General features: G+C 37.1%; 1 pseudogene; it reads right to left on the bottom strand.

The window, feature by feature from the left end:
- Positions 1-6,297: 6,297 nt before the first annotated feature.
- On the bottom strand, positions 6,298-38,727 carry LOC116582271 (annotated as a pseudogene).
- Positions 38,728-60,948: the final 22,221 nt, after the last annotated feature.

The following is a 60,948-nucleotide window of genomic DNA, read 5'->3' as shown; positions in this document are numbered from 1 at the left end:
AGCATTGGAAGGTTTCATGAGCAAGGGTGTGTAAGCTAACATTATGACATTGGAAAATGGTCAAATTCACCCATAAAGAGATGGGAACAAGTAGGGGTTGTGGGAAGAGCAGGTGAAGCATCAGCAAAGGCAAAGGCTTCAAGAAAGCACAGACTGTGTGTGTGTGTGTGTGTGTGTGAGAGAGAGAGAGAGAGAGAGAGATAAAGAGAGAGAAAGAGAGAGAGAGCATTTCAGATTGAATAAAGTACAAACTACAGGGTCAAACCTGCTCAAAGTTTCAAAGCAAATACATCAGAGATTCTGCAAGTGCCCAGTTTTTTCTGTCTTGCTGTCTGGATCTCTTCCTCTAGGGAAAACATAAAGCAATAGTAATTTTTTATCATCCCATAATTCCTATTGTCATCATCAGGCTTTTCCCTTGTCTGTTCTACTCAAGTCTGGCAGATGTATCTGCCTGGGAACCACCTGTTTCTGGCTACTACATCCACAAGGAGACACAAAGCCAGGTTGGGTAGTAAGATCTCTAGTTTCTTAACATCAAGTGAAAAATGGACATTCAATTGTGAACATGATGAGTCCCAGAGAAGCACTGGTTTCTTCTCATCATACTTGAACCCAAGCATCACCTTTTGTCATTCTCTGCAGATGTTATCACTGTGCAGTTAGTCCCAACTCTGCCTCTAATTTATCCTGATGGATGGTCAGTATACTTTGATTTTCTTGGTCTTTGTTTCTCATCTGGAAAACAATCCTATTACAAAAGTAAAGGAATGGTTAAGAAGGAATTCCATTGACCTCTCAATGCAAAGAATCTGTCAGAATATAAGAATGTAGGGGCACCTGGGTGGCTCAGTCTTTAAGCCTCTGTCTTCAGCTCAGGTCATGATCTCAGGGTCCTGGGATTGAGCCCTGCATCAGGCTGCCAGCTCAATGGGTGGCTTATTTCTCCCACTCCCACTCTCCCTACTTGTGTTCCTTCTCGCGCTGTGTCTCTGTCTGTCAAATAAATAAATAAAATCTTTTTAAAAAAGAAAGTAATACAAAACAGAGTTGAGGCAACAGCAGTATAACATGGAGTTCAGTTCAATCTGTTACAGCTGGCTCTTGGGCAAGTCCCTTCCCTACTCTGAGCTTCATTATCCCTTTTGTAACATTGGAGTAGGGAGTGAGGGGTTGTTGAACTAGAAAATCTCTATGTACCTCTAAACATTTACATCCTGTATATTTGTGCACTAATCTTAAAAGAAGGAAGCAGATCATAAAATTCATGTACATGAATAATTCTGTAAAGGTGTATGTGTGGGCACTGCCTAGAATCAGAGGAAAACACAGACTGATTTAAATAACTGTGTTAAAAGTACTTGAGATCTTTTTCCTTAAGTGTACAATAAAATTCAATATCTATCAACAGATTTCTAATGGTTTGTCCAGTATATATATCTTTATATCTATATCTTTATCTATATCTATCTATCTATCTATCTATCTATCTATCTATCTATCTATATCTTTGTAAGTTTTAAATACTTTTTCTAGCTTGAATCCCTTTTACTGTTATGTTTATAATAAAACTTTCAGTGAAGTAGTCAAGGGATTGGCAAACTCTTTCTGTAAAGGGCTCAATAACAAATATTTTAGGTTTTGTGGGATACTTGGTCTCTGTTTCAACTACTCAATTCTGCCAATGTAATGCAAAAACAACCGGAGACAATATGTAAAGAAATGGGTGTGGCTGTGTTCCAATGAAACTTTATGTATGAAAACAGGCCATGACTCAAGGTTTCTAATCCCTGAAATAGTCAATAATAAAATCCAAAATATGGAATAGTGAGGAAAATAGATAATATTTATAAATAACATTTATGTCTTTGAGTTTTAAACATTTCAAACAGAAAATATCCTAATGTATATTTTATAGACAATTCCACATTTTTTAAAGATTTTATTTATTTGACAGAGAGATCACAAGTAGACAGAGAGGCATGCAGAGAGAGAGGGGGAAGCAGGCTCCCTGCTGAACAGAGAGCCCAATGAGGGGCTCAATCCCAGGACCCTGGGATCATGAATTGAGCTGAAGACAGAGGCTTAACCCACTGAGCCAACCAGGTGCCCCTTAGACAATTCCACATTGTAATAAAGTTCTCTTCTGACAAAATTTCCCAGTAGCTACAGGACGTAATTTATGGTAAACTTTGCCCACCTGTACCTGATCTTGCCTGGTGTGTCATGATCCTTCAGCTATTGCAGGCTCTGGCATATGTGAGTTACATAGAATGCCAAATGGAAGTAGAAGGAAACAAATCATTTTTTAGAAGACCTTTGCATTTCCTGGTGTCCGTTTAGGCAAAATAGTAGTACCACACTTTATGTTTCCTAAGGAAGTATTCAGTGGGTGGACCCCAGAAGTAACTTGTGAACTTATCCCCAAAATAGTTACAACAGGACTATTTGAACATATATGGGTCACCAAAGTTCTGTGCTCTTTGGATTGGGAAAAAGAGTTGATATGTAATTTGGGAGCTACAGTTTAGATGATAAAATATTTGAATTTCTGGCATATTTAAAGAGTCTATAGAGACATTAGGACAGACTATTTGTAATCAGGATTAACTTGATTTCTAACACCCTAGTAACACTGTGCCTTTATATTATTTTATATGTGTTAGTCTTTTCTCCTCTAGTAGGCTGTAGGATCTTTGAAGGCAAAGATGGTGTCTAATGTTTCTTTTCTTTTAATTTAAATTCAATTAGCCACCATATAGTACATCATTAGGTTTTGAAGTAGTGTTCAATGATTCATTAGTTGTGTATAACACCCAGTGGTCATCAGATCACATGCCCTCCTTAATGCCCATCACCCAGTTATCCCATCCTCCCACTCCCCTCCCTTCCACAACCCTGAACTTGTTTCCTGGAGTCAGGAGTCTTTCGTGGTTTGTCTCCCTCTCTGATTTCTTCCTATTTGGTTTCCCCTCCCTTCCCTTGTGATCCTCTATGTTGTTTCTTATATTCCTCATATAAGTGAAACCATATGATAATTGTCTTTTTCTGCTTGACTTATTTCACTTAGCATAATCTCCTCCAGTTCCACCCATGTTGGTACAAATGGTGGGTATTCATCCTTTCTGATGACTAAGTAATATTCCATTGTATATATGAACTGCATCTTCTTTATCCATCTATCTGTTGAAGGACATCTCAGCTCCTTCCACAGTTTGGCTATTGTGGACATTGCTGCTATGAACATTGGGGTGCATGTGTCTCTTCTTTTCACTACATCTGCATCTTTGTGGTAAACACCCACTAGTGCAATTGCTGAGTTGTGGGGTAGCTCTTTTATTCTTAATGTAGTGATTAGCACTGTTTGGAGTACATAGTGGATGCTCAATATTCACTTCAGAAATTATTAAATGGTCAAACTATTTCAGTGACTGACACATAGTGGGGGAAGTTTATAGAGACAGTGGTTAGACAAGAGTACAGTCACTAAAGCCAGAGAGGCAGTGTTTTCATCCTAACACTATCAGTTCTTAGCTGTGTGACCTTATATAAGTTATATAATCAATCTAGTGCCTAAGTTTTCTTACCTTTAAAAGAAGGATAACAATAGGAGCGCTTGGGTGTCTCAGTTGGTTAAGTTTTTGACTCTTGATTTTAGCTTAGGTCTTGTCATGAGTTCAAGCCCTGCATTGGACTCTATCCTGTCGCTCTCGCCAGCAAGAACGACTCGGAGACTCACGTAGCAACGAACCTTTTTTTATTAATCGCTTTTTTCTTCCTCCTCCTCTAACCCCGGGTGCATGGGTTTTTATGCAGGCAGTGTTAACCAATCAGAGCATGATCACCAAACATAACCATACATGGCCATGCTGTGTTCATGCAGTGCTCATGCACCTCCCGCGTGAGTGGACCTAAATGAACAGCCAATCATATTCAGTCCCTTACAGCTCTTATAGTAGGCCTCCTGTACTGGCTCCCGACATCTCCCCCTTTTTTATTTATTATACATGATGGCTGAGATGGTGCCTGTCTTAGGTTGCCAATCCTCGACACACATGCTTACCCGTCATCGGGTACTCCCCCCTGGTCGAGGAGCCCCTGTCTTAGGTTGCTAAGGTGCGGGATCAGTCTTACCCATCTTTGACTACCGATCTAGCATGCTTAGCCATATTTGGGGGGAGGTACCAGCCTCGAGGGCCATCATGGCTTGCGCCATGAGCTGCTGTTGTCGCCGTTGGCAGCGGCCGAGGCTACATATCCAGCGTACCATAAGCACATTAGCCAGCACCAGAAGGATGGCCAAAGAGCCGAGGCCAGCCCACTGTTTGAGGAAGGAGACTGTTGTACCATTTTTAGCCATTCACTAACCGATGCTATAGGCACTTTTGTGGCATTAATAGATATGATTTGTGCTCGTAATTGTCTGGTCAGGTTTTGGAACTGACGGGTCCAGGTGCCATTAAGCATATTTCCTAACTGTCTAGAGAGGTTAGCTGCTAAGGATAAGTTGTTATGAGCTATAGGGGTGATACAAAGTCTGGTCATATTATGTATGCATCCTATCGACACAATTGACTCTAGGATATCAAGTTGTTCCTGTACAAGATCAACCCTTTGGTTTACAATCAAGATTCCCGCATGTAGATGTCCATTGATTTGTTCTTGCGTGGCCAAAGCCTCAGCCACCATTCCTGTGACCTTATTGAGTGTGGCGGCTGTCTGTACCGAGGTTGTCAATGCTACCGCGGCAGCAGTAGCAGCGGCGGCGGATGCTGCGATAGCTGCAATAATGGCTGCTGTTATTCCAAAGTCTCGTTTATGTTGAAGCAGCACCGGCAGGTTGTCGCGGTTCACCTGTACTGGCATCAGGATATACGTCGGGATCTTGGTGATGATTGCAGAATCTCCAACTGTGGTGTTCCAGCATTCAGAAAGTAGACATTTCTGTGACTCACAAGAAAGACTAAAAGCATAGTTAGTGGCGGAGGCATTGAATACTATAAAGAAAAAAGGGGGCTTGAGGCAGACAGGTGTGGGCAGATAGGATATTGTTTTGGCTGTGGTGCAGTTGCAGGTAACGTTCGTCTCAAATGTAGCGCTAGGGTGTGCCTTGTATGTACAGTTGTGCCATATAGACCCATTAAGGAAGTGCAGGCTTTCCAGACCGGTACATGCTTGTGCAGTGTTACAGAGTAGCCACTTATCTAAGAGGTGGGCAGAAGCTCCTTGGGCAGGGTTTTGGTATGTATAATTTAAACTGGGAAATGTAGAATTAGAAAAGGTTGCAAGTTTTGGACTAAATGAAAATCTTTTTTTTTTTCTTCTTTAATTTTGTGCGGTACATGTCGCACAATAACAGGTTTTTGAGCAGCATGACTTATAAGGAGGAGGCCCTTCATAAGGTGGCGCAGTTGGCGCCGGGCGCGTATTCCCCATGGCTACTTCCGCATTTAATTTCAAGTGCGCCATAGCTTCTTCTTCCGCTTTTGATTTTAACTGCGCCATAACTTCCTCATTCACTTTTAGCTGCGCCATGGCCTTTTTTAGTTCCTCCTCCTTTTTTGCAAGCTCTCTTTTCATTTCTTCCACTCTCTGATCATCGGAGGGACCCCCTCCCGTCACTTTTCTCTTATCACCCGGACGGGCGTTTTCCTCGTCCGAGCTTTCTTCTAAGCTTTCACTTTCAGAACTGGAATCTCTCGCGGATCCTTTGCAAGACTCCTCTTTTACCTGTTCTAAGATCTCTCCTCCCTGTAGAACCGCCTTGCGTATGGGTTCGCGGGACGATTGTAAGCAGACCTTCACTAAGGACCAAACAGCGAGAGTTCCCGGTGTAGCGCGCGGGTCTCGCCTGAGGTCCTCCCCTAGATATTCCCATTGGGGAATATTAAGCAATCCCTCCTCTAAGAACCACGGAGTGGTTTGACCCACTTCTTTTAGAAATAAGCGAGCCTTCTTATTTTTCAAAGGGGTCCCGTTTGCTTTAAGAATGTCAGTTAGCGGCCCCAACATTTTATATGCAGCCATCTCGTTTCCCATCCCGGAAAGCTTTACTCTCGTCCTTATCCTAGGAACTTTCCCTGTCGCTCACTAGACAGAAATAGGTGCACTCCTTACCTGATCATTGCCTAACTCCGTGTGCCTCTTCTGCACGAGTTCCCGGGTTTCAGCACCACTTGTCGCTCTCGCCAGCAAGAACGACTCGGAGACTCACGTAGCAACGAACCTTTTTTTACTAATCGCTTTTTTCTTCCTCCTCCTCTAACCCCGGGTGCATGGGTTTTTATGCAGGCAGTGTTAACCAATCAGAGCATGATCACCAAACATAACCATACATGGCCATGCTGTGTTCATGCAGTGCTCCTGCACCTCCCGCGTGAGTGGACCTAAATGAACAGCCAATCACATTCAGTCCCTTACAGCTCTTATAGTAGGCCTCCTGTACTGGCTCCCGACACTATCCTGGGTGTGAGTCTACATTAAAGAAAAGGCTTATAAGAAGGATAACAATAGTACTTGCCTCATAAGGTTGTTGTAAGAAATAAATTTAATATAATGATAATTTTAAAAATAAAAATATACCAACAACAAATTAATTAATTAACCAATTAATTAATTTTAAAAAGAGTCAATATGTGTGAAGTCAACAGAATGGTGCCTGGAACATAGTAGGTAGTATATGTATTAGATATCATCTTTATTATTTGTTGAATAACTAGAAGAATAGATAAATGAAGTCTTGAGTACTTATGGACTTAACATCAAACCTACAGAAATTCAGTATGTGTTAGAAGTCCAATGTGTTAAAGAGTGTGAACTAGCAACAATTTGATAAACATCTAAATTCATCAATGGGAAAGACCCTTTTGCCCAAGAATTCCTTAAGACTGACTACATTTCCAAAACCTGAGGTATAGCCTGTTTAGAAAGAGCAGGTCAACTGAGAGGAAAATGAAAAGGCGTGTGTGTGTGTGTGTGTGTGTGTGTGTGTGTGTGTGTGTGTGTGTGTCTGAGAGAGAAAGAGAGATTCTTGGAGCAAAGACCTAGAGCAGTCCAACTGTTGAAAGGTACTTTGTGACTAACTGTGGCTGGAGACCAAAAAAACAGTCTTCCCATATGTTCAGAAGACAAGAGATTTCCTAGTTGCTCAAAAGACATTTTCACTCATGAAAAGCAGTGATTCTTGATAGTGCTGTAAATTTATTTGAAGGATGAAGGATGGGTGCATGTGTTCTTTCTCCCCCTCTTCCTAAGAATTTCTAAATGACTACTTTTATATCTTCAGGGGACAGGATACTTTGGTGGAAAGGCCTGGGACTTTGGAACTGGCTTCAAATCCCAGAGCCATCACTTTTATCAGAAAGTCCGTAAGTTTTTTCATTTGTAAAATGACAGTAATACAATGCATTTAACAGATGTGCTATGAGAATTGAATGGGGTGTGATAATTGAATACTATGATTTGTCTGTATTACACAGAATAGTGGTTAATAATTGTAGAGTTAAACTGTCAGGCACTGGGAAATGTGCTTTATAATTATTATCTCCTTTAATCATCATAACAACTTTATGAAGGTGTGTTATTATTATTGCTATTGTATAGAAAAAAAAAGATATGGAAACCTTAACTTGTAAAACTAACAAATTAGGGAGTGATAATTTGCTTTCCAAAAATAAGTTTATCTTTATGAAGAACAGTCACCTACTAATCATGCAATTTTCTTCTTAGAGGGTAGGACCCAGAACCAAGCATGTAATGCTGGTATGGGTAGATTAGAACAGAAGATTTAGCTGTCAGCCCCCACTTTATGGATGCTCAGTTTCTGTTGAAACGTCCTAATGTCACATTATGTTTGCTGGCAACAGCACATTGTTGATAAACAAGGAGTTTACCAACACTGACTAAAACCACTAAGTCTTTTAATACGTATTGCTATAAAGCAGCATCTCTTAGCCATCTCATGCAGCTAGTAATTTGGAGTCTTTGACAGGACCATACAGTTATTCTTATTTAATTTCATCTTATTAGATTTAAATTTGTGTTTGGATTTTCATTTGGTGATAGAATATTTGTCTATTATCTACTTACCTGTCACCTATCATTTACTCAGTTGCTTATATTCTTTTCTTCTTTCTATTCATTAACATTAATCAAGCAACTACTATAGGTTAGTCATTCTTCATGTGAATCTTAAAGATCCAAGAATGAATTAAAATATGTTCTGTTCTCAGAGACCCCCCATGTTCCCAGGCAAAACTCATTACATAATAAATTTGGGAGCACAGAGGTAATGACGACTAGATCTTTCAAAGATTGGGTGTGAAATCAGAGATAATTTCACAAAACGGATGATGTCTGAGGCAGAATTTGAGAATGCTCGTAATTGGTACTATATATTCTTTTAATATTCATCAATAAATATTGGCTTATTTGTCTAATCAATTAATGAAATTAACTATGATTCTGGTACATCCTGGACATTGGGAGACACAGAAATAAATCACACAGAACTGGATCTTATATTCTTGTGTAATTACATAATTATAAGCTATTTATAAATTTATTAAAAGTCAGGGGCAACATAGTATATTGCTTTAAAAACATGGGTTCTGGGGCCAGACTGCCTGAGTTCAAATCTCCAGCTCTACATGTATAATGAGCACTGAGTGTTACATGCAACTGATAAATCATTGAACTCTACCTCTGAAACTAATAATACACTATATGTTAATTAATTGCATTTAAATTTTAAAAATGAAAAAATAAGTGTATAACCTTGTGTTAATAATTTAACTTTCCTGTGCTCCAGTTCCTCATGTGAAAAATGGAAATAAAAATGGCACCTACTTCATAAGGTTGTTATAAAAATTACAATGAACAGCAATTTAATGTGCTTAGAACCATTCTTGGCACATAGAGGAGGAGAGACAACTTGTTTGGAGATTCAAGAAAGCCTTCTGGGGAATTTGAAAATTAGGTTAAGACCTGGATCAGGGAAAGCATTTCAAAAGAAGGGACATCAAAATTGACACATCTAAAAAAAATTAGGAATTTGCAACGCCAGGTCCTTGAAAGATGGCTCAAATGGCTAAAAGACACATGAAAAAATGTTCAACATCATTAGTCATCAGGGAAATACAAATCAAAACCACAATAAGATATCACATTATACCCAATAGAAAGGCTAAAATTATTAAGACAGGAAAAATCAAGTGTTGTGAGGATGTGGAGAAAGGGGAACCCTCTTACACTGTTGGGAATGAAAGCTGGTACAGCCACTCTGGAAAACAGTACAGAAGTTCCTCAAAAAGTTAAAAATAGAGCTACCCTATGACTAAGCAATTGCACTACCAGGTATTTATCCCAAAAATGCAGATGTAGTGAAAAGAAGGGGCACATGCACCCCAATGTACACAGCAGCAGTGTCCACGGTAGCCAAACTGTGGAAGGAGCATAGATGTCCTTCAACAGAGGAATGGATAAAGAAGATTTGGTCCATAAATACAATGGAATATTACTCAGCCATCAGAAAAGATGAATACATACCATTTGCATTAACATGGATGGGACTGGAGGGGATTATGGTAAGTGAAATAAGTCAAGCAGAGGAAGACAATTATCATATGGTTTCACTCATATGTGAAACATAAAGAATATCATGGAAGACAATAAGGGAAGGGAGGGAAAACAAGGGGAAGAAATCAGAGAGGGAGACAAACCATGAGAGACTCTTGACTCCTGGGAATAAACTGAAGGTTGCGGAAGGGAGGGGGTTGGGGGATGGGGTAGCCAGGTGATGAGTAATAAGGAGGGCACATGTTGTGATGAGACTTGGGTGTTATACATATCTAATGAATCATTGAACATTACATCAAAAATTAATGATGTACTATATGTTGGCTAACTGAACATAATTTTAAAAAACTAAAAAAAAAATAAAAAGGACGCATCTTTGTCATAAGGAAGATGGTAAGCCATCAATATGTTTTAAACAAATGAAATGACAAGCTTTGGGTATTGGAAAATTACTTTTGCTGTAGAAAATAAAAATAGCTTAGGAGAAAACTACAAATGGCAATACCAGTTTGGAGGCAGTGGCAAGATCCAGGTGAAAGATGCTGATGCCTGAGTCCAAGGTCTTATCAATGGGAATAAAGAGGTGTGGGTAGATCTGAAAGATATTCAGGAGGTAGAAATTGCAGAAAGAACTTAAGAACTAAGTAATTGTGTGTGTGTGTGTGTGTGTGTGTGTGTGTGTTTTTATCAGTAGTAGAGAGAGTAATGATAGAGAGAAAGAAATTGAAGATGATATTCAAGTTTTTTTGTTTTGCATAACTGGGTGAATGATAAGATCATTCATTGAGGAATGAGAACTAGGATGGAGAAGCAAATTCATAAGTAAAAGAGATGAAGAATTGTTTCTTTCTTGAGTTCTTAATGTGTGCTAGAAATCATGTTTTACACTTCATATGCATTCTCTTACTCAATATTCAGTAGCCCTGTGAGATGAGTATTATCATTTTACATTGCCATTTTTTCAGATGAAGAAGTTGAGGCTTAGAAAGGTTAATATAAATTGTCCAAGATCACACAATTTAAAAAAAATGGCAGAATCGGGATGTGAATCAGGATCTGTCTGACCCCTAAAGCTCATTCTGTCCACACATCCCTATAGTCTCAGGGAATGACATATCAGCTTATTCTGCTCCAAACAGCACCAAACACCTAACTTTTCTTTGCCTTATTTCTCAATATCTGCCTCAGTAACTAAAATAAAGTCCTTACATATAAGTGAACTATCCAAGATTATTGTCAGCTCTGATTTTACAACCTAGAAAGTGTTGGTAACTTGAGAAACAAAAGTAGTGACTTCTCTAAGCAGAGCACTCAAATAGCTTTCCCTCCACTCAACACTGCCCCATCACTGCTAGTAGAGTCAGTTTTCTTGAAGGCCCTTCTGCTCCTGTTTTTTTTTTCCTTCCATACAGCTGCTGACACAATCACGTTTCTTATGAATGATGATATTTTCCTAATCCTGAACTGGCATGCACAGTCTTTCAAAGAGATTTTGCGCATTCTGGCAAAGAGATTTCATGTTGTGTTCAGTTGTAAAAGGAAGTCTGGTAGATGTACTTTGGATGCCAACATTTTGTAATTTGGGGGACATTTTGACCATTTTGATGGTGTCTGGAGACACTGGAACAAAATACCTGAAATCAGGACTGCTCTAAAAAAAGTCCAGTTCATTTGCTTGTCCTCTGCATATCCATAACGTCAAATTAGAATAGTATATCTTCTTAATTTTCATCCAGATCTTTGATAAATCAGTGAAAGGGATAAGGTCAGGGCTTTTTAGCCAGATTCATGTCAGCATGTTATTTAATTACTCATCACCTTTCAGGGTTGGCCCTCAGTCAGTAGTGAATCCTAACAGTGTTTCCTTGTAGCCTCTATCTAAAAATATTAGCATGAGAAAGCTTGCCAAATACCTTACTGAAGTCCTACACTGTTCTCCTGTGTGGGTACCTTTATTGAAAACCCAAATAAAAACACATGAGGTTGGTTTGTCATCACTTGTCCTAAGTGTATGCATGTTGGCTTCAAGTATACATTTTTCTTCTTTTCTTCCTTTGAATTTCACCTAAGATCAAGAAGTTCATTTGTGATTTACCAAAAACACCCTCTTCCCCTTTCTAATAAATCTTATTCTGTGGAATTATCTTCAGATTTCAAACTTCTCTGCCATCCTCCAGAGATGCTTAATACCTACTGGTTTGACCTTTACTCACAACTTCTTGGTATATAACTTTTTGTTTGTTTGTTTGTGTTTTGAGACAATTTTTTAAATTTCTTTTCAGTGTTCCAGAATTCATTGTGTATGGTATATGACTTTTCTGATTTAGGAGTCTTGTATTCATTTAAAGCAATTGCATCTTGTTTTACAGTCTCTTCATGTCATTTGTATTTGGAATACTTCTAACCAATGCTCATTTCACTGCGTTTAGGCCCGAGATCCATTCTCCTTGTCACTTTTTAACACTTGGTAGTAGAAATTAATTTATCAGTTTAGCTAGCTGTCTTCCAGAAGAAAGCAACGTCCTGAGAGGGAGATAATGTAACAAATCTGTAAAAACTCTGAGAATAGCCTATAACTGTCCATTAGCAGGGCAGGGGCTAGTTCATGCAGCAACTTTGTGTGAATTAGCAAGTCACTCTTACACTCTTCCCCATCTCTTAAACCCGAAACAGTCCCAGCTCTTCATGCGAATGGTTTAGTGAGTAGACTACACCTTTCTGCGAATGAATAAGAGATACCCTTCTTTTGCAGAGGTGCAGTTTGAAACCAGGGCAAATAGGACAAGTGGAATGGGGCTGAATTTCAACCCTTATGCTCTCCACTGGACCCTCTTATGCAGTGGATAACCGGCAACACTGCACATGACGGGTTCTGTCTGTGAAGGTAGAAAGGAACACCAATGGATAGAATAAAGCCACTGTCAAATTCCCCTACATCAATACTGCTAATGTTGGGTTGGGGCACAAAATTTAGTTCTCATATTAATTTGTTGAAATTACATCTATGCTTCCAGAGAAGTTTCTCTATGAAGGATTTATCTTAAGGAAATTTATAGAGACATTAATTTTGTGTAAAATGGATGAACTGATTTTGAGTTCAAAACAACTATCCAGAAAAAAACCTTCAAGACATTAAAAGAAAAAAAAAGGAGAAGAGGAAAGAAGTTAATTTAATAGAATGAGACTGTTCTGTCTGAGCAAGATACCTCTTATAATTTATATGGCAAATGACTGGAATAGAAGAGATGGTCCCTTTTAGTGGACTCAGTGGTTCAAACCATGGGCTCTTGAGTCAAACTACCTGTATTCCTAACTGGTCTGTACCACTTCGTAAGTATGTATAGTTGAGGAAGTCATTTGATCTCTATTTCTCAACTCCTCATGAGTCAAATGAGCATCATAATAATACCTATGTTATATTTTTGTTGTGATAATGAGATGAAATAATACATGTAAACTGTTGAGTACACTGTCTGGCATATGGTGATCATGTAATAACTGTTAGTTATTAATATTAAGCAGCAGTTTTTATAGAAGTACAGATTGTATGACTTGGAATAGGACTCAGAGAAATTTAGTCTACTCCCTTATATGTAGATTGAATGGAATTACAGGTAATCTGAATGTCTGAACCAGAAAAACTCCAACTATATAGGAAATTATGAAAAGGGATTTACCCTAAGTCACTCAGGAGAACTAAACTTTCCTGCCTAGAATCCAACCAAATGTGTCTGCCACTATGTAGTTCTGAACTGGAATTGCAGATTTGTAGGGCATATGAAAATGTTTCCTTAAAATCTATAAGCCAATGGGTCTATTCTTCTTTCCCTCTAACTCCTTACATGGAACTCCCTTCATTCTCTGAAGGAAGCCACAACCAATAATGACTTAGTGATTTCACTAACCCAGAGGTGAATAGCAAAGAAAAAATGTGGTTTGAGATCTAGAGTCTTGAATTCTAGTCCTGATTTTCTTAATTAACCTACTGTGTGAGATTGGGATAAGTCACTTGCCCACTTAGAGTTTCAGTTTCCTCTTACAAAAAATGTGGATAAAAATAGCTATCTTGTTTTCTTGACAGAATTCTTGGAAAACTGAATGAAATAATCTATGTGCAAGACAAATGTTATCCAAATGTTGATTGATATTTTTATTGATTGTATCATGTTAAATCTGGTTGTTTATGACATTTCTCAAAATGTATTATTTAAAGTGCCTTCATAGGGAGAAAGGAGGAGGTGGTTGATTTGGTTTTGCAATTATATAAACCCCTTAATTTGGGGGAACTATGTTTGATTTTCTCACTGGCTGTATCAGTCACTGGAGATGTATGTTTCCAGTGTTTATGGGAGATCACTGAAGTATAGTCTCTCTGTATGGTCTTCATAAAAATTTTGGATTCTGAAGCCCAGGGATATAAATATTTTGTTGCAAATATGTGTAAAAATATTTCTTACATATAATCATGGTTAACATTTTGGAATATATGCTTCACATGTGTTTTATTCCTAATTTATATGTCTATATATTTGCCCAGATATTATTTCATTTTACAAGAGATGGATTATCATTTTTATGATTTAATGATATCATTTTATGATATGATATTATCATATTTTGTCATTTCCTTTGCTCATTGAATGGATTTGAATACATTTTCATTTGAGTACAAAGGATTGGCTTTTAACAATGGCATAGTATTCCATTTCAGTGACATAGAATTCCATAGTATTCCATAGTTCCTTGTTGATTTATATTTAGGTTGTTTCCAAGTTTTCATGATGTCAAACAATTCTGCAACTGGAGATTACTTTGTGTTATTCCTTCCTGTGTGCACGTGTGTGTGTGTGTGTGTGTGTGTGTGTGTGTGTGTTTCTACAATTATCCTAGTATCTATAGGATAAATCCCTATACAATTTTTGGTCAAAAGGTGTGGACATTTCAAATTCTGATAGAGACTTGCATATTAGCTGTAGTCCAATTTTCAGTCAGCGAGAGAACTTGATTCCACACACATTATTCAATCTATGCATCTAATAAGTAAAAATATCATTGTTGTTTTAATTTGAAATTAAATAGATGAGATAGGAATCTCTTCCTATATTTAATTGCTATTTATACTTCTTCTGTCAAGTTTCTGTTTCTGTCCTTTGTCCATTTATCTTTAAAAGTATTAGCCTTGGGGCTACTGGGTGGCTTAGTGGGTTAAAGCCTCTGCCTTCAGCTCAGGTCATGATCTCAGGGTCCTGGGATCTAGCCCTGCATGGGGCTCTCTGCTCAGTGGGGGCCTGCTTCCTTCTCACTCTCTGCCTACTTGTGATCTCTGTCTGTCAAATAAATAAGTAAACCTCTTTAAAAAATACATTAAAAGTATTAATCTTATTTGTTATATAAATTGCAAACATGCTAAAACCAAAAAAAGGGCCTGTCCATGTGAGAGAAGAGTGACCCAGACCCAAAGTGACCCAAAATAAAGAGAAATGGGTTGTAAGCTCCATTTAGACACTAAATTGCTGTGCAATCTTGGACAAATCAATTAACTTTTCTATGCTTCATTTTCCTCAACTCCAAAATGGAGTAATAATGACCATTATATTCTCTATAGCTTATAACGTTTCTGTAAAGTTCAAAAGAAATCTTTTACAAATACTTTGTAAACAGAGGAGCCCTATGAATGTATAAAGTAATATTGAAAAATAAGGTAGACAGCCTGAAAACTAACAGAATAAACAGAAAAATACAATTAAGCCTTTAAAAACAAAATATTTTTAAAATATTACTAGGGGAACCTGAGTGTCACAGTTGGTTAAGTGACCAACTCTGGGTTTCAGCTCAGGTCATGATCTCAATGTCATGAAATCAAGTCTTATGTTGGACTCTGTGCCCGGCAGGGATTTTGTTTGTGATTTTATCTTTCCCTCTCCTTCTACCCCTCCCCACTGCATGTTCTCTCTCTCTCAAATAAATAAATATTTTTTAAAAATTACTTTAAAAAATCTGTAAGTTAAAGGCAATTTATAGAAACATTTGCACAAGTTCAAAAGCATACATATGTATGCATGCATATAATAAAGATGTTTAATGTAACATTCATTATATTTGTGAAAAATTTGAATTCTCATATTTATCAATTTCAAGTTGATTGAATATATATCCACACAATGAAATACTCTGTAGTCAACAAAGTGGAATAAGATCAATCTATATCTGTTGACAAGAAAAGATTTCAGGATGTATTACTAAGTGCAAAAAGTAAGTTGTAAAACATTGAGTATGCACGATCATACACATACAAAATAATAATATGTGAATAGGCATATATAGCTTATGTAAAATATATAAGAATTATGTAATAAAATATTATATAATTGAATATATATTATTTGTCTATATTACTATATAATATATTGTATGTATTATATTTTGCATTTAATCTAGATCAGGGCTCATCAAGTGACAGCCCATGGGCCAAATTTAGGGCCACCTCCTGTTTCTGTAAATAAAATTTTAATGGAACATAGCCATGACCATTTATTTATAAATTATCTCCAACAGTTTTCATGCTATGACCCACAAAACCTAAAATATTCACTACTTGACTTTTTACAGAAAATGTTTCCTGATGTCTGTTCTAGGGAAATGTGTGCTGTGGCAATAGCAGTTTTTACCTCAGGGTGATGAAACAATGAGAAATATTCACTTTCTGAGGCATGTTTATTTAAGGGAAGACTGTACCCTTCATCAGATTTCCTCAAATGGTTACATCATACATAATTAGAGTATTGTTATCAACCCAAGAATTTTATATCAGGAAAATGTATTATATAGGTCTGTGTCATTTTATTTCATGTATAGATTTGTGTAACCATCATGCAATCAAGACACAGAACTTTCCATTACTAAAAAGATTTCCTTTGTATTGCTCTTTTATAGTTATGTCCAGCCCTCCTCTCACCCTCTTAACTCCTGGAAACAACTAATCTCGTCCTCATCTCTATAATTTTGTTATCTCAGTATGTAGCCATTTGAAACTGTCTATTTTCAGTATAATGCCTTTGAGACTCATCTAAGTTGCTTCTGTATTAACAGCTCATTATTTTGATTGCTGAGTGATATTCCATTGTATGGATGTACTATAGTTGTTGACACATGGAAGGACAATAGATAAGCTTAACTATTGTAGTTTATTCAGAATTATTATTTTACCACTTTGAGTGTAATGTAGAAAACTTACTATCATATAGGTCCCTTTACCCTTCCATTTTGTGTTTTAATTATCATAGATGTAATATCTATGATATTACTATATAATATTACTATATTATAGTATATATAATATACTATATATAGTATAATATACTATATTTTGTTATCTCAGTATGTAGCCATTTGAAACTGTCTTTTTTCAGCATAATGCCTTTGAGACTCATCTAAGTTGCTTCCGTATTAACAGCTCATTATTTTGATTGCTGAGTGATATTCCATTGTATGGATGTACTATAGTTGTTGACACATGGAAGGAAGTATAATATACTATGTATAGTATATTATATATACTATAATATTACTATATAATACATAGATATTACTATGATATCATAGATGTATATCTATGATAACACTAGATAGTGTTATCATTTTTGCCTTCAACCATCATGCCTATTTTAAAGAACTTAAAAAGAGAAAAATGGTCTATTATATTGACACATTTATCTTTTTGTTGCTTTTTCTTCATTCCTTATGTTTACTCCCTGAAATAATTTTCTTTCCATCTAAAGAGCTCTCTTTATCATTTCTGTTACAACAGGTCTGCTGGTGATGAATTCTTTTATGTTTCATTCATCTGAAAATGTTTGTATTTCAAATTAATTTCTAAAAATTATTTTTACTATATATAGAATTCAGGTTGACAGCTGTCTCAGGACTTTAAAGATGTCTTCTTGTCCCCATGGTTTCTGATGAGACATTTGCAGTCATTTGACTGTATTTCTCCATATGAATTGCATTGGTTTTCTCTAACTGATATCAAGATTTTTGTTGCTATTGTTGTTGTTACTTTTGTTTTTTAGCAGTTTGATTATGACATTTCTAGACGTAGATTTATTTGGCTATAGGTTTGAAATTTGGCTGAGTTTTTTTTAATGTGTAAGTTTATGTCTTTCACCAATGTGGGAATTTTCAACCATTATTACTTCACCCAATTTTTTCCCATAACATTCTTTTTCTTCTGGGATGCAGATAACATGACAGTTATACTTTTTGATATTATTCCACAAAAATGTCCCACTCATTTTAGTTTTCTTTTCTTCAGAGTGGACAATTTATATTGCCCTGTTTTCAAATTTACTAACTCCTTCCTATTATCTCCAATCTGATATTGAATGCTTTCTGTGAATGTTTTATATCAGTTATTCTATTTTTCAGCTCTAAAATTTTTATTTCATTTTTTGGTAGCTTCTAGTACTCTGGTAAGACTTTCTATCTTTCCATTAATTTTCAAGGTGGTTTTGTTTGTTGTTTGTTTGTTTGTTTTTTACTTCTTGGTTATAATAGTGACTTTAGAGTGTTTTTTTTTTCCTGATAATTGTAACATCCAGGTTATCTCAGGATTGGCATATTTTGATTGATATTTTCTCTTGAGAGTTTCTGAGATTTCCCTAGTTCTTTATATGTTGAGTGATTTTTATTGTAGACTGGACATATTAAATACTGTATATGAGACTCCAAGTCTTGTTCTAATTCTATTGAGAATGTTACTAATTTTTGTTTGTTTTGGCAAGTTTTTGTTCTCAAGTTCTAATCCACCTTCTGTAGATTGTGGTTTGAATATCAGTTCAATTTTCAAAGCCTTCAAGATGTTATTCAGATTTGTCCCATGTGTCTACTACCTAGTCCATGGATGCACTGCCTCAGAGGCTTGTCTGGGACCCAGGTAGTAGATTCCATAGTTAACTCTATAGTTAAACTCTGCATGCCTCTCATGTACTTTTTACGGTCAAATCTTCACATATACAGCTTGAGAGTAAGCCCATGAATTCATAAACATCTCTATGTATTCTATTTCATAATTTTTCTCTTATTTCTGATCAACCTTACACTCTCTGGGTAACAGAGACCCCTTCTTGGTCCTTTGGTTAGAAAGTCAGGGCTTTTTAGTGTCTTCACTAGGCCACATTCTTCCTGTGACTGGATCATTTTCCAAGCTAAGCAGTGGGAGAAAAGGTAGTAGAATTTTCTCCCCCATTTTTTTTGACTATAATTATTTTGCTCAAAGAAGATGAGTCCTCTTCTTAAGAATTTTAGTTTCCCACCTATCATTGCTGTTACCCCCACCATGAACTTGGAAGTTGAATATTGCCTGAAAGCTGGAGATAGAAAGAAAAATAAAAACAACAAGGGATTTCTTCCAATTTATCTTCATAGGTGTTAATCATTTCTGGTCCTTTGATTTAAAAAAAATGAGAGCTTTTCTTGGAGTTCTTTTTGTCTATACTTCTGCAGTTTTGGACTTCATGATGACTTTGATTCCCGAATAGGGAATATATAAGGAAAAAAAAAAACAGGAAATTCATTGATGTATTACTTGTACTTTAATTTTTGTTTTCCTTTTACAATTCACCTGTTACCATTTATTCTTCAGAGTTCTTGTATAGTTCTTCTATGCCTTTTGTACAAAAATTTTAGTTACATTGAGTGGGAAAGACAGATTAGAGTGTGTTTCTCCATCTTAATCAGAAAAAGAATGTCTTGAAGCAAGATGGTGGAGGAGTAGGAGACTGAGATAGCATTAGGTCCCAGGAGTTCAGCTAGTTAGTTATCACACCATTCTGAACACCTATAAACTCAACAGGAGATAGAAGAACAGTAATTCTAGGAACAGAAAATCCACCACTTTCAGGAAGGTAGGATGTATAAAGAAGTGAATCTGAAGTGATGGGAAGATAAACCATGGGAGGAGGGGTCAGCTTCTGGCAAACAGTGGAGTAGTGGAGCACAAAAACAGAACTTTTAGAATTCTTCTCCACAGAGGAATATTGCTGCAGAGGCTAGGTGGGTGTGGAGCCTTTGTGAGGACAGTGTGGTCTCAGGACCTGTGGTGTCACAGAAAGACCAGGGGTATCTGAGTGTGGCAGAGCTCCCAGGTCTTGGAGTGGAGAAGCTGGCTACAGAGATGGAGCCAAGTTGGAGCTCTCAGAACAGGGTTACCTTAAACCATGATCCAAGACACAGTAGGGCCATGCTCTTTGAGCAAGAACCCCAAAAGTGGCAGATCTGAAAAGACCCCATCCTTCCTCCTCCGGGAGGAGCAGAGCAGAAGCACATGGAAGGAACTGTGGGTTTGGAGACTCCAAAAAGGGCTGTGTGCCAGAGAAAGAAAGTCTTGGTCACAGGTCAGTTGAGCACAGAATGTGACTGGAGACCAGGGAGACGGGAGTGATTGACTGATTTACTCTAAGGGCACACTGAGGAGTGGGGCCCAAGTTCTTGGCTCCTTCAGGCTGGAGATTGGGAAGTCACCACTTCCATTCCCATTCTCCAAAGATCTACAGAAAGCATTTAGGAAACTAAAGCTCCTGAGAATGAAACCAAGCAGATTATTTAGCCTGGCCTCTGGCAAGGGTGGTGCAATTCTGTCGCAGGCAAAGACATTTGTCAATCACCACAACAGGCCCCTCTCCAGAAGACCAGCAAGAAAATCCAGCAAAGACCAAGTTCACATGTCAACAAGAACTGTGGAACTTCAGAGCTAGGGGAAAGCAAGACATGGTATTTTTCCCATGATCCTTTAGTCTTGCAAAGTTAAATTTTTTTTATTTTATTTTTTTCTTATTCTATTTTTCAACTTTTCCCCTTTTCACTTTTAACATTTTTAACCACTTTATCTTATTAATACTTAAAAAAATCTTTTAAAATTTTCATTGTTATAGTCATATTTTATCCCTTCATTGTATTTAACCTTTTTTTTTTGTATACATGTAGGGTTTTTTTTTCTTTAAAATTTTGAGATAAAATTTCTGCTAATACATCAAAATATATCCTAAATTTAGCTGCTGCGTGATCACATTATCACTTATTTTTTCTTCTTTTTCCAACCAACTTAATTATCAATTCCTGCTTAAGAATCTTTTTAAATTTTCATCTCTACAATCATAGTCTATCCCTCCATCATGTTTACCTTTATTTGTGTGTGTGCTATTCACCAAACATATATTATATATATGCATATATATACATATAAATAAATATATATATATATTTATCCCCCCCCCAATTTTTCTCCCCCACAGTTTCAGGTCTTTTTTGATTTGGTTCGCATATTTTTTGGGGGAGTCTTTGCCACCCTTTTAGTATTTTACTCTCTCATTCATATATTCTTATCTGCATAAAATGACAAGACAGAAAACCTCACCACACAAAAAAAAAAAGAACAAAAGACAGTACTGATGGCTAGGGACCTAATCATTGCAGACATTGGTAATATGTCAGAACTAGAGTTAAGAATGACAATTATCAAGGTGCTATCTGGGCTCAGAAAAGGCATGGGAGATATTAGAGAAATCCTTTATGGAAAAATAGAATCCCTATCTGGACAAAAAAAAAGAACTAAAATGCAAAGAAGTTGAAATAAGAAAAAATAATGAGATGCAATAAAAAATGGAGGCTCCTACTGACAGGATAAATGAGGCAGAAGAGAGAATTAGTAATATAGAAGACCAAATGATGGAGAATAAAGAAGCTGAGCAAAAGAGAGGCAAACAACTACTGGACCATGAGGGGAGAATTCAAGAGATAAGTGATACCATAAGATGAAATGATATTAGAATAACTGGGATTCCAGAAGAAAAAAGAGAGAGAGGGGAAGAAGGTATATTTGGGAAAATTATAATAGAGAATTTCCCTAATATGGCAAGAAGAACAAGAATCAAAATATTAGAGATACAAAGAACCCCCGTCAAAATCAATAAAAATAGGTCCACACCCAGTCATCAAATAGGAAAACTTACAACTCTTAGTGGAAAAGAGAAAATCCTGAAAGCAGCTTGGGAAAAGAGGTCTGTAACATACAATGGTAGAAATACTACATCGACCCATCCAAAGAGACCTGGCAGGTCAGAAAAAAATGGGATGTTATATTCAGAACACTAAATAAGAAAATTATGCAGCCAAGAATAATACAACCAGTACGGCTTTCATTGAAAATAGAAAGAGAGATAAAGAGCCTCCAGGACAAACAAAAATGAAAAGAATTTGCAAGAACCAAACCACCCCTACAGCAAATATTGAAAGGGTTCCTCTAAGCAAAGCGAGATCCTAAAAGTAGTAGACTAGAAAAGAACAGAGAGAGTATACAGTAAAAGTCACCATACAGGCAATACAATGGCACTAAATTCATATCTTTCCATAGTTCTCTGAATGTAAATGGGCTAAATGCCCCAATCAAAATACACAGGGTATTAGAATGGATAAAAAGCCCAAACCCATCAATATGCTCTCTACAAGAAACTCATATTAGACCGAAATACACCTCCAGATTAAAAGTCAGGGGATGGAAAATTAATTACCATGATTATGGACATCAAAAGAAAGCTGGGGTGCCAATCCTTACATCAGATAAATTAGATTTTAAGCCAAAGACTATAATAACAGATGAGGAAGGACTCTATATCATATTTAAAAGGTCTTTCCAGCAAGAAAATAAAAAAAATTTAAATATCTATGCCCCAACATGGGAGCACCAAGTATATAAACAAATTAATAACAAAATCAAAGAAACACATCAACAATAATACAATAATAGTAGGGGATTTTAACATGCCCCTCACTGAAATGGATGCTAAATGCTCCAATCAAAATACATCCAAACAAAAGATCAACAAGGAAATAAAGGCCTGAAATGACACACTGGACCACATGGACATCACAGATGTATTCAGAACATTCCATCCCAAAGCAACAGAATACACATTGTTCTCTAGTGCACATGGAACATTCTCCAGAACGGATCACATCCTGGGTCACAAATCAGGTCTCAACTGGTACCAAAAGACTGGGATCATTCGCTGCATATTTTCAGACCGCAACACTCTGAGGCTAGAAACCAATCACAAGAGGCAAGTTGGAAAGAACTCAGATACGTGGCGGCTAAAGAGCATCCTACTAAAGAATGAATGGGTCAACCAGGAAATTATGGAAGAATTGGGAAAAAAAACCATGGAAACAAATGAAAACAAAACCACAACTGTTTGAAATCCTTGGGACACAGCAAAGGCAGTCCTGAGAAGAAAGTATATAGTGATACAAGCCTTTCTCAAGAAACAAGAAAGGTCTCAAGTACACAACCCATCTCTACATCTAAAGCAGCTGGACAAAGAACAGAAAAGAAAGCGTAAACCCAGCAGGAGAAGAGAAACAATAAAGATCGGAGCAGAAAACAATGAAACAGAAACCAAAAGGACAGTAGAACAAATCAATGAAACTAGGAGCTGGTTCTCTGAAAGAATTAATAAGATTGATAAAATCCTGGCCAGACTTATCAAAAAGAAAAGAGAAGGGACCCAAATAAATAAAATCATGAATGAAAGAGGAGAGATCACAACCAACACCAACGAAATACAAACAATTATAAGAACGTATTATGAGCAACAATATGCCACCAAATTTGACAATCTGGAAGAAATGGATGCATTCCTAGAGACTTATAAACTACCAAAACTGAACCAGGAAAAATCAGAAAACCGATCAGACCCAAAATCAGTAAGGAGATTGAAGCAGTCATTAAAAATCTTCCAAGAAACAAGAACCCAGGGCCAGACAGCTTCCCAGGGGAATTCTACCAAACATTTACAGAAGAATGAATACCTGTTCTCTTAAAAGTGTTCCAAAAAAATAGAAATGGAAAGAAAACTTCCAGAATCATTTTATGAGACCAGCATTACCTTGATCCCCAAACCAGATAGAGACCCCCCATCTAAAGGAGAATTACAGACCAATACAGTTGAGGAACATGATGCAAAAATTCTCACCAAAATACTAGCCAATAGGATCCAACAGTACATTTAAAAGATTATTCACCGCGACCAAGTGGGATTTATTCCTGGGCTGCAAGGATGGTTCAACATCCACAAATCAATCAATGTGATACAATAAATTAATAAAAGAAAGAACAAGAACCATATTATTCTCTCAATTGATGCTGAAAAAGTATTTGACACAGTCCAGCATCCTTTCTTGATAGAAGGACATACCTCAATATCATCAAAGCCATCTATGAAAAACCCAAGGCAAATATCATTCTCAATGAAGAAAAAAAAAAAAGAGAGAGAGAGAAAGAGGCTTTTCCCCTAAGGTCAGGAACAGAGCAGGGACATCCACTATCACCACTGCTATTCCACATAGTACTAGACTGCTAGAACTCATACAGGAGTTCAGTAAAGTGTCAGGATATAAAATCAATGCTCAGGAGTCAGCTGCATTTCTATACACCAACAGCAAGGAAAAAGAAGGAGAAATTAAGGAGTCAATTCCATTTACAATTGCACCTAAAACCATAAGATACCTAGGAATAAACCTAACCAAAGAGGCAAAGAATCTGTACTCAGAGAGCTATAAAGTATTCATGAAAGAAACTGTGGAAGACACAAAGAAATGGAACAAGGTTCCATGTTCCCGGATTGGAAGACCAAATATGTGAAAATTTCCATGCCACCTAAAGCAATCTACACATTTAAAGCAATGCATATCAAAATACCATCAACGTTTTACAAAGAAATGGGATAAATAACCCTAAAACGTGTATGGAACCAGAAGAATAGCAAGAGGAATGTTGAAAAAGAAAGCCAAAGTTGGTGGCATCACAATTCCGGACTTCAAGCTCTATTACAAAGCTGTCATCATCAAGACAGTATGGTACTGGCATGAAAACAGACACATAGATCAATGGAACAGAATAGAGAGCCCAGAAATAGACCCTCAACGCTATGGTCAACTAATCTTCGACAAAGCAGGAATGAATGTCCTATGGAAGGAAGACAGTCTCTTCAACAAATGGTGTTGGGAAAATTGGTGAGCCACATGCAGAAGAATGAAACTAGACCATTTCCTTACACCACAACACAAAACAGACTGAAAATGGAAGAAAGACCTCAATGTGTGACAGGTATCCATCAAAATCCTTGAGGAGAACTCAGGCAGCAACCTCTTTGACCTCGGCCACAACAACTTCTTCTTAGGAACATCGCCAAAGGAAAGGGATGCAAAGGCAAAGATGAACTATTGGGACTTCATCAAGATCAAAAGCTTTTGCACAGCAAAGGAAACAGTCAACAAAACCAAAACACAGCTGACAGAATGGGAGAAGATATTCACAAATGGCATATCAGATAAAGGGCTAGTATCCAAAATCTATAAAGAATGTATCAGACTCAACACCCAAAGAATGAATAATCCAATCAAGAAATGGGCAGAAGACATGAACAGGCATTTCTGCATAGAAGACATCCAAATGGCCAACAGACACATGAAAAAGTGTTCCATATCACTCAGCATCAGGGAAATACAAATCAAAACCACAATGAGATACCACCTCACACCAGTCAGCATGACTAAAATTAACAAGTCAGGAAATGACAGATGCTGGCAAGGATGGGGAGAAAGGGAAACCCTCCTACACTGTGTGGGAATGCAAGCTGGTGCAGCCACTCTGGAAAACAGCATGGAGGTTCCTCAAAAAGTTGAAAATAGAGCTACCCTATGACTCAGCAATCACACTACTGGGTATTTACCCTAAAGATACAACTGTATGGACCCGAAGGGGCACGTGCACCTGAATGGTTATAGCAGCAATGTCCACAATAGGTAAACTATGGAAAGAACCTAGATGTCCATCAACAGATGAATGGATAAAGAAAATGTGGTGTATATATATACAAAGGTTGGAAGAAATATACAAAGGTTGGAATAAATTCAAACACTTCAAAGATAAAGGCCATCCTGCTCAAGAATGTTTGGGTCAATCAGGAAATCAAAGAAGAACTTAATCAATTCATGGAAAACAAGAAGAATGAAGACACATGATCCAAAACCTACAGGATACAGCAATGGAGGTCCTAAGGGGGAAATACATAGCCGTCCAAGCCTCAATCAATAAAATAGAAAAGTTCCAAATACACAAACTGTCTTTACACCTAAACGATCTGGGGAATAAACAACAAATTAAACCTAACCCAGACACAAGAAGGGAAATAATTAAGTTTAGAGCGCAGATCAATGAATTAGAAATCAAAACACAGTAGAACACATTAATGAAACTAGAAGCTGATTCTTTGAAGGAATTAATAAGATCGACAAACCACTCGCCAGATGAATCCAAAAGAAAAGAGAAAGGTCCCCAATTAATAAAATTATGAATGAAAGGGAAGAGATCATGACTAATACCAAGGACATAGAAACAATCATCAGAAGTTATTATCAAAGCTATATGCCAATAAGTTAAGCAACTTAGAAGAAATGGATGTATTCCTGGAAACCTATAAACTTCTGAGACTGAAACTGCAAGAAATTGACAACCTGAATAGACCAATAGCTGGCAATGAGATTGAAGCAGTGATCAAAAAACAAGAGTCCAGAGCACGATGGATTGATTCCCTGGGTAATTCTACCAAACATTCAAAGAAAAATTAATACCTATTCTCCTGAAAATGTTTCAAAAAATAGAAACAGAAGGAAAACTTCCAGACTCTTTCTGTAAGGCCAGCATTACCTTGATCCCAAAACCAGGAAAAGACCCTATGAAAAAGGAGAACTTCAAACCAATATACTTGATGAATACAGATGCCAAAATTCTCAGCAAGACCCTAGCTAATAGGAACCAACAGTACACTAAGAGGATTATCCATCACAGCCAGGTGGGATTTATCCCTGGGATGCAAGGTGGATCAATATTCACAAATCAATCAATGTGATATAACACAAAAATAAGAGAAAAGAACCATGTGGTCCTCTTAATTGATGCAGAAAAAGTATTTGACAAAATACAGCATCCATTCCTGATTAAAACTCTTCAGAGTATAGGAATAGAGGGAACATTCCTCAACTATGTAGCCATCAAAATAAGTGAAATCTTGCATTTGAATGACATGGATGATACTACAGGTCATTGTGCTGAACAAAATAAGTCAATCAGAGAAAGGCAATTGTCAAATGATCTCTCTGATATGAGAAATTTGAGAGACAGGGTGGGGGTTGTGGGGGACAAGGAAGGAAAAAATGAAACAAGATGGGATCAGTAGGGAGGCAAAGCATAAGAGACTCAATCTCAAAAAACAAACTGAGGGTTGTGAGGAGTGGGGTATAGGGATAGTAGGGTGGTTGGGTTATGGACATAGAGAAGGGTACATGAAATGATAAGTGCTGTTAAATGTGTAAGCCTGATGATTCACAGACCTGTACCCCTGGGGGCAATAATACATCCTATGTTAATAAAAATAATTTTAAAAAAAGAAAAAGAATTTCATCATTCTTTGGTTACTTATTAACTTCTACTTATAGAAAAATCAGAAATAACCTAAATATCCAACATAAATACCATTTGACATACCAACTCGAAGGAATAATATACAATTGTTACTATTTCAATTAGGAAAACTGCAACACTATGGTCAAATGTTTCCAATATGGTATTAGTTTTTTTTTTAAGTGAAACAATTTTGCATATACACTAATATTACAACTCTATAAAATAGCTGTAGACACAAAACATAAAAATTTCTTGGGAGGATTCATAGAATTACAGTTTTATGTTTATGTTTTCCTTTTTAAAAAATGATTGATTTGAGACAGAGATAGAGAAAGAGAACACAAGCAGGGGGAATGGCAAGCAGAGGGATAAGTAGGCATCCTGTTGAGCAAGGAGCCCGATGAGGGGCTCTATCCCAGAATTCCAGGATCATGACTTGAGCTGAAGGCAGACACTTAACTGACTGAGCCTCCCAGGTGCCCCTATGTTTTCCTTTTGAAAATACCCTTTTTTGTTGTTGTTAGAATGATTAAGATTAACATTGCTATGTCATAAACTATTTCCTAATGTATCATGCATTGCATTTATTTTAAGGGTTCTCTAGATGGGGTGTCTGGGTGGCTCAGTTTGTTAAGTGTCTGACTTTTGATTTTGGCTTGGGTCATGATCTCAGGATTGTGAAACTGAGCCCCGAATTAGGCTATGTGTTGAGCGTGGAGTTCTGTGCAGGTCATGGAGCCTGCTTAAGATTCTCTCTCCCTCTGCCACCCCCTCACTCTGAAGTAAATAAATAAATAATTAAAGTTCTTTAGATCTTTTATTTTCATGTTCAGTTAGCCACCATATAGTACATTATTAGTTTTTGATGTAGTGTTCAGTGATTCATTACTTGTGTATAACACCTAGAAAAGTTCTTTAGATCTTTAGGAGAATGCCATGTATTCAGTTGTTAGCCCCATATGAAATTTAAAATAATTATATTTATTTATTTTTAAATCTTAAATTTGTTTTTGTTTTGCTTTAATGAATCATTGAACACTGCATCAAAAACTAATGATGCACTATATGTTGGCTAATTGAATTTAAATTAAAAAATTAAAGAGGAAAAAGAGAAAAATAAAATAGTCTGTTTTCTGTATATAACCTTGATATAAATGATAACATCCAGTCTGTAAATTATGAAGGAAACTATGTATCATTTTCATAACGTACCTGTCTCTTCATTTCCTTGTCAGTCCGAATGAGGGGCTTTGTGAATTTGACCAAAGTCTGTATAGGGTGAATCTTGGCATGCTGGAGGACTTCTCTTACCCAGTTGTTACTGTTTACTGTGTGTCAGGAAGGCAACTGAGTCTGCTAAATTGAACAGAGAACCAGAACCCAGGGTGCCCATCTCCTCTCATCAGCTGCTTCTCCATCTTGACACTTGGCTTACACAAGACCATGCTGTCTCAGGGTCACTTCTGAAAACCTTGGCAATTGACTCTGTACATATTCGGATGACTTGGTAAACCTTAAGTTGTGGGTGTCAATTGTTATTTACCACTTTAACTGTATTTTTTCTTCCCTTCCATCAAAAATATCCCATTTAGAGTAAATATCCCATTTACTTTGGATGTATCCTGGAGAAGCTTAGTAAGACTGTGGAGTAGGAGAACACTAATCTCACCTCCTCACATGTTAACAACTAGGTATCACTCACATCTGAGTAAATAAACGAGAAAGCAATCTGAAGACTGATAGAACAAACTCTGCAACTAAATGTAGAGAAGAAGCCACATTGGACAGGTTAGGAAGAACAGAAATGGTGGTCAGGAGCTGCCTTCTGGAGGAAGGGAGATGCAGTCATGAAGAAGGGAAAGCAACAGGGAGCCTGCATGGGAGAATAAATCCCCATAATGTCTGGCCTTGATAACTAGAAGGGTTGGAACTAGTGGAACTTGGAGCCTAGAGTTTTAAAAGTCCACTGACTCAGCACTGGCTGAGCCATGAAGATGAAGGGAGAACAGAGTCTCCTCCCCTAAAGAGACAAGAGCCCAAGGAGAGGCAACATAGAAGTGACAGCTTGAACAATGGAAGGGAGATCTGTTTGTACTGATTTTAGAACACGTTGGGGGACTTTTCTGGGATCAAAGGAACTGGCAGGTGCCATTTTCCTCTCCCACCCCCTAGCACAAACACAGAGCCATCTGCAGGAGGCACGTCTGTGCAGACACTTGCTATATAACCTGTTAACAGGGTGCCCCACCCAAGAGTTCTGAGGACTCACCCACTCCAAGCCTGCTGGACTTGGCCCTAGGCTCAGTGCAAATTTTGCTAATGTCATGCCTACACCCTGCCCAGCAACTGCCTTCTTAAATGCTGAATGATCCTGGTCACCACAACTGCTGCTGTGTACCTTACCCCCAGGGGCCACTGGGCTGTTGGAGAACCAGCCTGGGATAGAGGCTCAGAACAAATTTTACTAACACCACCATCCTACCCTGAGCCTTTCTGCTGTCATGTCCACTCAGAGCCAGCCTGCCAGGGTCTCACTAATATTAGAGAGAATAAGCACAGCCCACAATAGGCAAATAGTTAGTGTAGACTTTAGGACCAAAAGGAAAAGTAACTCAGACACAATAGCAAGGCACAAGCACACACACACAGTGTCAGATTCTGGTGAGCATATGCTTACTATAGAATTTAATGAAATGATCATAAACATAGTGACCTTCAGAAAAGGGTGGAAGACATCAGTGAAACTTTGACAAGGAGATAAAAAATAGTATATCAGACATGAAGAACTCAATAAATAAAACTAAAAATATAATATATGGAATAAATAGTAAGCTACAAGAAGCATAGGAATGTTATCAGTGACCTAGAGGATAGAGTAGTGAAAAGCAACAAAGCTAATCAAGTGAGAGACAAATACTGCATGATGAGAGTAGACTTAGAAAAATCTGTGACTCCATCAAGTGTAATAATATTCTCATTATAGGGATCCAAGAATATAAGAAAGAGAAATGGGGAGAGAAAATGTATTTGAAGGTAGAATAGCTGGAAACTTTCCAAATCTGGGGAGAGAAACAGACATCCAGATCCAGGAAGCAGTGAGATCCCCAAACAAAATCAAGACACATGGTAATTAAAATGGCAAAAAAAATAGTGATAAAGAAATAACTTTACACATTGCAAGAGAAAAGTAGATAATTATATACAAAAGAAAGTCCTTCAGGCTATGAGCTTATTTTTCAGCAGAAACTTTGCAGGCCAGAAGAGAGTGCCATGATGTATTCAAAGTGCTGAAAGGGACAAATCTCCACCCAGGAATAGTTTATCCAATAAGACTATAATTCAAGATAGAAGGAGAGATAGTTTCCCAGACAAACAAAAGTTGACCATTACACCAGCCCTACAAGAAATATTAAGGGGGACTCTGTGAGTTGAAAACAAAAGCCATAACTGAGAGCAAGAAAAATAGGAAGTGTAAAAGCAAAAAACAATTAAGTGTATCTGTAAAAATCAAGAGAAGCACAGAATTAAAAGATATGAAAGATGATACCACATATCTGCAATGTGGAGAAGAGAGGAATAAAGAATGAGTTCAAAATTAAGCAACCATCAGTTTAACAGACACTGCTACATGGAGAAGATGTTATTTATAAACCTAATGGGAACCACAAATCAAGAAACAGTAAGGGACATGCAAACAAAGTAAGAAACACAAGTATATCACTAAAGAAAACCAGCAAACCATGAAAGAGAGAGAGAAAAGTATAAGAAAAAAGCTATTAAAATTTAGTCTATTAAAAAATCAAGTTAACCTAAATCCGCAAATGAGCTTTCTCCATGTGAACGTACATGATGTGCCCAGGTTGTTATAGGGGAGTAAGTTACAGTACTGATACTAAAGGAGCTTATACTAAAATGGAATAGGAACATGATGCACATATTATAAGGTAGATTATGAAAAATTTGAGGTGTCCCCATATTTGAGAGATAATACAAGGGCAGTGTAAGATACACAGAATTTGAAAATATCTATACCTCTAGGAAACAGAATGAGGCTAGGATCTTGGACAAGGGGAAGATAAAACTGATTAACTGATGCCTGCCAAAACAAAATATGGTAAAGAAAATAAAGCTAACAAAAATATGTCTTTGGAAGGGCAAAAACTGAGTTGTAAACAATTTTTTGTGAAAAGATTATAATATATCTCTAGAAAGGCTATTGGTGTCTTTTGTTTTAGTCATCTTAATTGTCAAAGTTATACTCATTATTTTAAAAATAATTTTATTATATTTTCTTTTTATTACACTATAGTTAACATAGAATGTTATATTATTTTCAGGTGTATGATATAGTGATTCAACAATTTCATACCTCACCAGGTGCTCTTCAGGACAAGTGCACTCCTTAATTCCTTAATCTCCATTGCCTGTTTCAACCTGGTAACTATCAGTTTGTTCTCTGCAGTCCAGTATCTGTTTTTTGATTTTTCTCTCTTTCATTTTTCTTTGCTTATTTGTTTTGACTCTTAAATTCCACATATGAGTGAATCATATAGTATTTGTCTGTCTGACTGACTTACTTGGCTTAGCATTGTACCCCCTAGCTGCACCCATGCCATTGCAAATGACAACATTTCATTCTTTCAATTTTTTAAAGATTTTATTTATTTATTTGACAGAGAGAGAGAGAGAGCACAAATAGGCAGAGAGGCAGGCAGAGAGAGAGGAAGAAGCAGGCTCCCTGCTGAACAGAGGTCCTGATGTGGGGTTCAATCCCAGGACCCTGAGATCATGACGTGAGCCAAAGACAGAGGCTTAACCCACAGAGCCACCCAGGTGCCCAACATTTCATTCTTCTTTATGGCTGAGTAAAATTTCATTATATTTATGAAATATATATACATACATATATATACACACATATATATAATATATACATATATATATAACTTTTTAATTTAAATTTTACTTAGTTAACATACAGTGCAATATTTGTTTCTGAAGTAGAATTCAGTGATTCATCACTTACATACAATGCCCAGTGCTCATCACAAAAGTGTCCAATACCCTTCACCCATCTAGATGTCAAACACACACACACACACACACACACACACACACACACACACACACAGGGGAATACTACTCAGCCATAAAAAAGAATGAAATCTTGCTATTTGCAATGATGTAGATGGAGCTAGAGTGTAGGATGCTAAGTGAAATAAGTTTGAAAAAGATAAATATTATATAATATCAGTCATGTAGAATTTAAGGAAGAATATAAATATATGGGAAGGCAGGAAAGGGAGAGAGGAAAATAAAACTACATAGCACTTCTTTATTCATTGATTAATGGGAATGGGCTGCTTACACAATATGGCTACAGTAAATAATGCTGTAATAAACATAGGGGTGCATATATCCCATCAACTTCATGTTTTTGTATTCTTTGGGTAATACCTATAGGGTAGTATTATTTTTAACTTTTTGAGGAAACTCCATACTGTTTTTCAGAGTGGATGCACCAGTTTGCATCCCCACCAACAGTATAAGAGTGTTCCCCTTTCTCTACATCCTCACCAATATCTGCTGTTTCTAGTGTTGTTGATTTTAGCCATTCTGACAGATGTGAGGTGTAAGGTGATATCTCATTTAAAGTTTTGATTTGTATTTCCCTGATGATGAGTGGTGTTGGACATTATTTCATGTGTCTGTTAGCAATCTGTATGTATTCTTTGGAAAAATGTCTATTCATGTCTTCTGGCCATTTTAAAATTGGATTATTTGGGGGTTTTTTTGGAATTTAGTTTTATAAGTTCTTTGTATATTTTGGACACTAATACTTTGTCAGATGTCATTTCAAATATCTTCTCCTATTCCATAAGTTGCCTTTTAGTTTTGTTGATTCCTTCCTTCCCTGTGCAAAAGCTTTTTATTTTGATGAAGTCCCAATAGTTTATTTTTGTTTTTGTTTCCCTTGCCTCAGGAGACATCTAGAAAGAAGTTGCTACAGCTGATATCGAAGGGCTTACTTCCTGAGTTCTGCTCTAGGTCTGTTATGGTTTCAGGTCTCAGATTTATGTCTTGAATTTATCTTTTTGTGTATGGTACAAGAAAGTGTTCCAGTTTAATTCTTTTGAATGTAGATTACTGGTTTTCCCAACACTATTTGATGAAGATACTTTTTCCCATTGAATGTTCTGTCCTATTTTGTTGAAAATTAATTGACCATACAATTGTGGGATTATTTCTGAGTTTTATACTACATTCCATTGATCTATGTGTGTATTTTAGTGTCAGTACCATACCATTTTTATTATTACAGCTTTGTGATTTAACTTAAGGTCCAGAATTGTGGTTCCATAAAAATGTTAGGAATACCTATTGGTATTTTGATAGGAATTGCATTAAATCTGTGGATTGATTTGTGTAGTATAGATATTTTAACAATATTTGTTCTTCCAATCCATGAGCTTGGAAAGTATTTTATTTCTTTGTGTCATCTTCAATTTCTTTCATCGATATTTTATAGTTTTCAGACTACAGGTCTTTTACATCTTTAGTTAGCTTTATTTCCAGGTATCTTATTATTTTGGGTGTAATATGAGCTTATTCTCTTAATTTCTCATTCTGCTGTATCATTATTAATGTATAGATATGCAACATACTTCTGCACATTGAATTTCTTTTGACCTTACTGACTTCCTTTACTAGTTCTAGCAGTCTTTGGGTGGAGCCTTTCATATTTTCTGTACATAGTATCCTGTCATCCACAAATAGTGGGTGTTTTACTTCTTCCTTACTGATTTGGATGCCTTTTACTTCTTTTTGTTTTCCAATTGCAGTGGGCTAAGACTTTCAGTATTATGTTGAATACAAGTGATGAGATTGGACATCCTTGTCTTGCTCCTGACCCTAGGGAGGCAGCTTTCAGTTTTTCCACTTTGAGTATGATGTTCACTGTAGGTTTTTCAGATAATGGCCTTTCATTAGGTTGAGCTATTCTGCCTCTAAACCTACTTTGTTGAGGGCTTTTATCATGAATGGATGTTGTACTTTGTCAAATGATTTTTCTGCATCTGATGAAAGGACTGTGTGGTTTTTATCCTTTTTTTTAAGATTTTATTTATTTATTTGACAGAGAGAGATCACAAGTAGGCAGAAAGGCAGGCAGAGAGAGGAGGAAGCAGGCTCCCTGCTGAGCAGAGAGCCCGATGCGGGGCTCGATCCCAGGACCCTGAGATCATGACCTGAGCCGAAGGCAGCGGCTTAAACCACTGAGCCACCCAGGTGCCCCCGTTTTTATCCTTTTTTTATTGCTGTGATGTATCACATTGATTGATTTTCAAATATTGACCCACCCTTACTACCTGGAAATAAATCTCCCTTGATTGTTGTGAATTATTTTTATAATGTATTTTTGATGTAGTTTGATAGTAAGGGTTGTTGCATCTAAGCTAATCATAAATATTGGCTGTAGTTCTCTTTTTTTACTGGTGTACTATCCAGCTTTGATATCAGGATAAAGATCATGTGATAGAATGGATTTGGAAGTTTTCCTTCCTTTTCTATTTTTTGGAATAGTTTGCAAAAAATAGGTATTAACTCTTTTTCAAATGTTTGTTAGAATTTTCCTGTGAAGCCATCCATTTCTGGGCATGTTTGTTGGGAATTTTTTTGATTACTGATTCAATTTCTTTGCTGGTTATCAGTTTGTTAAAATTTTCTATTTATTCCAGTTTCAGTTTTGGTAGTTTATATGTTTCTAGGAATTGATCCATTTCTTCTAGGTTGTCCAATTTGTTAGCATATAGGCTTTCATAAAATTCTCTTACAATTGTTTGTATTTCTGTATTGTTAGTTGTTTTTTCTCCTCTTTTTTTGGTGATTTTGTTTGAGTCATTTTGTTGTTTTTCTTATGTGTCTGGCTAGAGGTTTATCAATTTTGTTGATTTTTCAAAGAACCAACCTCTGGTTTCATTGATACATTGTTTTTTTAAAAGTTTTTATTAATTTATTTCTACTCTAATGTTCATTATTTCTTTCTGTCTTCTAGTTTTAGGTTTTGTTTGTTGTTCTTTTTCTAGCTCCTTTAGGTGTAAGGACAGGTTGTTTATTTGAGATTTTACTTCCTTCCCATGGTAAGCCTGTATTGTTATAAACTTCCCTCCTAGAACCACTTTTTCTGCATCCCACAGCTTTTGGACCATTGTGCTTTCATTTCCATTTGTTTCCATGCAATTTTAAATTTATTGTTTTATTTTCTGTTTGACCCATTCAACATTTAGTAGCGTGTTCTTTAACCTCCATGTATTTGTGGTCTTTCCAGATTTCTTTTTTTGTGGTTGACTTCTAGTTTCATACCATTGTGGGCAGAAAAGATGCATGGTATGACTTCAGTCCTCTGGAATTAATTGAGACATGTTTTATTAGCTAATATGTGATCTATTCTGTGGAATGTTCCATGTGCACTTGAAAAGAATGTGTATTTTGCTCTTTTAGGATGGAATGTTAATATAGCTGTTAAATCCATCAGTTCCTTGTGTCATTCAAGACCATTGCTTCCTTATTTTTTTTCTGTTTTATGACCTGCCTATCAGTGTAAGTGAAATATTAACATTCCTTAGTATTATTGTATTAATATCAATGAGTTCCTTTATGTTTGCTATTAGCTATTTTATGTATTTGGGTTCTCTTATGGTGAGTGCAAAAATATTTATAATCCTTATATTTCTTGTTGGATTGTCCTCTTTATAACTATATAGTATTTTTCTATGTCTTCCATTACAGCCTTTGTTTTAAATTCTGTTTTTTCTGATACAACTATTGCTACTTGGTTTTCTTTTGACATCTATTTTCTCTATTTCTCTAGGTAGGTATTTCTCTATCCCCTCACTTTCAATTTGCAGATGTCTTTAGGTCTAAAATAAATCTCTTATAGGTACCATAGAGATGCATCTTTTTTTTTTACACATTCTATCACCATATGTCTTTTGATTGGAACTTTTAGTTCATTTGCATTTAAAATAATTATTGGTAGATGTGTATTTATTGTCACTTTATATTAGTTTTGTGGTTTCCTTCTTGTCTTGTCTGATCCCCTCTTGTCTTTATTTACTGATTTCTTTTTTAGTGATATATTTGGATTTCTTTTTCTTTAATTTTTCATACTTACTGTGGTTTTGATTTCTGGGTACCATTAGATTTATATATAAAATTTTCTGCACAAAGCAGTCTACATTAAGCTCATGGTTGTTAAAGTTTGAACATATTCTATACTCCTCCCCATGTTTTCAGTATATGGTGTCATATTTTTTTATGAACATTTGGAATTTTAAGCAAAAAAGTCACAGCCACTAACACTGTTACAGTTTGAGGCCATCTTCATTCTCCACAATGATACCAGCATGCTCACAAGGGGTTCCCATTATTTAGTCTTAGTTAAACTACCATGTTTAAAAGAATGATAAAGACTTGGCACACTATCACTTAACTTTTAATGTTTCATCACAGATGATGAAAGATACTGAAGTACAGAAATTGTAATGTTGTGGTCAAAATTATAAATTATAAATTATTTAGTCTTAGTTAAACTACCATGTTTAAAAGAATGATAAAGACTTGGCACACTATCACTTAACTTTTAATGTTTCATCACAGATGATGAAAGATACTGAAGTACAGAAATTGTAATGTTGTGGTCAAAATTATAAATATGGAATTATAAATCTAAAACATTTTCTGTTTAAAATATATATCTAATAGTCGGTGCAGTTCTGCAGGATCTCTGCATCTAGTAGAGCATTGCTTGCCTTTATTCATTTTTCCAGGTCCTCCATGCCTGTCTCTTCTTCCTCCCATCTGTTCAAAGGTCCAAAGACATCTTGTATTCCTCCTCCAAAGCGATCTCAGTCCATGCCTTTGCTACTACAGAAGCCACCTCTGTCTCCACTTCTGAACTTTCCATGGAGACCACCATGGTCCATGAAGCCAACTCTTCTTACCATCCTGCCACCAGGACTGCCTCTGCCATGGTCACCACACAGGTTGTGGAGAGGGTGATGAAGGAAAGCTTTCAGGTTTGGGGGACTTATACTTGTTTTATCCTGTTCTCCAGGTGAAGTTCTGGTTTCCACACCGTGGTTTGGGACACTGCCAGTCCCAGCTCTGTTGTATATTTCCTCCCCCAGATGGGTTCCCTTGGGAACCATGGGGCCCTCTTAGGGACAAACCATCTATGGCTCCTCTACAGCCTCCCATGTCACCCATGGGCCCCCCTGGACCTTCAGAATATGGCAGCAGCATCCTTTTGCTCTCAGAGGAAGCATACAAAACTGCATGCTGTTCATTGGAAGTTTCCTGTGAGCAAGAGAAACCTTAAGTTAACTCCCTTGAAAATATTTCCTATCAAGCTATTCCATAACAGCCTTGGAAGTTGGTGGGTCTTCATAAGGCACTGTAGCATTGTGTTTGGGATTTCTTGTTTCCTTGTCCAAGTATATGTGAATTATGGGTTGTCTGGCTCCCTTGAAGAAGTATGCCAGATCATCTAGAGTCACAGTGTCATTTAAGCCTTGCACATAAATTGCACTGTTGTGAGTCTTCATCTGGATCTATAGGTGGGCTTATAGATCAAGATCTGGTCCTTCCTCCATAGTTTCACTAGGCTTATTGAAATCACCTAGCTTTCCAGAGCTGCTCATTCCACCATGTCCTCCTACCTTCCCACCTCTGCTCAGGTCCCATAATCAAATCTTCCTCTCTTCCTGCCCTGGTTATCAGGACCACTCATGCTCTAGTTCTCTCTTTGTCTGAAAAATCCTCCAGACTCCTGTCCATAAACACCCATGCTATTGGGGTGGTCTTGTTGTAATAAACTCTGCTGGTGTTCTGTTGGCTATATTGATTTGGAAGCTGGTTGTATGATCCAGTTTGTCAGAATTTTAACTAGTGTGCGACTACTGCCCATAGCTGCCTTGTTGACCATAGCTACTCTGCTGTCTGGAGCTGTCTGGTTGCCCAAAGGTGTTCTGCTGAGAGTAACTGCTCTGATAATAACTAGTCTACAGTCTGGAGGAATAAATGGTAGGAGGATAAGGTGGTGGTGCTGTTACTGGTTGCATGGGGTAGGTCCTAAGCACCTGGGGATAACTGTAGTTACTCTGTCCATATCCCAGGCTGGGCTGGTTATAATTCCTTGTGCTAGATTAAGGTTCACTAGTTTCATCTTATGGTCTTGCAGATGTGGAAGTTGCTGGCTGCTTCCCATATACTTGGTAAGCAGGCTGAGAGCCATATACAGACTGAGAAGCATAGGAGGCCTGGGTGGTAGTAACATTAGTGTGGTGGTATCATAAGCACCAGTGCCATACCCCTAGATAGGCTGACCATATACCTCGGGAGCAGCTGGACAAGTATAACCAGGGGGATCCTGTCCATAAGAAGTTGTGTAGGCAGTCTGGCAGAGGCTGTATACTTGGATGTAGCAGACATCAGTGGACTGTCCACAGGTGCCATAAACTTTGCTGCCCATATGTGAGAGTGGTCTGTGCAAATCCTTGAGGGGACCGGGCAGTGTAATCACTATATCCCTGCTGGGCTGAAGCTCTGCTGTAGGTACTGTAGTCCATGAATGACATTTTCTCTCCTTCTTTCTTGTTCTCTTGATGTCCTTCTCCCTCTTGCTTTTCCTATGGTGTCATATTTTATGTCTCTTTTTTGGCCTTATTTTTTATTATGTTCAATTGGTCAACATGTAGTATATCATTAGTTTTTGAGGTAGTGTTCAACGATTCATTAGTTGTGTATAATACCCAGGGCTCATCACAACACATGTCCTCCTTAATACCCATCACCCAGTTACACCCTTCTCTCAAGCCCTCCCTTCTGTAACCCTCAGATTGGTTCCTGGAGTCCAGAGTCTCTCATGGTTGGTCTGCCTCTCTGATTTCTTCTCCTTCAATCTCCCCTGCCTTCTCCTGTGGTCTTCCATGCTATTCCGTATGTTCTACATATGAGTGAAGCCATATGATAATTGTCTTTCTCTGCTTGACTTATTTCACTTAGCATAATCCCCTCCAGTTATGTCTTTGTAGATGCAAATGATAGGTATTCATCTTTTCCAGTGACTGAGTAATATTCCATTGTATATATGAACCACATCTTCTTTATCCATTCATCTGTTGAAGGACATCTCAGCTCCTTCCACAGTTTGGCTATTGTGGATATTGCTGCTATGAACATCAGGGTGCATGTGCCCCTTCTTTTCACTACATCCGTATCTTTGAGGTAAATACCCAGTAGTGCCATTGTTGGGTCAAAGTATAGCTCTATTGTTACTTTCTTGAGAAACCTCCATGCTGTTTTCTAGAGTGACTATACCAGCTTGCATTCCCACCAACAGTGTAAGAGGATTCCCCTTTCTCCGCATCTTCACCAACACTTGCTGTTTCTTGTCTTGTTAATTTCTGCCATTCTAACTGGTGTAAGGTGGTATCTCATTGTGGTTTTGATTTGTGTTTCCTTGATGACAAGTGATGTTGAGCATTTTTTTCATGTGTCTGTTGGCCATTTGTATGGCCTTCATCTTTGGAGAAATGTCTGTTCATGTCTCTGCCCATTTATTGACAGGGTTATTTGTTTTTTGGATGTTGATTTTCATAAGTTCATTACATATCTTGGATACTAGCCCTTTATCTGATATGTCATTTGCAAATATCCTCCAAATCCATAGGTTGCCTTTTAGTTCTGTTGACTGTTTCCTTTGCTGTGCAGAAGCTTTTTATCTTAATGAAGTCCCAATAATTTATTTTTGCAATTGTTTTCCTTACTTTTAGAGACATGTCTAGCACAAAGTTACTGTGGCCAACATGGAAGAGATTTCTGCCTGTGTTCTCTTCTAGGATTTGGATGTATTCCTGTCTCACATTGAGGTCTTTCATCCATTTTGAATTTATCTTTGTGTATGCTGTAAGGGAATGATCCAGTTTAATTCTCCTGCATGTGGCTGTCCAATTTTCCCAGCATCATTTATTGAAGAGACTGTCTTTTTTCCATTGGATATTTTCTTCCTGATTTGTCAAAGATTAGTTGACCATAGAGTTGAGAATTCACTTCTAGAGTCTCTGTTCTGTTCCATTGATCTGTCTGTTTTTGTGCCAATACCATGCTGTCTTGATATCGCATGCCATTCATTGGAGGTTTCCTGTGGGCAAGAGAAGAGATCACAGATTTGTAATATAGCTTGAAGTCAGGCATTGTGATGCTCCCAAGCTTGATTTTCTTTTTCAACAGCTGCCTGGTGACTCAGGGTCTATTCTGGTTCTATATAAATTTTAGGATTGTTTGTCCCAGCACTTTGAAAAATGTCGATGGTATTTTTATAGGGATTGCATTGAAACTGTAGATTGTTCTGGGCAGCATATGCATTTTCACAATATTTATTCTTCCAGTCCATAAGCATGTAATGTTTTTCCATTTCTTTGTGTTTGCCTCAATTGCTTTCATAAGTGTTTTGTAGTTTCTAGAATATAGATCCTTTACCTCTTTGGTTAGGTTTCTTCCTAGGTATCTTATGGCTTTGGTGCTCTTATGAGTGGAATTGATTCTTTAATTTCCATTTCTTCAGTTACCTTGTTAGTTATAGAAATGCAACTGATTTCTGTGCATTGATTTTTGTATCTTGCTATGTTGCTGAATTGCCATATGAGTTCTAGTAATTTGTGGGTGGAATCTTTGGGGTTTTCCATGCAAAATATCATGTCATCTATGAAGAGAAAGGGTTTGACTTCTTCTTCACCAATTCGAATGCCTTTTATTTCTTTCTGTTGTCTGATTGCTGAGTCTAAGATTCCAGTACTATGTTAAACAACAGAGGTAAGAGTGGACATCCCTGTCATCTTCCTGACCTTAAGGGAAAAGCTCTCAGTTTTTCTCCATTAAGAATGATATTCGCTGTGGGCTTATCATATTGATATTGATATTTTTATGATATTGAGGTACGTTCCCTTTATCCCTATATTTTGAAGAGTTTTGATCAGGAAAGGATGCTGTATTTTGTCAAATGCTTTTTCTGCATCAATTGAGAGGGTCATATTGTTTTTGTCACTTCTTTTGTTAATGTGATCTATCACGTTGATTGATTTGCAAATGTTGAACCACCCTCACATCCCAGGGATAAATCTCACCTGGTCATGGTGGATAATCCTTTTAATGTACTTTTTGATCCTATGGGCTAGGATCTTGTTGAGAATTTTGGCACCCATGTTCATACAGATATTGGTCTGTAATTCTCTTTTTTGATGGGGTCTTTCCCTGGTTTGGGGGTAAAGGTTGACCTCATAGGATCATGCTGGCCTCATAGAATGAGTTTGGAAGTTTCCCTTCCACTTCTATTTTTTGAAATAGCTTCAGTAGAATAGGTATTATTTCTTCTTTAAATGTGTGGTAGAATTCCCCTAAGAAGCCATCTGGCCTTGGACTCTTGTTTTTTGGGAGGTTTTTGATTACTGTTTCAATTTCCTTGCTGGTTATTGGTCTGTTCAAATTGTCTATTTCTTTCTGTTTCAGTTTTGGGAGTTTATAAATTTCCAGGAATGCATCCAGATTGCCTATTACTTCCAGATTGCCTCTTTTGTTGCCATATAGCTGCTGGTAGTCAGTTCTAAGAATTGTCTCTGTTTTCTTGGTATTGATCATGATTTCTCCCTTTTATTAATGATTTTATTAATTTGGGTCCTTTCTCTTTTCTTTTGGATAAGTCTGGCCAGAAATTTATCAATCTTATTACTATTTATTTATTTTTTTATTTAATTTGTTTTCAGTGTTCCAAGATTCACTGTTTATGCACCACACCCAGTGCTCCATGCAATGTGTGCCTCCCTTATTACACTTTCAAAAAACCAGCTTCTAGTTGTGTTGATCTGTTCTAGTGCTCTGGTTTCTATTTCATTGATTTCTGTACTAACATTTATTATTTCTCTTCTCTTGCTTGGTTTAGGCTTTATTTGCTGTTATTTCTCCAGCTTCTTTAACTGTAAGGTTAGCTTGTGTATTTGAAGTTTTTCTAATTTTTTAGGAGAAGCTTGGATGGCTATGTACGTCCCTCTAAAGACCGCCTTTGCTGTATCCCAAAGGTTTGAACCATTCTGTTTTCATTTTCATTAGTTTCCATGATATTTTTTTCATTCTTTAATTTCTTTATTGACCCATTCATTATTTAATAGGATGCTTTTAACCTCCAAGTGTTCGAGTTCCTTGCAAACTCCTGTGATTAATTTCAAGGTTTAAAATCATGTGGCTTGAAAATATGCAGGGAAGAATCCCAATATTTTGGTACAAGTTGAGACCTGATTTGTGAATCTGTATGTGATCTTTTCAGGAGAAAGTTCCATGTGCAGTCAAGAAAAAGAATGTGTATTCTGTTGCCTTAGGATGGAATGCTCTGTATATATCTGTGAGGTCCATCTGGTACAATGTATCATTCAAAGCCCTTGATTTCTTATTGATCTTCTGTTTAGATGATGTGTCCTTTGCTGTGAATAGGTTATTGAAGTTCTCTACTATTAATGTAGATTTATCGGTGTGTCCCTTTACTTTGGTTATTAATTGGTTGATATAATTGGCTGCTCCTAAATTAGGAGCATAAATATTTATAATTGTTAGATCTTCTTGTTGGGTAGACTCTTTAAGTATGTTATAGTATCCGTCTTTATCTCTTACTAGTCTTTTGCTTGAAGTCTAATTTTTATGATATGAGGATTCTTACTCCTTTCTTTTGAGATCCATTAGCATGGCAAATAATTCCCCAACTCTCACTTTCAGTCTGGAGGTGTCTTTAGGTATTAAATGAGTCTCTAGTAGATACTATACAAATGGGTCTTGCTTTTTTATCCAATCTGATTCCCTGTATCTTTTGATTTAGCCCATTTACATTCATAGTAACAATCAAAAGATACAAATTTAGTGCCATTGTATTGCCTGTAATTTCCCTGTTTCTGTGGATTGCCTCTTTTTTTTTTCTGATATATGTTACTCTTTGGGTCTCTTTTTGCTTACAGGGTCCCATTTAATATTTCTTGCAGGGCTGGCTTGGTGATCACACATTGTTTCAGTTTCTGTCTGTCCTGGAAGCTCTTTATCTCTCCTTCCATTCTGCATGAAAACATTCCCAGATAAAGTATTCTTGACTGCATATTTTCTCATTTAGTAACCTGAATATATCATGCCAGGGCTTTCTGGTCTGCCAAGTTTCTGTGGATAGGCTGATGTCAGTCTTGTATTCCTACCTCTGTAGATTAGGAATCTCTTGTCTTAAGCTGCCTTTGGGATTTTCTCTTTATCTCTGAAATTTGCAAGTTTCCCTATTTTATGTCTGTTATTGATCTATTTTTATTGATTTCAGGAGAGGTCTTCTCTACCTCTGGGACAGTAATGCCTGTTTCCCTTCCCAGATTGGGGAAGATCCTAGTTATGATTTGCTCAAATATACCTTCTGGATCCCCCCTTCACCCTCAGGCACCCCAGTAATCCTGATGTTGGTTCATTTATGGCATCACTGATTTCTCAAAGCCTCTTCTTATGGTCTATTTGTTGTTTTTCTCTCTTTTCCTCAGATGCCTTCTTTTCCATCAACATATCTTCTATGTTACTTAATCTCTCTTCTGCCTCATTTACCCTAGCTGTGGGAGAATCCAATTTAGACTGCATCTCAGTTATAGCATTTTTTAAAGGTTTTATTTATTTATTTATTTATTTGGGAGAGAGAGAACGAGAGAGAAAGCTTGAGAGGAGAGAGGTCAGCAGGAGAAGCAGACTCCCTGCTCAGCAGGGAGCCTGATATGGGACTCGATCCTGGGACTCCAGGATAATGACATGAGCTGAAGGCAGTTGCTTAACCAACTGAGCCACCCAGGTGCCCCTCAGTTATAGCATTTTTAATTTCAGCCTGATTACATCTCATTTCTGCACTAAGAGATTCTTTAGTGTCTTTTATCCTTTTTTCCCCAAACCCAGCTAGTATCTTCCTCATTGGTATTCTGAATTCCATCTCTGACATTTTACTTATATCCATGTCTATTGGATCTGTGGCAGGTAGTATTACCTCTGGTTCTTTCTTTTGTTGTGAATTCCTCCTTCTAGTCATTTTTCTCAGAGAAAAATGGATGAACGAATGAACAGCATCAAAAATGTCAACCATGACCCAAGCAAAATACCCACTAAACAAATCTGAAGAGGTCAGTAACCAAAAAAGAAAAGAAAAAGAAAAAAAAAAGAGATAAAAAAGGAGGGTTAGAAGAGAGAATATAATCTCACAGGGTGGACAAAACAGGGTCATCTACTTGGTCTTGTGTGTATTTTGGACTGTGTGTTAGAAGACACTACATCCCAAAATTGTAAATAAAGCAAAACTTACTTATATACAAAAATTGAATAAAGTGAAAGGAAGCAAAAAATGAAGGCTATATCTATAAAATGTAAATGTAAAAAATGAATGTTAAAAAAGACTTAAAAACAAAGCTTTAATAAAATTAGAAACATTGAAAAGGTTAAAAAGAAAAAGAAAGCAATGGAAAATTTTAAACTGAAATATAAATGAACCATGAGGAAAAAAACCCCTCAAATTCTATATATTATTTTCCCTTAGTGCTAAAGTTTTACAGTCTTTTATGTTCTGTAAAACTGATGTGCACCTGTTCCTCCAGTCGGTCTTCTGGGGGAAGGGCCTGCTGTGCTACTTCTCAGGTGTCTTTGCCTGGGCAGAGTTGCACCACCCCTTTACAGGGATTGGACTCAGTGTGAGCTGGTCTTCTGTTTGGCTTTTATTTCCTGAAAGTTTTTTGAGCGTCTTGAGAGGATCAATAAAAATGGTCACACCTCATCTCCAGACTCAGAGTGGAAAGATTGGGGTATCCTTTCTTCAGTAAACCCTCAGGGATGAAAGGTCTTCCTTTCTGTGTGTGCCAAAGTCTTCAGACTCCTGCAGTGCATGCCCACACCTATCCTCCCAGGGTAAGGTGGAGGATCCAGGGTTACTGCACTTTGTAGGGCCTTGGCACAGACAGTGGTCACAGGACACTGTGTGCACCTGCTCCACTCCTCCCAGGGGAAGGACATTCTTGTCCTTTGCATGGTCCCCACACTAAGGGCAGTCACCCGATCAAGCCACAGCTCATGGCTTATGTGGCTTATGGTGAACTGAGCTGAGATCCCCCTCCTAGGCTTGCTGACCCTTAATTAGTTTCCCTGCTCTAATGTTTAGGAACTCTACTGGCTTAGGCACCCTCATTATTTCTGTGACTCTGGGGATCCTGATACCACACTGTCCCACCATAATTCTGCCCCTTTTCATCACCTGAGCATCTTTCAGACATGGATGTTTTTCTGAGCAGGTTTCTAAGGGTTCTGATTTTTGCCCTCCAGGGCTATATCACTTTCCAGTAGCTGGCCTACTGAGGGTCCCTCTCGCCATCATTTATTTTCCAATATATACTCACAGATTCACATCCAAACCTCATACCTTGCAGAAAGTGGTCGTTTTTCTATTTGTAGTGTTCAGATATTCTTTTTTTTACATCTCAGGTTGAATTCATGGGTTCAGAATGATTTAGTATTCATCTAGTTAAATTCAAGGGACCAGACAAATCAAGGTCTCCTACTCGTCAGCCATCTTTCCTCCTCTTTGAGGATCACTTTAATAATGATGATTAAATCTATTATTTAACAAAACAATTGTAAGGGGAATTCAGGATTTCATCTGTAGTATAGGAGAAAGCATAGAATTTAGAAGGCCAGAGTTTGAATTCTGAATCTGCTCATTTTCAGTTACCCTGTTAACTCTATGCCTAAGTTTCATTGTCTGTGGAATGACTGTTTCTGGAAAGAACAAATGAGTGCACGGACATGAAAATACTGCAAAATGATAACCAAGTAGGGGTTATTATTAAAATTAATAAAGACCTAACTACATGAGCTCAGTGCTAAGATTTTATGGGTTTCTGAATTTCTTTCTATTCACAACTGTGCCTTTTCAGTAAGAGTATCAACCTTGCTAGGGAAAGGATTAGAAGAAGGGTCATGATCTGGGGTCCAAGTGAAAGAGAACTGAGAGGTTAAAAATAGGTTAACATGGTAACAGAGGCAACTCTTCCATATATGAATTAACAGGTTTGTTAGTACTCATTAACTAATTTAATCCTCTCAAGAGTTCTATAAGATAAATAAAATTACAGCCATTTTATTTCTTCAAAACATTCTTCTTGCTGTGCCTGGGTATAAGCATCTGCCTTCAGCAGATGATCCCAGGATCCTGGGATGGAGCCCTGCATCATAACAATCCCTGCTCAACAGGGATCCTACTTCTACCTCTCCCTCTGCAGCTCCCTCTGCTTGTGCTTTCTTGCTCTCTTTCTCACTCTTTCCCAAAAATAAATAAATGAATAAATAAATAAATAAATAAATAAATAAATAAATGTATATAGCTCAGGAACGTGTACAATGGCTAATTCCAATATAGAGAAAACTATTTTCCTGCTGCTGCATTTCTTTGGGGATTGGAATTGTTCAGATATGTATTAATAATATTTGCTTTGATAAGCTCATATCAGAAAAAGAGAAAATTGGAGGGAAATAGCCCCAATTCCATCACCCCAGTATAGCTATTTTTTGCAAAGAGATGTATTTCCTCCCAGCTTTCTTGTATCTAAATATTTTCACAGAGTTGAAATTATAGATACACCATTTTGAATACCACTTTTAATAAATTCAATATTGCAAGTATTCCCCCAATTTGATACATAGTTTTAATATTCTTAATATTGATGGCTAAAAAGCATTTCAATAAGAGATTATAGTGGACTTTTTAATACTTTTATCTATTCTTTATTAGCTCCACTTATACAGATGAGGACAATGAGGTCCAGGAAAGTCAAGCAATGTGTCAAGGATCCATAGTTAGTGATAAAGTCACAACCAAAGTCACATACTTGTTTAAACACTGTTTTATTTCCAGTAGGTCTCTCTGCATCTGTTCTATACAAAATGAAGGGATGAAAAAGTGAAAAATCTGCATATTATAGTGAGAAGGATGGAGGAAAGTAGTAGAGGGGAGAGATGGGGGAAAGAACAATATTTAAGATATCCATCTGGCCAAAGTCTCTGAATTTTCATCCATAAGAGGTGCCTACATCCTCCTTAACATGCCAAAATATTTCCTTTTAGTCTATTCCTTTTATCATCTAGTGTGAGAGACATGATTTGAAAAATACTATGATATCCAAACTTTGTACCAAGGGCCCCTCTTTTCATTCCTCTTTTATGGAAGAGTATTCTTGTCTTATTATCTTCTGACACTCAGTCCTACTAACCTTCTTTGGCTATTCCATGCTTGTCCATTGAATTCTATGAAGTGGCTACCCTAAAATCCCCAAATGGATAGAATTTCAGGGTCACAGAGTCCTAGTATTTAGAAATTCCAGTTCATTTTGGGGGTAGGGATGGTCAGGTGAGTGTTAGCAATGGTCAGGATCTGGATCCAAATTACTGGGTAGAACCCATACAGAAAGAGTGGAGAGTTTGTTTAAGGATAATTTGCTCTGGCTGGGTTTGGCCAAGCCACTACTTTGTTCCAGAGACAGTGAAAATTACACAGAGAAGTAATCCTGGGTCCACTATCTCTTGCTTTGATTAAATAAAATATAATACGTCTTTGCAAATAACTACTTACTCTTTGCCTAGCCCATAGGAATGAATTCCCAGCCTGGGGTAGAAAAGAAACAAACTTCATATTATTCCTACTGAAAATCCTAAAACATAAGTGTTTACAGAGATCTCTGAAACCAACCAGCTAGTTTTTACCCTTTGCATTCACATGGGGAGACTGAGAAAAAAGACAATAAAATTACTTGTCTAAATTCACAGAATACATATGTCACAGAGTTAAGAATACAATTTAAATGTCCTGAATGTTGGTCCAGTACTTTCAACATTGTACCATAGGCCCACTATTGATGAATCTAAGCTGGGTAGGTGAGTAGGCAAAAAAGAGTAAACCCTACTCTGTCTACACAATTCTTGCAGCTCTACATATATGATCACCTCTCATTGCCACAGCATATAATCTTTAAATGGTAGATTATATCTACCTCAGAGTTATTGTCTGGATTAAATGACTCAATATTTGAAAGGCATTAAAAAGAGTTTGGTAAGCAATGTCAGCAAAATGGTACACTAGGAAGTGTCAAGTTCTTGTCTCACCACAGATTATTGAGAAAAAACAACTAGTGCCATCTAAATCAACTTTATAGGACTTCTGAAAAACAGTAAAAGAGTGACACTAATCAAACACCCAGTCAAGAAAAATCCATTTTAATAATGATAGAAATGCTTTGTGGTGTTTTTACTAGTCCTTGCTTCACACTATCTCCAGTATAGCAATCTTGGTCCACAGCAAGTGACAGATGGGTTCCCAGTTTCCTCCCTGAAACCAGAAGACAGAGTAGACTTTCATCTGTTTTAATCATTCTGGTGATTAAGAAAGGAATAATGCAAGGTGCTTGTGTCTGTATTGCATAATTCAGAAAACAGGTAGCAAAAGCTGCAGGAACTGCTCATAAAAGTTACAAGTCAAACTAAGAAACTAAAGATGGTTGAGACAAGAGATTACTGTTGGAGACATACTGTAGATCATCTGACTTCTATAGGAAATGCTGGGATGAAATTCCTCAGGTAATTAATACATTCAAAATCAGCTATATATATGGGGGAATCTAGAAAACCATGAGCATGACCAAACAAGATGTCCAGAAAAATCCTGAAAAGTACTTAATCTTTTACCTCAGGCTGATTCTTGAGCTCAGAGAAAGCCCAGCTAAGTGGTGAAGGAGAGCTCTAGCAGAGATCTTATCTGTAAAAACTGTAAGAGATGTTTGTTTCTATTTCCTTCCTTCCTTCCTTCCTTCCTTCCTTCCTTCCTTCCTTCCTTCCTCTCTCTCTCTCTCTCTTTCCTTCTTTCTACCCTTCTTTCTTTTTTCCCTGGATTTCAAGGAAATCTATGTCAAAACAGGAGCATAGATGAGCTAAAAGTACAGAAACTTTAGTGATCACACATGATGAGGAATAATCTTTGCAAACATACTTTGGAAAATATCAAAAGAAGTGGATCACTATACTTTTAGCAATGGGGAAAAAAAATCAAATATTGAGGAAACATGGGAAGCTGATTTCCGTTGTTACCACATTATAATAGTCAAATACCCAATTTCAAAAACAAAATAAAATTACAAGGTATTAAAAAAAGAGAAAAACATGACTCCTACAAATAAACAAATAAATTGATAGAAAATATCCATGAGAAAGTCCAGATAGTGGATTTACTGGAAAAATACTTTAAAAATTGCCTTAAATATGCTCAAATTGCTAAGAGAAAAGTTTTAAAAAAAAGTCCAGAAAATAATACATGAACAAAATAAACTATCAACTGATAAAGAAGGTATAAAAAAAGGCAAACAGAAATTCTGGATATAAAAACTAAAACAATTAAAATAAAAAAATTAGAGTTTAACAGCAAATTTGAAGAAACAAAAGAATTTAGTACACTTATATATAGAAAAATTGAAATTACTGAGTCTGAAGAAGAAAGAAAAAGAGAAGGAAAGTGAACAGACATAGTAAGGTTTGGGTGCCATGGCCAGCCTACCACCACAGTGAACCTCAGGCTTCTAGACCACAGCAGGCTTAGCCATCCCACCAAGATGACCCCATTGTAGCATACACCAGGACACCCCTGGTCAGCAATCACTATAGCTCCAGCCACCATGCCAAGAAAAAACAGGCACAAAGCACCCCAGAATAGTCCGAGCCTAAACCACTTTGGCTCAGATGGCTTGCAAGGGGAGCACCAGGACAGAGCACTCTGGGACCCCCTGGCTCCTACCTACTTTGGCTCCAGCCATGCTGACCAGGTGGCCTTTGCATGAAGTACCTCAGGAAGTGCTGGAGGGAGAGGGAGAAGTAGACTCCCTGCTGAGCAGGAAACCCATCATGGGGCTCAATCCCAGGACCCCAGGGTTAACAACCTGGGCCAAAGGCAGACGCTTAACCAATGGAGCCACCCAAAGCCTCTCTCCATCCTGAGTTTCTTCTACTTTTTAACTACTATAAAAAATTCTGCTATGAACATTTGTGTACATGATTTAATTCAAATATATTTAACATAAAGTGTTATATTAATTTCAGGTGTGCAGTATGACTCAGCAATTCCATACATTCCTCAGTGCTCATCGAGTTAAGTGCACTCTTAATTCCCTTTATCTATTTCACTCATTCCCTCATCAGTCTCCCTTCTGGCAAACACCATTTTTTTCTCTGTATTTAGAAGTCTAGTTTTTTGTTTGTCTTTTTTTTCTTTGTATGTCTGCTTTGTCTCTTAAACTCCACATATGAGTAAACTCATATGGTATTTTCTGTCTCTGATTCATTTCATTTACCATTATACCCTCTAGATCTACACATGTTGTTGCAAATGGCAAGATTTCATTATTCTTTGTGGCTTAGTAACATTTCAGTGTGTGTGTGTGTGTGTGTGTGTGTGTGTGTACCACATCTTTATCTATTCAACTATCAATAAACACTTAGGTTGTTTCCATATCTTGGCTACTGTAAATACCAGTGCTGTAAATGTAGGAGTGCATATTTTCTTTGCACTAGTATTTTCATTTATTTGGAGGGAATAAGTGTCCAGGAGTTGAATTACTGGATTATATGATAATTCTATTTTTAATTTTTTGAGGAATCCCCTAGTGTTTTCCACAGTGGATGCGCCAATTTGCATTCCCAACAACAGTACACGAGGGCTCCTTTTTATTTACATCCTTGTCAACACTTGTTATTTTTGTATTTCTTATTTTAGCCATTCTGACATATTAAAGCGATATCTCATTGTGGTTTTTGTTTGCATCTCCATAACGAACAGTGATGTTGAGCATTTTTTCAGGTGTCTCTTAGCCATTTGTATGTCTTCTTTGGAAAATATTGCTGCTACCAAAACAATCTGAAGATTCAATGCAATTCCTATCACAACACCAACAACATATTTTACAGAACTAGAGCTAATAATCCTAAAATTTGTATAAAACCACAAAAGACCTTGAATATCCAAAGCAATCTTGAAAAAGAACAAAGCTGAAGTTATCACAATGAGGCTTTGCAAGATATATTACAATGTTGTAGTATTCAAAACAGTATGGTGCTGGCACAAAAATAGACACAGAAATCAATTGAACAGAATGCAAAGCCTAGAAATAAACCCACATTTATATGGCCAATCAATCTATGACAAAGAAGGCAAGAATACAAAATGGAGAAAAGACATTCTTTTTAATAAATGGTGCTAGGAAAACTGGCAAGCTATATGCAAAAGAATGAACCTGGGTTACTTTCTCATACCATACACAATAATAAATTCAACTAGAAAAGAGGACAAGCAATAATTTCTCTGGTAACTGCTGTAACAACTTATTTCTTGGTATGTCTTCTGAGGTGAGGGCAGAAAAAAACAAAAATAAACTACTGGGTCTACATCTAAATAAAAAGCTTCTTCACAGCAAAGGGAACAATTAACAAAACTAAAAGACAACCTACTGAGTGGGAGAAGATATTAGCAAGTGGCATATCTGATAAAGGGCTGCAACAAAAATATATAAAGGAGTTATACAACTCAACCCCCCAAACCAAATAATCCGATTAAAAATGAGTGCAAGTTTTTGTGTGATTGTGTGTTTTTAATCATTTTGGGTATGATGTGGTAATTCTTACATTTATCCATTTGTTGAACTACCAAACTATTTTCCAAAGTGGCTGCAAATTTTTACCTTCCCACTAGAAGTGTAAAAGGTTTTTAATTCTTCACAATCTCACCAACATATGTTATTCTCTTATATTGATTATTGCCAGTCTATTGAATGTAAATTGGTATCTCTTGTAGGCTTGATTTGCGTTTTCATGATGGTTAATTATATTTAACTATTTTATTTTATTTTATTATTTTATTTAAATTCAATTAAATTAACATATAGTGTTTCATTAGTTTCAGATGTAGAGTTCAATTATTCACCAATTGCAAATACCCAGTGCTTATTACATCACATGCATTCCTTATTGCCCATCACTGAATTACGAAGCCCCCACCTACCCTCCCTCCAGCAACAGTTTGTTTTCTATCATTGAGTCTCTTAGGTTTGTATCCCTCTGATTTCGTCTTATTTTATTTTTCCCTCCCTTCCTCATGATCCTCTGCTTTGTTTCTTAAACTCCACATGAGTGAAACCATATGATAATTGTCTTTCTCTGATTGACTTATTTCGCTTAGCATAATACCCTCCAGTTCCATCCATGTCATTGCAAATTTTAAGAAAATACTTAAGCATTTCAATATGCTCATTAACTATATATCTACTTTGGAGAATATCTATTAAGACACTTTGTCTTTTTTAATTTTAGACTTTTATCTTTTCATTATTGAAAATAATAGCACCTTACATATTCTAGATATAAGTTCCAAATCCGGTAGATGGCTTGTAACATTTTTTTTTCATTTTCTGAGATGGCTTTTAATTTTCTTTTGTTTTTTTTTAATGGGTATTTATTTAATTAATTAATTAATTAATTTTCAGAAAAACAGTATTCATTTTTTTTTTTTTTAGGATATTTTACTCCAGCTTTATTTAGGTATAATTTAAGTATGTTTTGATATACATATACATTGTTAAATAGTCAGGACGACCCAGCTACATAATATACCCATCACCTCACACAGTTACCTTTTTCACGTGTGGCGGGAACACTTATTTAAGATGTACTCCCTTAGCATATTTCAAGTATACAATTCAGCATTGTTAACTATAATCACATTACTGTAATATACATGATCTTGATCTGGGTAAGGGCTATACAACTATATACATTCATGAAGCTACACACTTTGTGGATTTACCTCCTTCTAAATCTCAATACATTTTCAAAAGTAATAAAGTGATTTGGAACTATAAATGACATGAAAAGGTGTCCTATTTACTAATTTTTAACAGGACCCCTGAAACACTTTTATATTGACTACCATACAGACATAAAAAATATTAACTTTTTATAACTTCATTTGGTAAATTTTATATATATTCACCCATCTCAATTGTATACTCCAATGATTATTAGTAAATTTGCCAACTTGTGCAACTGTCACCATCAATCAGTTTTAGAACACGTTCATCATCCCAGTGAAATTCCTCGTGCCCCTTTACTATTAACCTATTTTCCTACCCTAGTGCCAAGCAACCATTAATCTACTCTATCCCTCTAAATGTGCTTCTCCTGGACATTCAATAAATGTGATCATACAATATATGGTGTCTTGTGTCTTGCTTCTTTCACTTAGCATAATATTTCTGAAGTATGCCCAAAGCGTATACCAGTAGTTTCTTTTTATAGCTGAATAGTTTTCCATTAAATGAATATACCACATATTATTTATTAATTCACCAACTGATGGGCAGAAACAAACTTCTGCAACATTCCTATTTACAAATACAGCTTAAAGCACCACCTTCCACCCTCATCTCATCCTTCTCCTCCTTCCAAAGAATCAACGGTCTTGGGGTTTGTAAGCCTTCCCCTCCATGCTTCTATACTGTTAATACATATGAATGCACACATGACAAAAGAGTTTCATAATTTTAACATTTATGTATCTGTATCCTGCTTTTTCAACTTGTTTTAAACTCATAATTATATTTTTGAGATTTATCCAATTTGTGTTAAGTAGATGAGATTTCATTTTAATTGCTATACAGTTCTTCGATTATAAGTAACTCCTAATTTTTCCATTTCCTCTAGGGATGGTCATTTAGGTTTTCAGTATTTCTCTATTACAAAAAAAAGAATGTTGCTATAAACATTCTTGATTCTGCCTCCTTGTGCACACGTGACAATCTCTCTATATCATCTACTTAAAAGTGAAACTGTTGGTTCCCAGGCTATGAGCACCCTTCTCTTTACTAGGTGTTGCCAAAAGAGTTGAGTTTTTGTGGTCCTACATTTTTACCAATACTTGGCATTTATTCAACTTTTAAAATATTCTACCACTCTCACAGAAGTAGCTGTATCTCACAGCTTGGATTTGTATTTCCTTGATTTTTAATGATGTAATCTTTCTATATGATTATTAACCATTTGGGTCTCTTCTTTCATGACCTAATATTTTGTCTGTTTTCCTGTTTGCTTCTTTCATGTTCCTTACGTATCCAGATCCCAAGCTTGCAAAAATCGCCCTTCAATCTGAAATTTTTATTTTGTTTACAGTTTCTTTTGCCATAACCAGATTGTAAATTTTAGTGTGGTTAAATCTAGTCCTTTCCATCAGGGTTTGTGCTTTCTCACAGCTTACTGAAGAAATTCTTTTCTATCCAGATCTCTAAAACTATCCTCACATTTTCTTCAAATATTATTAACTTTTTCTTTTTTAATGTAGGTCTCTAATCCACCTGAAATTTATTTTTATGAATGCTATCAGCAGGCAACTGTTTTCAACCAGATAGTCAACTGTCTCTCAAAATAGCAGAACCCCCTGACACGGCCATTTACTCCTAACTCCTCATGGCAGCTGGCAAAGTCCTCCTCATCTGAAAGAGTGCCACCCGTCCTCGGATAGGCCACTTCAACATAGACTTCAAACGTGGTCTCTGGGTTCTGCTTGATCCTGGAGCCCATGGTCCCCGGGCCTCCTCATGGGCCCGCGGGCCCCGCTCGGCGCTGCGCTGCAAGCCCGCCCGCCCGCGGCCGACCGGCCTCCCTCCGGCGCTCTCCCCGCCCCTTCCTCCCTTCCCTCAGGCTGGGCCCGCCCGCTCGAGGCTCGCTCCCTCGTCGCCGCCGCCGCCGCCTCCCGGGGTTAATGTACTCGCTCCAGCCCGGCGAACGCCATGGTCGCCAGCGCGCGTACCCGGCGCGCACCGCCCCCAGTATTCATTATTTTTTCACCACACCCAGTGCTCCATGCAATCCGTGCGCTCTATAATACTCACCACCTGGTACCCCAACCTCCCACCCCCCCACCCCCCCCCCCCCCGCCACTTCAAACCCCTCAGACTGTTTTTCAGAGTCCATAGCCTCTCATGATTCACCTCCCCTTCCAATTTACCCCAACTCCCTTCTCCTAACTCCCCTTGTCCTCCATGCTATTTGTAATGCTCCACAAATAAGTGAAACCATATGATAATTGACTCTCTCTGCTTGACTTATTTCACTCAGCATAATCTCTTCCAATCCCGTCCATGTTGCTACAAAAGTTGGGTATTCATCCTTTCTGATGGAGGGATAATACTCCATAGTGTATATGGGCCACATCTTCCTTATCTATTCATCCATTGAAGGTCATCTTGGTTCTTTCCACAGTTTGGTGACCGTGGCCATTGCTGCTATAAACATTGGGGTACAGATGGCCCTTCATTTCACGACATCTGTATCTTTGGGGTAAATACCCAGTAGTGCAATTTCAGGGTCATAGTGAAGCTCTATTTTTAATTTCTTGAGGAATATCCACAATGTTTTCAAAACAGGCTGCACCAACTTGCATTCCCACCGACAGGTGAAGAGGGTTCCCCTTTCTCAACATCCACTCCAACACATGTTGTTTTCTGTCTTGTTAATTTTGGCCATTCTAACTGGTGTAAGGTGATATCTCAATGTGGTTTTAATTTGAATCTCCCTGAGGGCTAGTGATGATGAACATTTTCTCATGTGTCTGATAGCCATTTGTATGTCTTCATTGGAGAAGTGTCTGTTCATATCTTCTGCCCATTTTTTATATGATTGTCTGTTTTGTGTGTGTTGAGTTTGAGGAGTTCATTATAGATCCTGGATATCAACCTTTTGTCTGTACTGTCATTTGCAAATATATTCTCCCATTCTGTGGGTTGCCTCTTAGTTTTTTTTGACTGTTTCCTTTGCTGTGCAGAAGCTTTTGATTTTGATGAAGTCCCAAAAGTTTATTTTCGCTTTTGTTTCCTTTGCCTTTGGAGACATAACTTGAAAGAAGTTGCATGGCTGATATCGAAGAGATTACTGCCTATGTTCTCCTCTAGGATTCTGATGGATTCCTGTCTCACGTTGAGGTCTTTTATCCATTTTGAGTTTATCATTGTGTACGGTGTAAGAGAATGGTTGAGTTTCATTCTTCTACTTACAGCTGTTCAGTTTTCCCAACACCATTTATTGAAGAGACTTTTTCCCACTGTATATTTTTTCCTGTTTTGTCGAATATTAATTGACCATAGAGTTGAGGGTCCATATCTGGGCTCTCTACTCTGTTCCACTGGTCTATGTGTCTGTTTTTATGCCAGTACCATGCTGTCTTGGTGATCACAGCTTTGTAATAAAGCTTGAAATCAGGTAACATGATGCCCCCAGTTTTATTTTTGCTTTTCAACTTTTCCTTAGTGAATCGGGGTCTCTTCTGATTCCATACAAATTTCTGGATTATTTGCTCCAGCTCTTTTAAGAATAGGCTCCAGCTCTTTGAAGAATACTGGTGGAATTTTGATCCGAATGGCATTAAAAGTATAGATTGCTCTAGGCAGTATAAACATTTTAACAATATTTATTCTTCTGATCCAGGAGCATGGAATGGTGTTCCATCTTTTTGTGTCTTCTTCAATTTCTTTCATGAGTGTTCTGTAGTTCCTCGAGTACAGTTCCTTTACCTCTTTGGTTAGGTTTATTCCCAAGTATTTTATGGTTCTTGGTGCTATAGTAAATGGAATCGATTCCCTAATTTCCCTTTATGTATTTTCATTGTTAATGTATAAGAAAGCCACTGATTTCTGCACATTGACTTTGTATCCTGTCACGTTGCTGAACTGCTGTATGGGTTCTAGTAGTTTGGGGGTGGAGTCTTTTCGGTTTTCCATATAAAGAACCATGTCATCTGCGAAGAGAGAGAGTTTGACTTCTTCATTGCCAATTTGGATACCTTTTATTTCTCTTTGTTGTCTGTTTGCTGTTGCTAGGACTTCTAATACTATGTTGAACAAGAGTGGTGAGAGTGGGCATCCTTGTCTTGTTCCTGATCTCAATGGGAAGGCTGCAAGTTTTTTCCCATTGAGGATGATATTTGCTGTGGGTCTTTCATAGATAGATTTGATGAAGTTCAGGAATGTTCCCTCTATCCCTATACTTTGAAGCGTTTTAATCAGGAACGGATGCTGGATTTTGTCAAATGCTTTTTCTGCATCAATTGAGAAGACCATGTGGTTCTTCTCTCTTCTCATATTAATTTGTTGTATCACATTGATTGATTTGCGAATGTTGAACCATCCTTGTAGCCCAGGGATGAATCCCACCTGGTCATAGTGGATAATCTTTTTAATGTGCTGTTGGATCCTGTTTGCTAGGATCTTGTTGAGAATCTTAGCATTCATATTTATCAGTGATATTGGTCTGAAATTCTCCTTTTTGGTAGGATCTTTGCCTGGTTTGGGGATCAGGGTAATGCTGGCTTCATAGAAAGAGTCAGGAAGTTTTCCTTCTGCTTCAATTTTTTGAAACAGCTTCAGGAGAATAGGTGTTATTTCTTCTTTGAATGTTTGGTAGAATTCCCCAGGGAATCTGTCAGGTCCTGGGCTCTTGATTTTTGGGAGGTTTTTGATCACTGCTTCAATTTCGTTATTAGATATCGCTCTATTCAGGTTGTCAATTTCTTCCTGCTTTAATTTTGGTAGTTTATAATTTTCCAGGAATGCATCCATTTCACCCAAGTTGCTAAGCTTATTGGCATATAACTGTTGATAATAACTTCTGATGATCATTTCTACTTCCTTGGTGTTACTTGTGATCTCTCCCTTTTCATTCATAATTTTATGAATTTGGGCTTTCTCTTTTTTCTTTTGGATTAGTGTGGCCAGTGGCTTATCTATCTTATTGATTCTTTCAATAAACCACCTTCTAGTTTCATTGATATGTTGTACTGTATCTTTGGTTTCTTCCTCATTGATGTCAGCTCTAATCTTGATTATTTCCCTTCTTATGTGTGGAGTTGGTTTGATTTGTTGTTGATTCTCCGGTTCTTTAAGGTGTAATGAAAGCTGATGTGTTCTGGATTTTTTTAAATTTTTTTGAGGGAGGCTTGGATGGCTATGTATTTCCCCCTTAGGATCGCCTTTGCTGTATCCCATAGGTTTTGGACAGATGTGTCTTCATTCTGATTGGTTTCCATGAATTGTTTCAGTTCTTCTTTGATCTCCTGGTTGATCCAAACATTCTTAAGCAAGGTGGTCTGTAGCTTCCAGATTTTTGAGTTCCTTCTGAACTTTTCCTTATGATTGAGCTCCAGTTTCAAAGCATTGTGATCTGAGAATATGCAGGGAATCATCTCAGTCTTTTGTTATCAGTTGAGTCCTGATTTGTGACCCAGTATGTGGTCTATTCTTGAGAAGGTTTTGTGTGCACTTGAGAAGAATGAGTATTCTGTTGTTTTAGGTTGGAATGTTCTGTATATATCTATGAGGTCCATCTGTTCCAATGTGTCATTTAATGCTCTTGTTTCTTATTAATTTTCTGCTTCGATGATCTGTCTATTTCTGAGAGAGGCATGTTAAGATCTCCTACTATTAGTGTATTCATATCAATATGACTCTTTATCTTGATTAACAGTTTTCTTAGGTAATTGGCTGCTCCCATATTGGGGGCATAGAAATTTAAAATTGTTAGATCATCCTGGTGGATAGTCCCTTTAAGGATTTTGTAGTGTCCTTATGTATCTCTAGCTACAGTCTTTAGTTTAAAATCTAATTTGTCTGATATGAGAATCGCTACCCCAACCTTCTTTTGAGGCCCATTAGCATGAAAAATATGCTTCTCCATCCCTTCACTTTCAGTCTGGGTGTATCTTTAGGTTCCAAATGGGTCTCTTGTAGACAACATATGGATTCGTTGTTGTTTTTTCCAATCTGCAACCCTGTGTCATTTTATGGGCGCATTTAGGCCATTCACATTGAGAGTGATTATTGATAGATTATTGATAGATACGTTTTTATTTTATTGCCTTTGAAGTCTTTCTTTCTGTAGATCTTCTCTATATTTCTGTTCAATGCTATTCTTAGGATTTTCCTCTTTTATAGAACCCCCCTTAATACTTCCTGCAGTGTTGGCTTGGTGATTGCATCGTTTTTTAAGCCTTGCCAGTCTTGGAAACTCTTTATCTCTCCATCCATTTTGAATGTCAGTCTTGCTGGATAAAGTATTCTTGGCTGCATGTTCTTCTCATTTAGTGCCCTGAATATATCTTGCCAGCTCTTTCTGGCTTGCCAGGTGTCTGTGGACAGGTCTGATGTTATTCTGATGGGCTTTCCTCTGTAAGTAAGGAGCCTCTTTGCTCTAGCGGCTTTCAAGAGATTATATCTACAATTATAATTCCTTAGTTTGACTATCAGGTGTTGTGATTTTTTTTTTGGAATGTATAATCTTGGGTGGAGACCGTTCAGCCTCTAGAACATGAACACTGGTTCCATTTGCGAGATTGGGAAAATTTTTATGAAGGACTTATTTCACTATATCTTCTAGAATTCTTTCTTTCTCTTCCCCTTCAGGGATTCCAATAATTCTGACGTTGGAATGTTTCATGGCATCATTTATTTCCCTGATTCTGTTTTTGTGATTTCTAAGCTGTTTGTTCCAGGCTTCCTCCTGATCCTTTCTATCTGTTTGTCCTCCAGATCACTAATTCTATCTTCTGTCTCAGTTACCCTAGCTTTGAGAGAGTTTAGATTAGATTGGAACTCATTGAGAGCATTGTGAACCTCCTCCCTGGCAGCTTTACGGTCCGCCCTAACATTGTGAACATCCTGTCTGGTCGCTTTCAGCTCGGCCCTAATCAATTTGTTTGGTCAACCATGGCTTTCTCCAACGTAGCTATTGCCTGGATAATTGTTAGCCTGAATTCCCTTTCCAACATATTGTCTATGTTGATATCCATTAGCTCTGTTGCAGAAGGTCCATCCTCTGTATTTTTCTTCTGTTGGGCATTCCTCCTCCTAGTCATTTTGGTGGGAGATGACTGAACAGATATAGCTGGATGTATTAACCGTGGTGCAGTCAAGGTGCACCCTGGAACACTTCTGAGAAATCAGGATTCCCTACCCAAACGAGAGACAAATGAAAAGAAAAAGAAAATGAAAAAGAAAAAAAGAAATGAAAAAGAAAAAAAGAAAAAAAAAAGAAAATGAAAAAGAAAAAGAAAAGAGAGAGACAGGAAAAAAAGGGAATATGAAAGAGAAGGTTCAGCCCAAATGTGCCTCAAGGTACGATTTATGAAGTAGACAAACAAATCCAGACAAACTAAAAGACTGATAAAGTATATGATAATAGAAAAAAATATATATATGCAAATAAAGGAAGAACCTCGTCAAAAAGAACCCCAAGTGTAAGATTTATATACTATCAGGACAAACACAAAAACACAGGAACAGTTGTGGAAGAAAAAGATCGGAGAGTGGTTATAAATTCTCATTGTGTGTGAGGAAGGTTGTTTTGATTCTTCCTGGATGTGTCCTGATATTTTTGTTAAAGGACTCAACTTTCCTAGGATAAAGGGGGATTAAAAATTAGTTTACCTATAGGGGTAGTATTGACTGGGGAAAGGGGATTACTTTGAAGTTATCTCTGTATGAATATTAGAAGATAACAATAAAAAGGAATAAACTAGACTAAACTAAAATTAAAAAAAAAACAAGGAATTCAAAAAATAGAAATGCAAAAGAAAAACATAGGCGTATGTATCAAAGAGTTCAGGTTAGAAGGTTATTATGAAATTTGTTGTACTG

The sequence above is a fragment of the Mustela erminea genome, chromosome X (assembly GCF_009829155.1).
Source record: "Mustela erminea isolate mMusErm1 chromosome X, mMusErm1.Pri, whole genome shotgun sequence".
Lineage (NCBI taxonomy): Eukaryota > Metazoa > Chordata > Mammalia > Carnivora > Mustelidae > Mustela > Mustela erminea.
The sequence above is the reverse complement of the archived record's forward strand: the minus strand, read 5'-3'. Positions and strand labels throughout refer to the sequence as shown.